Below are 70541 nucleotides of genomic sequence, written 5' to 3'. Positions count from 1 at the left end.
TTCTGGAGGTGTATGACTGGAGCTAGATCCACGGATATGGACAGGTTGTTGTACTCTCTGCCCACCCATCTCAGTTCTAGGTTGCGGACTTGTGAAGCTGGAGATACTTTTAGGGGGCCCTTGTCCCAGTAGAAGTGAAGGTCCAGCCAGGTGTCCTCTCTGCCAAGAACCCTTTGGATGAGACTGTATAGATAGCAGCCAAAGACCGAGGCCACTAACTTGTCGCCAATGAAGATATTCTGGATTTGGCCTTTGGAGAGGCCTGGCTTAGCATTCATTCTTACAAATCCTGGTATTGTATCATCGGCTTCTTTTATGTCCAACAACTCGGCCACAGAATGCATGTACAAGAGGAAATCAAACTCTTCCATTCTTCCGATTTTGGTTCCCTCGCTCATACTGCCAGAAAGCACAGGTGTGAACCCCATTCTGGCGTCTAGCTCATTCACACCTCTGGCAATTCTACTCATCAGTGTGTTGATTTCTTCCTTTATGATTTCCAACTCTTCCGTCATTTTTACAGGTCCTTCATCTGGATCAGACAAATAGTTGAGGCACAGAGAATCAATGTCGCCCAACTGGGACTTTAATTTGGCTACATGATCGTCCACATTGAGGTTTTCGTCTATTGGGATCCGCAGTGTTTCCATGGTTTTGGCCAGATGTGAATCTGGAACACCACACCATAGTGTCAATATCTTCTTTTCCAGTGGTGATTTGATATCCAGGTTTCTTCCACACCCACTAGAGTCAGAATCATCTTCGTCTTCATTAAATGCAATGTTTTCTGTATTTGCAAGCTCTTCAGGCATTCCATTTTCAAACTGCATATTATGACTTGAATCATCACTTTCATTTTGTTTATTTTCACCATTTGCAATTGATGACAGATCTAATTCATCAAAAGGCTCAGCGTGGTAGGTATCTTCCTTTACATGTTGTTTCTTGGATGAAGGCTGATGTAATGTGATGGTTTTACTCACTTCATAGCACGTCATCCAATTTACATCTCTGATATCATCGGGAACACCGGCTTTCATCAACATAGCACTCAACGATCTATCCATGTCATTCATTTCTATGAAATGAAGACAACTCCTTCCAAATCTGTCTTGCATGTCCAGTCTACTTCCATTTTGCAAGAGCACTTCAACCAAATCTTGGTCTTTCCTCTGAAGTGCTGCAAACAGAGGTGTGTGCCCATTTATGTTTCTTAAATTAACATCAGCCCCATTGGCTGCCATCATTTGAACTATGGCCTCATTGACTGTGGGAATAGCCTGGGGTTCGCCATGTCTACCTTCGGTGCCCATATCCAGATAATGAAGTGCACATTCCTGTCTGGTGTTGACTGCATTCACCATAGCACCAGCTTTGATGAATTCTTCGAGCATCTTAACTGTAAAATCAGAGGGGTTTACCAGAAGCCAATGCAGTGGGGTGTCTCCCATAAAGTTGCTAAAATTGATGTCACCATTATAGGCTTGCAGTAGCTTTAGAGTCCGTATCCTCTTCTGAATGAATCTGTTCTCATCTCCCACAACGTCAGAGAATGGAGGAGTAGTTCGCTCAGCTAAGTAAGACATCGCTGTGTCACCGTTAAGGTCGGTTGCATTGACCAGGGCACCAGACTCCAGCAAAAACCTCACAACATCATCACAGCCATCGATTGCAGCATAGTGAAGAGGGGTCCGATGTAGATCGTCTTTGCCATTGACATCTCCGCCTTTCTCGAGAATCATCTGCGTCACTCTCACACACATAGGAGTCTGATCCGCATCATGTTTCTGCTCCCACTTAGCGTAGTGGAAGATCCTCACAGCATTGTGGAGCAAATGATCATCAGTAGCCATTCTGGTGTTCACTGATGCTCCTGCCTCCATTAAGAACTGGAACTTCTCAAACTGGAACTGACACTCAGGAAAAAGCCCCGAGAACAAGAGCTGCAATGGAGTGTCGTCCATCTCATCATAGAGCTCAGTAGAGGCACCATTCTGAAGCAGTAAGTTCACAATGGCAGCATCTACACTAGTATCTATAGCCATATGCAGAGGAGCTTGCAGGTCCTCATTCTGCAGATTCACGTCACTCCCTAGATATATCAGTAACTGGCATATCTCTTGTCTGTTCTTGGTCACTGCAAAATGAAGAGGCCCCATTAAGTCCTCAGGCCCAAATGGTCTGTTTAACAGAGACAAAACGTCATCACTGTCATTAACAATCTGGGCCACCTCATCTGTATCCCCATTCTCTATTGCTTTATGTAGCTTGCGTATCTTGTCATTTTGTGACTGATCACTTACATCATCCTCTCCTGGAAAGGACTGCTCTTCCATGCTTACAATTCTTGTCGTCTTGTAAATAATATTGTTCTGCGTTGTTCCCAGAAACAGCTTTCACTGAAACATAATACAAGTAAGCAATATAACTCATTTATCTGTACACGCCAAACGCCAGATAATACAAGTTTAAACATTTTTCATGTAATCAATGTCATAGCACAGTTTGCGGAAAAAAACTTGATCGCCCCGTTCTCACCAGTTAGGTGGGAATGCTCAAACTTTCTAAAATGAAGCAAAGCATTTAAATGTTTAAATTTCAGTTTAATCAGATGAACAACAAGCTTTGGTAAAGCAATGAAGTGTAAACTAAGGACAGATACCAAAGTATGGCAAGCTAAAATGTCCGAAAGGTACACCGAACGGGCGCGTAATTAATTCTGTTTACACTATGGAGTCACAACTTAAAGGTGCAGTAAAAGAAAAAACAAGATTTGCCAATACAAAATTAATTTGGTCAGGAGCAAACTAGAAGGCGTTCGAAGGTGCACGTGCTTGAGTTCGGAGGTGTTGTGAAGCGCTCCGTAATGTAGCCGTCGTAGGCGGCCGCTGCAACCTTCAGACACTAATCACAAAATGGATGAAAAAGAAAGCGATAACAGTTCAACCACCAAGGAAGAAAAACTAAAACGATAAAGGAATGATGGATCGCAAACTGAAGGAGATCTGAATAACGCTGTTGGTGAAAATTCCCAAGAAGGCGCCCCGACTGTTTGGCAAAAGGGGGTCAACAAAAAGTAAGACTCTCTGCTAGAAAAACGTTCCTCTAGTAGAAAACCTAACGACGATTTAAAGAAGTTAAAAGAGGAGAGCAAGAACCTACAAAAAGCGCAAAAATGGATGACAGACGAGCTCAGAAAACTAAAACGGAACTACAGTGAAACCTTTATTAAGCGGACACCTTCGGGACCTTCCCAAGTGTCCGCTTAATGGAGGGTGTCACCTAATAGAGGTTTGTAAAAATTTGCGCAATATTTGTTAACGATTAACATTCAACGGCTACTCTATACTGTGATAAAGTTCCATTTTGTTAAGGAAGCTAGCCAGAGTTCAAGTTCAATACCTTTCATTATCAATGTTAATTTGTTTTTTAAATGCAAAAACATAACAGCAAAACAGCAACGATAATACGCGCGGTACATGGAGTCTTTCAGAGTTTGTGTACAAATTAGTTATTTCTTAAAGTAATTATAAATTGAAGACTGTTTCTGGTTTCGAATAACTATTTCCTGAAGCAGATCTGTTGTTTTAGACAGGACCAGCGAAAGCTTCTCATTCCCTTGAAATCTTGCATTTTCGAGAAGCTTTTCGGCCATTTGTAGCCCGTCCCAGTCGGATTTTATTTCCGGTGCCTTCTCTTCCTCATCATCCACACATAGCGAGAACGTAATCCAATACTCCTACATTGTCAGTTTAGTCCGGTGTCCGCTTAATAGAGGATTTTAACAATAGAAATTAGCCAAATACAATTTATTTTAGTGTCCGCGTCCGCTTAATAGGTATCCACTGAATAGGGGTTCGTTATAAAGAGAAATATAAGACGTTAACTTCGGGACCCGGCTTAGTGTACGCTTAATAGAGGGTGTCCGCTTAATTGGGGGTCCGCTTTAAAGAGGTTTCACTGTAGATAAAAGCCACTGGGTAATTGAATGACGCAACGGAGAAGGTCATCAAAGTGAATTAAGGTAATTCCATCAAAATAAAACTCGCAATAGATTTTCTTTCAAACTTTGCCTGCTGGCTACTTATATCAAGAGAACTTAAAATTTGAAATAAAAAAGGGGGTCCCATATTCGTTTAGGAGCAGGAGGACCATCAATAGACCCCATAATTCCTGAAATTATCCGCTTTCAGAAACGTTTGTATTTGAACCATTCACCTTACGCATTAAGAGAGCAGAAAAATAGAGAGAACGTTAAGCGAGAAATACAACAATGGATGTATTTGCATAAATGTTAAGGAGCAATTTGACGTAGGTTTCATGATAAGGGCACTCATATTTAGTTGACAGGGATACAATATGTTCCAAGCACGCAGTGCTCTAGTGCCACATATTATCTTTTAAAAGTGCTAGCTATGCTCTCATTTTCCGTGATAATGTTTTACTCTACAATAGAAATTGGTCCATATTCACTGTATAGAAAGAAGGTGATCTCTGGACTCAAACTAAACAAAAAAAAAGCAATAGGTCCCGGAACTCGTTTTCGAGAAAACAACGATGATTTGTCTCTCGCGAGCCAAGAGTCACCATTTTGTATATGTTGTGTATGTGTACACGCTCGTGAGCGCGCGCCAATGACGCGAAAATCGTGCGCAGTAGGGATGCGCGATGCAATTCTGAGGAATAACCTCAAGGAATCGACCTCCCACAACCAATCAGAGTGCGTATTTTCTTTGGGCTGTTTCTGAAACACTTAAAGGAGCTTCGCCACGGTTTGCGCACCTTGAAAAGTTTAACCTAAATTTTTCAGGATCGTCGTTTACAATCTCAACCAAAATTAAATAGCTTGAACCACTTTTTGGAGACGTAGAGTTGAAATGAAAATCTGAGCAACCGATTGGTTTTTTATTCAATGTAGAATTGAATGCCTACCTTCGTTTAGCCAAGCTAATTTCGTGTACTGTAAAGCTAAGCTGTAACATAATCTATATAAGTGTTCCTTTTCGTCAACGTCGAACGTCGCCAACGATTAAGCCCCTTCTACATTACACCAGAGACAATTGAAAACGGCGTTTTCACTCCAAAAAAACGCATCAAATGTTTTCCGTCCACACTACGCATGAGAAATTTTAAAACGCAACAGTCACTTGTGGCAGGAAAGCTTGAGTGCACCCTTGGGGGTTAACTTAATCACATGATTATCACTGGGAAGATAATGTTTTCAAAACTTCCGTTTTCAATTGACAGTTTATTTTCATCGGTGTTTTAATCAGTTTTCATAAGTTCAACAGTTTTAAGATATACGCTGTTACGACCGCAGGTTATCTCTGGCAGCTTCGCCAAATTCGCCTGATTTGCAAACTCCCTAGCTTGTTTCTGCTTGCACCTGTCCTGGCTGTACCAGGTTTTGATGGTTTGGGTGACACCAGGAGCCCAAGGCGCTATAATTGTAAATGAAATATTGACAAATTCAAGTTTTGTTTTGTTTTTTTTATTTTTTGTATGGTTTTGTTTTAGGATTGCTTTACTTAAAAGCCATTACAATTGATAAGCTCAGGAATTTTTCAGGTTTAGGGCCTATTCATATGAGCCCGCGGTTTAGCTCAGTTACCTTGACGAATTTTGCCCGGGCAGAACTCCCATATGAAAAGGTCGGGGTGCTCATCGGAAAATTTGAATTTAACCCCCAAAGGAAACCAATCTGAGCGTGGTTCAAGCCCTATTTCACCGCTGAAAAGATACCACTTAAAATGGAATAAACTCAACTACCAGCCGCTGTTCAGGAAAGGAACCTGTGCCAGTAGACCGTACTCGAGGGACCGGCGGAAATCGAGCCTAACAACGGAAATAGGGGCGTTTCTCTTGCTAATATTACAGCTAAAAAGTGGCGTTTCGTCATAAACACCCTAAGTGAGACCGGAATCCTTGATTTATACCCCTAAGCGAGACGTCGAGCATCCCCGACCTTTTCATATGGGGGTCCGACACCCCAGGGAATTTTGTCGTCGGTTCATACGGAAATTTCATATGGTGCCACATAAAGTTGCATCGTTCGCGAATGTCATAGCCTTGCTGCCTCTTGTAGCTGATTCGCATACTTCTGAAGTGGAAAAACATACAGGGCAAAAATTATGCCATTTTGGTCGCTATGTTAAGAAAGCGAAGCTATTTTGTGAAAAAAACTTTCGTCCCGGCTGGGCTTGAACGTTCATATGGGAAAATTTGCATTCCGTTGCCGAGATCTCGGTTCTGGCCGGCCTTCTCACATGAACACATCGAAATTTTTACAAAGGAGATTAGCCCGGTCAACCGAGCTCACTGAATGACAAATGCTGCGTGACGCAGTGTGACACTAGTAGGCAGGAAATGTACATAAATCACTGTAAACAGAAGAGACACAGAAGTTTGAGACTATTTCTGACATTGTAACCGCAAATGAATTACCTTTGCTGGAAAAGAGAGGTAGTTTCTGCTTTCTGATCATGTTTATTTGAGCTTCTAATGACAGTGTAAAATCGGTACAATGGTTCAGCCTGCTTCATTAATCCGCTTTTGAGCAACTGAAGTCTTGTCTGCGGCCATACAGCATTTTTTCTCTATCCCGATAATCTCAAGAAATCGTGTGATCCACTTTTATCGATCTCCGACATTTGTCAATTTATTAGTATCGAATTCAATCGACCACGATCAATCTTTATCGACTATCGAAATGACAAATTGTAACACCCTGAATAGTGAAAATAATCCCGGAAGTAACGAACGGTCCCTACTAGCCTCAAAATTCGTTACCAAATTGAAATACTAAGCAATCAGTGAGAATAAAAATTAGTGTAAGATTCAAGCAGATTCAGAGAGTATATACTAACTTATGGGCTCAGAATAAAACTACATTTATACCTCATAAGTCCTTATACACGATAAAGTAATTAGCGTGGCTTACCTCTGTCAGCCAAAATTTCAGTTTCTATTTGGAAGTGTCTGGGCTCCTTGTCCTTATTGACTGTTTTACGACCTTGCCACCTCAATCTGTATCAGAAATTTGTCAAAGATGTCTTGAAACTAAATCGGAAAATAATCAAGACGTAGAATCAACTCGCTATAACACTCCGTAGTGGAGCGAGCTTTTAGGAAGAGGAACTCCCATGGCCCACAATTCCATGCAAGATTGAAATTGACCAAATCCCAGGGCCCTACGTCTTCCCCGTCCGCTGAAGAGAGAGAACCATGGGAACGAAGTTGACTTAAAGTAAGCATGTAATACATAAACAATAGCCTCCATTTGGCGCGAAAATATGCTCGGATATTTGTCCGCGGACATTATCTGTTCCGAAAAGCGAACAGTTTTCCGAGAGCGTAATTCGAGGAAAACTGTGAGCTATGAGGTACAGATACTGTCCAAGGACAAATATCCGAGCATATTTTCGACCCAAATGGAGGCTATTGTGTTTATTATTCTTCAAATCTTTTTCGCAACGCGCGCAGTTTTGAAAATTGGGGAATACTCTCTTTGAAAACTCACAAGTGCAAATTAATTCTAAATTGAACGAGAAAAACCGTACGATTACTTAACTTTTTTCAAAGTTTCCGCGCAAAATTTTCGTCATCATTTTATGTGATATTATTGGCTTGGAAAATTTCCTATTGTCTTTCAGCCAATCATAATCCAGAATTAAGATGTGTAGTTTGTACAGGTATTATACTTCTTGCACTGGAGTTACACTTTTTGCACTGGTGTTACACTTGAACTGCACCGCTCTCAGCCAATCAGAATCAAGTGATTTTTTTCGTGAATATTGTTACACAAGTTAATTACCCAGCAAGCGAATTCTTGTTTATTACATAGTGGTCAAACTATAGTTAAATAATTGATTTAGAAAGCTACTGTAGCTTACTCTTAAACCCGAAAATTAAGAAATTTTGGATATTTTTGTTTTCTTTGTTCAAGCACTACGGTTACATGTAATAGAAATCTTCAAGGGCTTAAATATCTTGAGTAATCAGTATTTGCCTGTGCCATGCTTCTGACTCGATAATGTCCGTTTGGATCCAGATGAGCCATTTCACTTAACCAGTTAACATTAAAACAAAAGCGAGGAGTTTAAATTGCTTTTCTCTAGCAGTCATGCCCAGAGAATTCCCTTCCATGGCATGAAATTCATCTTTACCAGTTCTCAAGGCACATAAGTCCGAAATGGCACAAAACAGCATAAAATTGGCTAAGTCAAAAATTGAGACTCAATAGACCACTTTCGATATATTACAATTCAGCCTAACACAATAGACCTCAGCACGAGGCTTTGGGGAACAAACCCCACATACTCTGTAGTTACTCCCCCGAGCCTCGTGCTGAAGTCTATTGTTTTAGGCTGAATTTTAATATATCGAAATTGGTCTATTTTCAGGTTTTTGTCTAGGCCACACTTTTCGCCCCAGACCACGTGACCCGAAACGATTGACCGTGGCGAAATATAATTTGAAGCCTAGGAACCAGGCAAAGTTTTACCTACTCTTTTCTAGACCTCACCATGTGAAGTCCCTATCCTTTTATGTAGCCCCAGCTTGAAAATGATACCCCTTCCGGGCGGGGCCTGCCGCTATAGTCCATTATAGGAAGTGCCCCCTGGTAATACTTTCCTCTCCATGTTGTTTCGAACTGTATACAATTAAACCCCAAGGTATGGTTGAATGCTTTTATTTTACGAAAATGCGTGGATTTAAACTGTAGCTCGGCTGAAATGACTTGACTAAAGCAAATTTACGCCTGCAAAACACGAATAAGACTGAGACAGCATCTTCGAAAGTGTCTCCACTAGAGTTTGCCTCATAATGGAATCTAAGAGTTTTGGAGTTACTTACAAATTTTATACTGTACTACTGTAAATACTTCGGACACTTTTACGGTTTTATTTTCGGACACTTTTCGTCCGAAATTAAAATCGTCCGAAAATTTTTGCAATGTATTGTAGTCGGCAACAAGAAAACTGGATAGAGCAGGCATAATTTAGCCCTGTTAAAGGTTGTAAAAAGTGAAAAGCATAGAAAGTTCTTTATCACTTCTTGGCAGTATTGCCTATTTGGGATTCTGTTCAAGTGAGCTCTTCAAATCGTCTTTTCCGTGCATTGAAGTTTGTCGTTTCCGCGCCGGTCACTTGAACATCATGAGCTGAACTTTGATGGTTTTCCTGAGCCTGCAGACTATCTCTGCTTTCACAACGTTTGTGTACTTTGTAGTTAGTAAAACAGTCACGTACTCCATCAGCCTATAAAACACAAAAGAAGAGCATGGTATGTAAAAAAAAATAGTTACCAAGATCACAACATGGCTACAGGTGTATCTCCCTCAAAGTAAGGGGGAATTATGTATAGAGGGAGGAATATTAAGTTTTACAATCAAAATGTTCAACTCTCCACAATGCATGTTTTTTTCTTGCATAGTAAGTTAGTTGGGAAATCCAGCTGAAGAAATCTCAATATCTGTTAAAAAAAGGAGATATACTCTACCGTGATTTGAAATGCAACTGTCATTTGCAGTCGAGAAGGTGACTTATACAAGTTTGCAAATCTGTTGATGAAATAAAAATCAATACTGTTTGGACAGAAAATGATATGCCAATGCAGAAGTTAAGTTAAGAAAAGTTGAAAAGAATTATGCTTTTATTCGACTCCTAAAGGAAGTACACTGTTGACAACCTTTCTATTGGTTTCTCAGATGTGTGTTAAGTGTGTGAGCTGTGATATCCTTTGGCCCCATTTGGGCGATCTTGCACTTTTCTCAATCTTCTGAGAAAAATATGAGGAATGAGTAAAAAGAGAGCAGATTAGTTTGCGCCGGTAGTTCAAAGACACTGACAACCCTACAGGAAACTGGTATATCTTTAAAATAACTGTAAGCATTGTTGGGATCATTGAGCAAAAAATTGAAAACGCAAGAGTCACTTAAAAACGATAACGCTGTTTATGTTTCTTTGTTTCGTAGTTCACACTAGCCACCCTGCTCTAGGTGTGCGGGATAGCTGGGGAGCAGGGGATCGGAAAGCGGTGAAAGAGTTTTTGTTCCTAACCCCAAAGCCCCGTTGTCACTCTGCGGTTCTTTGCACTACCCCTCGACTGAAGCGAACGCCTGGAAACAGTGTAGATTTCAACCGACCTGTCGCTGCTAACTATCCATAAAATAACAGAGGACTGTTTCTTGTGTATACCTCTGATTGTCCTCCCAGCATGGAAAAATACCTTTCTGGTTAATTTACGCCATCAGTACATACACAGTACAGTACAGTACACGCTCCAACTCACAATTCAAATTACTTTGGAAAGGGGAGGGATAGTTGATAGACTTGTTAGAGAGGAAGACTCCATTGAAGGACGGACTTAGATAAATGTAGAAGAAATACACTAATCTACTGTCTGTACTTTGACAGAGAGATGCCAGAGAGAATGGGCTCTAGTCAAAGCAAAAAATCTGATTATACCTATGTAAATAGCCTCTCCATTAAGCCCCCCAAACTCATCAGGTATCTGAACATCTACAGCAAGCTGCATTCTAAAAGAGGTGTAAAAAAAACATCATTGATAACAGCAGTAGTTCAAGTGACTATTGCTGATCAACCTACCACAAGAAACCATGATTTGTAATAGAAGCCCTATCCTAAGATACATGGGAGAGGGCATCTGCTATGTACAGAGTACATGCTGGATTACCCTTTAAGTCAATCTTTCACTACAGTTTAATTATCTCACTTGGTCCTGAAAGTTCACATTTATAATATTATATTATTTTGACGTTTGTTACATAGTTATTTGAAAATGTTCATAAACAGGGGTTTCATTGACCAATAACCATTTCAGCAGGAGGATAACTGGTTTTCACACACGGGCAAAACTTTTTGAACTGAACAAAATCATTCTCACAGACAGTCAGTTTGCCCAGTGCCCAGCCCTTAGAGTGCCTATGAAGTAAAAAATAATTGCTGCTTATTTGAAAGGCTTTTCAAAGTAAAGAAGAATAACGTTTCCCTTTTTGGAATATCTTTTTTCGTTCTAGAGATATTTACGTTTTTGTATTATGCAAATGAGCGAAGTGGTGACGTTATAGGTGGTTCCACTTGAATAGTAAAACACCGAATCAAGAATATCTCTAGAAATATTGGAGCAGTGTTCTTCAAACTTGGCACCACAAATGTGCACCACAAAAGAAACAGAATGACACCTTCTGTGTTGTTGCCATGGCAACACTTTTGGCTCCAGTCTCTTTCTGTGAAAAACCAAATATGCCAATTTGCAACCCTTCGAAAAGGGACAGAAGGTCTTGCTCGGAACACACATGATTCCCATATTGTCTTAACTCTTCCCATTAGATTGTTGGGAGTGGATGATCCTTGTTAAAGATAAAATCTGGTAGTGTTAGTTTTAATTAAAACAGGACCAGCAGCGTAACTGTTGCCATGGCGACGGCACGACGGGTGTCATTCTGTTTCTTTTGTAATGTACATTTCTGGTGCCAAGTTCAAAGAACACTGCTCTAATATTTCCAGAGATATTCTTGATTGAGTGTTGAACTGTTTTAGTGGAATCACCTATGACGTCATCACTTTTAATACAAAAACGTGAATATCTCTAAAATGAAAACAGATATTCCAAAAAGGAAAACGGCATTCTTCTTTACTTTGAAAAGCCTTTCAAATCAGCAGCAATTATTTTTTACTTCATAGGCACTTTAATGAAACCCCAACATAAAACACATCTAACATCATATTTTTATAGTCTCTCTGTATATTTTATTAATCTTGCACTGTTTTGGGCAGCTCTACAAGCTAGGTGAATTCACAGATATATTTACAACAAGTAAAACTATAAAGAGATACTACAGTCATCATAAAGTGAATTGTCTAAATATCTCCTCTCCACCCAGGGGTATAAATGGATACTGGCAAAGTAAATGCTGGGGGGTAACTAGCATCCCATCCAGGAGGGAGAAGAAATACTCCTAGCTACCTCATACTACAGAAATTGGAGATATGTGCTGGCCTTAAATGAGCCACTTGGCTGGTATGCAGATGTTACGTTACCATTATCCAATGTTAGGGGAGCAGGGATGGTATAGTGGTAACAACGCTCACCTCCCACCAATGTCGACCGGGTTCGAAACCTGGACCCGGCATTTCAAGTGGGTTGAGGTTGTTGTTGATTCTCGCCTTGCTCCAAGGGTTTTACTACAGGTTCTCTAGTCTTCCTCCCTCCACAAACACGAACACTACTAAATTCAAATTCGATCTGGAAACAGTGGACGAAGAGCCTCTCCATGTGTTCCAGTTATTTAACCATGTTTTACATAGAATAAATAAAAGGAAAAAGAAGATATTTTACAGGAAAAAGGTGTTATCGTTATCTTTAGAGCACACACCCTATCTGAGTTTTTCCAATGCCAGGTGCACCACAGAATTCTGTAATTTTACCAACTGGTACTCCGCCACCTAACATATCATCAAACTTTTCACAGAATGTGACAATGCTTCCAGATGACTGCTCCTGTTGCAGAAGATCATACAAATTCTTACTTCTTGGGATGGAATTTGAGAAAGCATTTCCATTTGTTGCTAGCTTCTTATTTGATGTCTGCAATGAATCATTTGAGCTTCGGACAGTCTGTATTATCTTCAAAGCTTCTTCTTTCTCAACTCTAAGGTCTGACCACAAGAGAAAAAAAATAACAGTTTTCATGGACAATAAAGTCGATTAGAAAACAGCCCTAAGAAATTACGCATGCTGATTGGTCAAAAATCGTGTTTCTATAACTCGATGGAAACACAGAACAAGCATGAGCTGTTGACATAATGCTGGCGCGTGCAAAGAGAATTTACATTTTGATTACGTTTTTCTTTTTTTATCGCGGTGTTTTCCAAACGAAATAGAATAGAATTTTTCCGCGGTTTGGAAATTAGCGGAAAAATATTCTCTCGTCGGTATGAACTCTCTAGGGGTTTTGAACAGGGTATTTAGGAGTGGTTTTATGCTAATTCGTCCTCTTGGTGCTCTTTTCTGGAGGTGACTCGCTTTTATTTGTGTTGCTCTCATCCTTATGGAAGACTCAGCAGGAGCCAGCACCTCTATTTCTCCAGAACTGAGTGCTGTTTTAGATGCCCAGAAGAATGCAATTTTATCAGCCGTTAACTCCCAGATCCAAGGACTTCAGACCAGCCTGCTTCAAGCCCAGTCTGATTTAGCGGTTCAAATTGCGACGGATCTTCAGCCCGACAATTACGTCTTCAAGAAGAAAGGAAACGAGCAACAGTTTAGTTTCAACCGCAAAGTGGCCAAGACGAGTAATTTGGCCCTGAAAGCCCTGGAAGGTGGAAATATTCCTAAAGCCAAGGAAGAGCTTAACAAAGGTATTTCTTTGCTAAATAATAGGCAAAAAATTATTAAATTGGCCGACAAATCTGAATTCGGTTGGGCTACGGTGCAAGAGTATGTTTGCGACGATTTGGCCGACGACGAGGCCGACGCTTCGAAGATTAAAAAAGCCGAGAAAAGAGCCGCCGCTAGGATCAAAACACTGCAAGAGAAAAAGAGGAAAACTAGTCCTAAAGGTTCCTCTTCTGCGCTTTCATCTTCTAACGCCTCCAGAGTTGGCGGTACGTTTAGCTCTTTTCCTCCAGCTACTAGTTATTTTCGTCCCCAAGGTCGATACCCTTACAACTCATTCAGAGGCCTCGACATGTGCTTTCGATGCGGTAAACGAGGACACTGGGCCAATATGTGCCCCACCAAAGACAAACCGTTGTCTTCAGGATCAAAACCTTAATTTTTTGGATCAGTACGAATTTGAACAGGATATCGAGGCATCCAGCTTTACTCAAGGAAAACTGCATGCGAACTTCACATTTTGGCGTGATACTATCCAGGCTTCGGACTTTGTTCTAGACATTATCCAGAATGGTTACAAGATTCTTTATGGAATCGCCTTTACCGTTTTCGATTGAAAATAGATCTTCCGCCCTTCGTAGGGATAGTTTTGTTCGGGAGGCAATTTCAGAGTTGATGGCACGTGGCTGTGTAAGTGAAGTTCAGGAATACCCTCAATTTTGTAATCCGCTGCACGTCGCTGTCCAGTCTTCAGGGAAGTTAAGACTTATTTTAGATTTGTCTCATTTAAACAAATTTGTCGTCAAAAAATCTGCCAAGTATGAAGATTTAAGAACTGTTCTTCAAATGTTTTCGCCTGGGATGTTTGTCTTCTCCTTCGACCTCAAATCGGCATATCATCACATTGACATTTGTGAAGAACATATGAAGTTTCTGTCGTTCAAATGGCCTTCAGTCGATGGCGTGATGCATTTCTACGAGTTTAAAGTGCTACCTTTTGGTTTAACTTCAGCGCCGTATATTTTTACAAAAGTCATACGTCAATTAGTTAAGTTTTGGAGGGCTCACGGCCATTTAGCCTTGATGTATCTAGACGATGGCATCGGGGGAAATTTGTCTTTCGAAAGTGCCGAAAACATTAGTGTTCAAGTTCGTAAGGACCTGACTTTGGCCGGTTTTACAGCTAATGACGAAAAATCAAATTGGGAACCTGTCCAGAAGTTGGTCTTCTTGGGATCGGTTTTGGACTTCCAACACGGTTTGATTCATATTCCCGAAGAGCGTATTCTCAAGCTGAAATCCTCCATTGCTTCCTGTCTTCAAAAAAGTAGTTTTTCAGCCCGTGGTCTTGCTTCAATTACGGGGCAAATTATTTCTATGTCGTGTGCTGTCGGTAATATTACTAGATTGTTGACAAGAAATTGTTATGCGGCCCTAGAGCAAAGAACCTCCTGGGATCAGCCTTTGGACGTGTCCCTTGAGATTCGTAATGAGCTTTTATTCTGGCAGAACAACATCGACTCCATTAATGGCAAGCCTATGTCGCCCAAGTCAAGTGCTGTTGGCGTTGTTTATTCTGACGCAAGTGACACTGGTTTTGGTGGCTACTTCGTTCAATGCGGTCAGGATTTTGTGTCTGGCACTTGGTCCGAAAAGGAAATGCATACCAGTTCTACTTTGCGAGAAATTTTGGCCGTTAAATTTGTTCTTCTTTCTTTACTGGACAAGTTGTCAGGATTGACTGTGAAATGGTTTACAGATGATCAGAACGTTCCCAGGATCATTTCATCTGGCAGCAGTAAAGGTCATTTGCAGACTGAAGCTTCGTCGATTTTTAACATTTGTTGTCATCGCGGTATTTCGATCGAGATGGAATGGATCCCTAGATCTCAGAATGACCAGGCCGATTTTCTCAGCCGCATTTACGATCCCGATGACTGGGGTCTTTCGTGGGATACATTTCAAAACATCGATATTGTTTGGGGTCCGCACTCTTTCGATCGCTTTGCTAATTATTTAAATGCCAAACTTCCGAGGTTCAATTCTAGATTTTGGAATCCAGGCTCGGAAGGAATTGATTCATTCGTTATGAACTGGGCGGGGGAGAACAATTATGTATGTCCGCCTATTTGCCTTATTCCGCGAGTGTTACTTCATATGCGTAACTGAAAGGCGTCAGGGACTCTTATTGTTCCGCTGTGGCATTCCGCTCCCTTCTGGCCAATGATTAGCGCCGGCGGCGATAAATTTTCCGATTTTATTGTTGACTGGATGGATCTTCCATCTTTAAAAGAAGCTTTCATTCCCGGTAGATGTAATAGCGTCTTTGGTAATGAGAATTTAAACTTTAGGATGCTTGCTTTGAGAATCCATTTTGTCTGAAAGTTTTTCCTCTTGTATTTTATATTGTTTTGTTGTCCTTTTTTCTTTCTTTGTACTCTTGGGGCCGTGCGGCCTCCAGTGAGCACACGATAGCAAATAAAGTTGTGTTTTTATGATCTGTTTTGGCGTTATTGCTGTTGCGCACGGCTGGAATATGTGGAGAGTATTTAGACGAGAGTAGAATTTTTCCGCGGTTTGGAAATTAGCGGAAAAATATTCTCTCGTCGGTATGAACTCTCTAGGGGTTTTGAACAGGGTATTTAGGAGTGGTTTTATGCTAATTCGTCCTCTTGGTGCTCTTTTCTGGAGGTGACTCGCTTTTATTTTATTTTTATTTTTACTCTCTTTTTCTTATGATTTATTCGTTTATTTATTTATTTATCATTTATTTCTATCAGGGCCAAAAATTTAGGGTTCGTTCTTTTGAGCTCTAGATTCTAGGGCCTATTTGTGCACGAGATGTATGGGACCACATGTGCCCGGTAGGTAGGGCCTTTCTTGCTCCCTAGGAATATGGGATCACCTGTGCCTGAACTTTAGGTTTTTTACCCCCGAAAAGTATGAGACGTTCTGGGCTTATATTGTTAGGGAGATTGCTTGCCCATGAGTATGAGTGGGACCATCTGTGCCCGAAGAATGGGGCCTTTTTTGCGCCCTAAAAATTCAGGAACTTCTGTATCTAAAATGTTAGGGCCGGTGTACCTACATGAAGTATGGGACCATCTGTGCCCAAATGTTAGGGGCCTTTGTTTGCCCTTGAGAATGAATGGGACCATCTGTGCCCAAATGTTAGGGGCCTTTGTTTGCCCTTGAGAATGAATGGGACCATCTGTGCCCCCCTTTTGTTTTTTGCGCCCTGGGAATTAAGGTCTTTCTGTATCCGAATGGTTGGGCTGTGTGCCACCATGAAGTATGGGACGATCTGTGCCCGATATATAGAAGCTCTTTTGTGGCGAAAGTGGGTAGCTATTTGTGTAGCCGAGACGTATTTTTTGGGCTCTTTCTCGAGCCCGTTTATGTCTTTTTTGTATTGCTATTACCTTTTTGTTCACGTCATGTTTTTCTTTGTTATTTTGCTAATTTGCTTGTCAGTTTTATTTTGATTTTAGATGTGTTTCAATCAGAGATGTGGACCGAATTCTTTGCCGCTATCCCCGACCATCTCCAGCCCTTGGTTAGTCGAGTCCAGGAAACCGTGCTCGCTTCCAGAGCCGATGGCACTATTCGCACTTACCTGGCTGGTTTTAGACGTTGGAAGTTTCGGGCGTCGTCTAATTGTATTCGCCACATGCCCGCCAACCCCTTTCAAGTTTCAGTTTACCTGCAGTGCCTAATCCTGGAAGCTAATTCTCCTTCTCCAGTTCTTAATGCTGTTTACAGTATCGACTGGGCCCAACAGCTGGCCGGTTTGCCCAAGGTCTCGGTGCATCCTATGGTTTCTGCCATGGTTAGCGCGTCTCAAAGGATTCTGGGGAAGGCTAAATCGAAGAAAGAACCCATCACTCCCGAGATGCTGAGGGCGCTTGCATCCTCCAAGATTTCAGATAAGTCTCCTTCCTTATCGGATTTGAGAACAGTAGCTTTATGTCTCATAGGATATGCTGGGGTTTTTTCGTTTCAGTGAGCTATGCTCTATTCGAGCTTGTGACATAAAGTTTTTTCCTACTTATGTGTCCATATTTTTAGAGTCGTCCAAGACAGACCAATACCGTGATGGGGCGTGGACAACAATAGCGCGATCAGACCTGGAAACCTGTCCCGTAAAGGCTTTAGAGCAATACATTACTGCCGCTGAAATTGATCTTAGTGAGGATTTACCGTTATTCAGAGCCCTCTTGTCTCCTCGATGTACATCTAAAGTTCGACGTCAAGGCTTAAGCTACCGCAGAGCCAGGGAGATCGTTAAGGACGCTTTCAAAGACATTACTGACGTTTCCTGCATAAGTCTTCACAGTCTCAGGGTCGGAGGAGCCACAGCTGCCGCCAATGCAGGCATCGCTGATAGACTTTTTAAGAGACACGGTCGTTGGCAGAGTGAATATGCCAAAGATGGTTATGTTAAAGACAATGTTCAGTCCCTACTTTCAGTCTCGAAATCATTAGGAATCTAATTTAATAAGACCGAGCCCAGCAGGTCGGAGGGTTTCTATCCATAGGGCTGGGGTTTTTCCTCTGCATTACCGCAGCGAACGCGGCGAGGTTTTTTCATCCTATGGATGCTCATTGGTACCCTCTTAGTTTTTCGCCTAGATTTTTCTCGTGACCATATTTTACTTTCCCTTTGTAGATATTTGAGTCCTTGTCCGTGCGGCCTCCAGTGAGCACACGATAGCAAATAAAGTTGTGTTTTTATGATCTGTTTTGGCGTTATTGCTGTTGCGCACGGCTGGAATATGTGGAGAGTATTTAGACGAGAGAACATGTTCTCCATGTTTCTATTGAGATATAGAAACACTCGTGAAAGTTTGGGATAACTCGAAAAAGGCTGTGGAAACACTCGCCTGTGGCTCATGTTCCCACAGCATTTCTCGCTCTCCCAAACTTCCACTCCTGTTTCTATTTACAATTAGACTAGGGTATCTAAAAGATAGTAATGCTGCGGCACATTCTGTTGATAGTGACATATTTAACGCCGTGATTCATTTATCTGCGCGTTCCAAGACTTACATTAACTGTTATTTCTCAAAGTAGTGTCAAATCGTGGTGTCACTTAAAATCTGTCGTTGTATGCATCAACTTCATGCATGATGACGCATCGATGGCGAGGTGTGACAAAGGATCGAGGCAAAAACGCACATTGTGATCTGAAGTATGTTTGGGGATAAAACGATACACATCAGCCTCCCCTTTACCAGATCGCGAAAATTGAAAGATGTGGAAATTGTAGGGGCAGAAATCTAACTTATAAATTCTGTACTGACACGCATTAAATGTCTCTAGAACTCGACAGAAGAACACAGACTGTGTCGAGAACGTGTCCACCGCGATGTGTGAAAATGCTCTAGCTTTAGCTTAAAGTCATGTTTCGATGAAAAGGAATAGATTGCAGCAATTATGAAATCAGCGTGTTCCACGGTTTTCGTTTGTTTTAATTATTCTACAGGTTTTAGTAACGACGATTTCTCTACACTTAAGAATTCGGCGAAGGAGGCGAGACTGGTAAGAAATGACATACTAAGATTAAGATGTCACAATTAATCGTCCAGATTTACAAACTTTCACATACTGCATAGCAAGAGTTGTGAAAGTCAAGCACGATCTCCTTCACATCGCTTTACAGGTAAATCAGAGCAAACTTTCTCAGTGGAATCCACGCGAAAAAGGACGACGGCTCGACGAGTATGACATCCTCGTGTTGTTCGTGGCGTAATGCACTCCAGTAAAAGTGGCGCAGTGCAGTCTGGTTAACTGCAATGCATTCTGGTAAAAAGTGATGAATTCGAGAATTCGTACCCCCTTCTATATATTCTTCTTAAATCCTGATTACGTTGCTGCTCGCTCGCTACGCTCGCTCCGCAGCAATTATGAGCTCGAGATTTCTATGAGGTGATAGTTGATGAGGCCGAAGGCTGAATCAACTGAAGGCCGAGTCAACTGAAGGTCGAATCAACTATCACCTCATAGAAATCGAGAGCAAGTAATCTAATTGTTTTTGTAGAATTCTAACTGAAATTTACTTCAAATAATGGTTTCCAATTATTTTCTTGACGTATTATTAAACTATGCACCTGAAAAAGATCGCTCGCATTGACTTGTCATATAAAATTGAAGTTGTGTGCTCACGCGCATCAGTTTTTCAATAATTTCAACTTTTTTAAAAGTCAAGAAACCGTAAATGTCCTCCTGTAGACTTCTCGGGAATTTAATTAGCCATTTGCATCGAAATTTTCCTCCAAAACTTTGGAAGAACGAAAAAACGTCGTCATTTCCTAGACGACCTCCAGCCACTGCACACTAATCGCTAATAGTGTTCAATGGCTCAGCCAATCAGATTACAGCATTTGCATTAGTATACTAGTAGAATTCTACTAAAACTTGATAGAAACACGGTACGTTTTCTTTTTCTTAATTAATTTACTCCAGGTAAAGAAGTATTTACACTAGGTTCATAATCTTAAGGCCACACACCCCCAATTATATTTAGACCAAATTTGCTTCAGGGTATAGGTTTTTGCTAAGTTTATATTCTATGTTGTGAAACATGTTTTCCAGGATTAGCTGAGTCGCTCACTGCTATGTTACCAACATAGCGTTCATACTGTAAATCCTTGAATTAGCACCCAGGCGCTCCTTTCACATTTAGGAGAAGATGAGGGGTGCTTATTCAAGGGAGGCACTTAATTTAGGTGGGTGCTTATTTAATTTTCCCCAAATCATGGTCAGATATGATCATTTGTTGTAATATTTGTATGTGCAGGGTCATGGACTCTTGGTATGTGTCAGTCCCTCAGAAGTCTCAGAAGGATCCTCTCTCTTGACCAACTTCGTAATGCAACCCCTTTAGCCGGTCTAGGCCTGCTGCACAAAGGGCTGGTCGGGCTTTATTAGGCGATGAATCAAAATATCTTCACTACAATCCGTTGCGATGGTCAATGCACAGTGCTTGAATGAATCGATAATCGCTTGTGATTAACAAACCCCTTCCCTAGAAGTAATTTGAAACGTCAAACAAATTAAAAGTGCTCCAATCTTTTTATTCCCTTTTACAGCTAACGTTTTTTGACGAAACATGGCTGTATACGCGAGGTAAAAGCGAAAAAAAATCAATCAAGTGTAAGCTTACTTGCCTTCACTCAATTCAGTGGGACTCACATCTCTCAGGTCATCAACAGTGATGTAGCCTGCGCTGGACAACTTATGTAAGTAATTAGGAGCCAAAGGGAACGTGGATAACTCTCGTTGCATTAAAATAGTGCTATCCAACACGTTTGTCCATAAAATGTGGTAATTTTCAGCAAAATGGTAACGAGATGATTTCTGCCGCCTACTCAAAACTTGGCGCGTAAGTGACCGATAAAATAAAGAAAAGACTGGGACAGAGTTGAGTTTCCACTGACCAGTACGTTCCACAAAACATTTTTTTTTTATGATAACTGCAGATCTCGCGCGCTCATTGGCTAATTTTCATCGTCAATATGCGGACAGACACATGAATTTATAATTTGTGCGATGCGTCAACGAGCGAGAGCGGACAATTTGACAATTTGTTATCATAAAAACCAAATTGACGTCAGTTTTTCATGCGTTTGTTCTATTATTGATCATGAAATTTGTCAAAACGTTGTCAAAGTAGTTGTGGATCCACGGACATGAAGAAATAAGTTGGAATACAGCAAAGGAAGTTGGTAATTTAAATAAATTCGTCCCGTGAATCGACATAAACATTTAGTAAGCCATTTTCTGTAAGTTTTCTTTACTATTCATTTATTTATTTATTTTATTTTCTTATCATTATTATTTAAGTGTCCACAATTAGTTATTTAAAGCTAAATACTACGGTGGCCCACAGGGGCAGCACAAAAATATTTCTCCCAGTGCAAAAATATTTATCCCAATACAAAAATATTTATCCCAGTACAAGAATATTTGTCAGTACTGGAAAAAATATTTTTGTATTTGAATAAATATTTTTGTACTGAGATAAATATTTTTGAAAAGAAATTGTAACATTTTTATACTATTCCGTCCTCTCACAATGTACACAAATACCGCAAATATTCAACCTATACACATTGTCTTCAGTTCATTTCAATTCATTAACGTGCAAGCATGACTAAACCAAACAGCTCAGAAATTTTAAACTTTGAAACTCTTTTCAAATCATCTGCGCGCGCGAGGATGTAAAGACATTGCGCGCGCGTAATATGACGTAATAATAGAAAGATTACGAAAAAATGCTTTAATGTTTTAAAGTTGCGGAGTCTATATATCATGTGTGGATCACCAAAGAAGAAGTTTATAGGTTGCCAAGTGTATATATCATGAGTGGATAAGCAAAGAAAAAGTTTTAAGGTTGCTGATTCTATATATCAAGTGTGGATCACCAAAGAAGAAGTTTTAAGGTTGCGGAGTTTATATATCATGGGTGGATTACCAAAGAAGTTTTAAAGTTGTAGAATCTATATATCATGTGGGGATGGCCAGAGAAGAAGTTTAAAAGTTGGGGAGTCTATATATCATGAGTGGATCACTAAAAGAGAAGTTATAGAGTGTCCGAGTCTATATATCATATGTGGATCACCAGAAAAACGTTTCAAACTTGCGGAGTTTATATATCATGAGTGGATCTCTAAAAGAGAAGTATTAAAGTTGCAGAATCTATATATCATCATGATGCGTGGATCACCAAAGAACAAGTTTTAAAGTTGCGGAGTCTATATATCGTATGTGGATCACCAAAGAAGTAGTTCTAAAATGGCGGAGTTTTTTTATCATGTGTGGATCGCTAAAGAACAATGTATGCGCCAATATGGCTGCCTGCTTCGATTTATTACTCCGCGTATTTTATTGATTTTTGCTTCTATTATTTCATCTCTACGTCCCTAGTCGTCATGAAATTGTTCCTAATGACCTCAACCATGGTTTACAAGTAAGTTCTGGGCGATTGGACCACTCAAGGAGCAACGATTTTAAATTTCTACTTCTGGACGTTCGCTATCGTTTCAAGCGTGAATTGGCCGAACGTAACTTTAAACTTTCGCTTCCAATTTCCAAAGCAACAAAACATGGACAGACCACCTTGGCTCTACCTCATTCCATGTTTTTCATGGATCTTACTACGTGCATGGATATTCACTGCAATCCTGGTCCTGATTTCGAAAATCCTTGCCTCAACTGGCCAGCACTTCGTTGAGAAGAATTGAATGTTCCCGCCAACAGACCTAATTATTCAAGGATGCAACTCCTTGGATTAAGATCTAAATCTACGCTTCAACCGGACCTCTATCAGTTTCTGCAAACTCTTGGAATTCTGAAAACACGTCGTATTCGATCTGGCAAATCTACAAAGCAATCGTCTGGATTTTACAGAATTAAACCGCTTATTACTGAACGTAAACATTCAACATGGAAACCAATTGCTTCGAGACCTAATTTGAATAATCTTGTTCAGATCAAAAAACAACAACCACCTCAACTTCCATCTACAAAGTTACTCAACTTTTGTCTTTTGAATGCTAGATCTATTGTCAATAAAACTCTTCGAATCAAGGACTACGTGGTAGATAAGAATATTGACATTTTGGCTCTAACAGAAACTTGGCTTAAATCTAATGAATGTCCTGACTTTATTACTCGCGATATTTGCCCCTTTGGATATGCCTTCGTTCGCATACCAAGGCCTAATGGAACTGGTGGTGGCATCGGCCTGCTTTACGGAAAGGATCTCAAAATTCAACAAGTGAAAACTGATACTCGTAATTCATTTGAATTTATGGAACTATTATTTCACTCTAGCTCATCTGTTACTCGTATTGTTATTGTTTATCGACCACCATTATCATCTAAGAATGGCCTTACACATGCTCAATTCTTCGATGAATTCTCCTATCTACTGGAACTCTTGGTATCTTCTTCTGGTAAACTTCTCCTGGCTGGTGACTTTAATTTTCATGTCAACGATCGATCGAATGGCCCAGCTTGTCAATTTTTGGATCTGTTAAACTGCTTCAATCTGAATACCATGAATGTCAATATTCCAACCCATAAAAGTGATAATGTCTTGGATCTTATTATTACCAGGTTAGATGAAACAACGACATCAAATTTCTCAATCGATGACCCTGCTATCTCCGATCACTTTGCTGTCCATTGTAACTTGGCTGTTTCAAGGCCACCTAACCCGAAACAAGTCCTAAAGTCACGAAAGCTGTGCAATGTCAATTTACATAAGCTACGACAAGATATAAACTCATCTACTTTAGTCAAATCACCTTCGTCAGATATTACGGAGCTTTGCGATCAGTATGATGCTGTTTTATCCTCTATTTTGGATGAACATGCACCTCTGCGCACAAGGATTATCACCCTAAGACCTCATGCTCCTTGGTATAATAATGAGATTAGGAAGCAGAAAACCATTTGTCGTAAACGTGAACGGTGCTGATGTCGTTCCGGTCTTGCGTCTGATTACCAATCTTACGTCGACCAGTGCCTTGTTGTGAAAAACACTATTTTTAAATCAAAAATGGATTATTACTCCAATCTTATCGACGAGGCTGGAAGCGATAACAAGTCTCTTTTTCGCACCATCGACCGTCTTCTCCATAGGAAGCCCGAGAAGTGTCTTCCGTCTTGTTCCTCGGCTACGGAACTTGCCAATAATTTTATCACTTTCTTCGAAAATAAAATTATCAATATAAGATGTAAACTCGAAGCTGCCGAAATGCCTGATCTCTTCTGTACTTTGGACAAATTAACGCTCGACTGTCAGTTAAATGCCTTCTCACCTACTTCAATCGTTGAACTTTCGGAAGTTGCACGCACTGTTGTGTCTAAGTCTTGTAGCCTGGACCCTCTGCCTGCCGTCTTGTTAAAAGAAAATTTTGACATGCTTCTACCCACGCTTTGCAGGATTGTAAACTTGTCCCTGGAATCTGGATATGTGCCTCCTTCACTAAAAACCGCCATCTTACTGCCACTACTCAAGAAACCATCCTTGGACCACGAAATCCTTAGTAATTATAGGCCTATCTCAAATCTCAAGGTCATTTCAAAAATCATCGAAAAAGTTGTTGTAGTACGTCTTCAGGACTACTTGGAATCCAACCAACTTAGTGAACCGCTACAATCAGCCTACAAGCGATTTCATAGCTGTGAAACCGCTCTTGTACGTGTACACAATGATATTTTGCGTGCCATTGACGATCGTCACTGTGTTATACTCCTGCTGCTTGATCTATCTGCTGCTTTTGACACTGTTGATCACGACATTCTTCTAACAAGACTGAAATCCAAGTTTTCAATCTGTGGCACTGGCTGACATTCTACGGTACCACGAAATGCAATTTCACTTCTACGCTGACGATACTCAGTTATATATCTCTTTTTCAACAAACAACGACGTCGAATTAACTAATGCAGTTGGAAAAATTGAGGAATGTTTGTCTGATCTTGACAAGTGGATGTCTCTTAACAAGCTAAAACTGAATAAGGACAAGACGGAACTTCTTTATCTATACTCGAAACACAACCCGCAGCAGTCTCTACCACCAATCCGTTTTGGTCAAGACATAATTCAGCCATCTCAATTTGCTAGAAACATCGGTGTGATATTTGACAGTACCATGACTATGCTTCCGCATATCAGTTCTATTTGTAAATCAGCCTCTTATCATCTGCGCAACATCTCCCGGATAAGGAAATTCTTATCTACGAAAACCACCGAGATCCTGGTCCATGCTTTTGTGTCTTCCAAACTCGACCACTGCAACTCTCTTTTGTACAATGTACCGAAGTGTGCTTTAAAAAAGCTCCAGTCTGTTCAGAACGCCGCTGCCCGACTTATCACCTGTTCCCGAAAGTACGACCACATCACTCCAATACTGAAAGAATTACACTGGCTTCCTATTTCTGAACGCATTAAATTCAAGATTATGTTACTTACCTTTAAGGCTCTTCATCAACAATCTCCTGTCTACATTCAAGATCTAGTAGCGTACTACCAACCTTCCAGAATCCTCCGATCATCACACTTATTACTTCTTAACCCCACGAATTTTCACCTGAAGACATATGGTTCTCGAGCTTTTGCTGTTTCCGCTCCTGAACTCTGGAACAGTCTACCTGTTTCTATCCGCTCATGTGACAATCTAAGTTCTTTTAAATCTAAACTCAAAACTCATCTTTTTAAGAAAAACTTATTATTCTTAGCGATTTTTACTTTCTATTACTTTCTTAAATGCACATTTTTAATTATTAAGATTAGTACAGATCATTTTGCCGAATTGTACAGCGCCTAGAGCAGGCATGGATAGGCGCTATATAAATATTTATTTATTATTATTATTATTTTAGAGTTGCGGAGTCTATATATCATGTGTGGATCATCAAATAAGATGTTTTAAAGTTGGAGAGTCTCTATATCATGAGCGGAATATCAAAGAAAAAGTTTTAAATTAAAGTTACGGAGGCTTTATATCATGAGTGGATCAACAAAGAAGAAGTTTTAAAGTTGCGGAGTCTTTATATCATGAGTGGATCAACAAAGAAGAAGTTTTAAAGTTTTTGAGTCTATATATCATGAGTGGATCACCAAAGAAGAAGTTTTAAAGTTTTTGAGTCTATATCATGAGTGGATCACCAAAGAAAAAGGTTTAAAGTTACGGAGTCTATATATATCATGTGTGAATCAGCAAAGAAGAAGTTTTAAAGTTACGGAGTCTATATGTCATGAGTGGATCACCGAAAAAAAAGGTTTAAAGTTACGGAGTCTATATATCATATGTGGATCACGAGAGAAAAAGTTTTAAAGTTGCGGAGTCTATAGGTCATGATTGCATCACTAAAAGAGAAGTTTTAAATTTGCAGAATCTATATGTCATGTGTGGATCACTAAAGGAGAAGTTTAAAAGGTGCAGAGTCTCTATATTTTATGTGTGGATCACCAAAGAAGAAGTTTTAAAGTTGCGGAGTCTATATATCGTGTGTGGATCACCAAAGAAGAAGTTTTAAAGTTACAGAGTCTATATATCATGTGTGGATCACCAAAAAAAAGTTTTAAATTTGCGGAGTCTATATTTCATGTGTGGATCACGAAGGAAGAAGTTTTAAAGGTGCAGAGTCTATTTATCATGTGTGGATCACCAAAGAAGAAGTTTTAAAGGTTGGAGTCCATATATCATGTGTGGATCACCAAAGAAGAACTTTTAAAGTTGGTGAGTCTATATATCATGTGTGGTTCACGAAGGAAGAAGTTTTAAAGTTGCGGAGTCTATAAATCATGTGTAGATCACCAAGGAAGTAGTTTTAAAATTGTGTTGTCTAAGTATTATTTGTTTATCACCAGAGAAGAGGTTTTGAAGTTGCCAAGTTTATATGTCATGAGTTGATAGCCAAAGAAGATCTTTTAAAGTTGCGGAGTCTATATATCATTTGTGGATCATGAAAGAAGAAGTTTTGAATTTGCGTTGTGTATATATCATGTGTGGATCACCAAAGAAGAAGTTTAAAAGTTGGGTTGTCTATATATCATGTGCGGATCACTAAAGAAGAAGAAGTTTTAAAGTTAAAGTTGCGGAGACTAGATATCAAGTGCTTTAAAGTTGCGGAGTTTTTATATCAAGTGTTGTAAAGATGGGGTGTGTTTATATCAAGTATTTGAAAGTTGTGGAGTCTGTATGTGATATGCGGGTTACGGGAGAAGAAAGTTCAAAGGTGCGGAATCTATATACCAAGTGTTTTAAAGTTTTGGTGTCTATTTGTTAAGTGTTTTAAATTTGTGGAGTCTACATAGTAGGCGTTTTTGAAAGTTGTGGAGTCTATATATCAAGTGTTTTAAAGTTGCATAGTCTATATATCATGCCATGTATGGATCACCAAAAATGAAGTTTTAAAATTGCGGAGTCTATATATCATGTGTGGATCAGAAAAGAAGAAGTTTTAAAGTTGCGGAGTCTATATATCATGTGTGGATCAGAAAAGAAGAAGTTTTAAAGTTGCGGAGTCTATATATCATGTGTGGATCACGAAAGAAGAAAGTTTAAAGTTGCGTTGTCTATATATGAAGTGTTTTGAAGTTGGGGAGGCTTTATATCAAGTGTTTTATAGCTGCACAGTCCATATATCATATGCGGATTACCAAAGAAGAAGGTTTCAAGTTGCGGAGTCTATATCTCAAGTGTTTTAAAGCTACGGAGTTTATATATATCAGGTGTTTTTATGTTGGAGTCTATACATCAAAGGTTTTAAAGTGGCAGTGTCTATTCATCATGTGCGGATCATGAAAGAAGAAATTTTAAAGTTGACGAGTCGATAAAAGTTTCAGATGCGGATCATCAAAGAAAAAGTGGTAATGTTGCGGCGTCTATTTATCCTGTATCTTAAATTTGCATAGTCTGTATAGCATCTGTTGTAAAGCTGTTGTGTTAATATATATTGAGTGGTTTAAGTAAGAATGCTTTCCTTACTTTTTATGAGTGGAGTGATCTGAGATTTTTGTGGAACGATCTGAGGTTACTTTGGAATGATTTCACTATGAAAGATGTGACTCTGGAATGGTCTCATCACAGGACGTTTTAGATATTTAAGATACATCGTAAGCTTTTATTTTTTTGGTTTGAGGACGCTCCTCAAAACCACGTTTAGGTGATTGGAGGCCTCCTCTTAAATATTTTACAAATATTTATTTATAGGTCTTGTCGCGGGCTTAATGGCAAAAGAGACAGTTCGGACCTCTTCTGACAGGTGAACGCTTTTAGGGTAAAACTCAGAATGAGGACTGCAGGGTGCAGATTATAAACAATTATTGGATGAGGTTTTTGTAATATCCAGAGTAACCAAGATCGAGGTAGGGGTTATCAGCCGAAGGCTGAGGCTGATAACCCTTACCGAGACCTTGATTATTCTGGATATCACTAAAACCAAATCTAATAATTGTTTTATTACACATTCAACGAAAAAAAATGGAAGGAATGTTTTTGCTTCTTCACTGACGGCAAGCAACACAAAGCACGCGAACTTGACATGATTACCCTTAGAAATCATGTACCGCGGTCATAAATGAGATGATTACCCGTGACCTTGAATGTCCTTGACATGATTATTGTATAATCTGCAGCTAGATGACATCACAGGCGCTGATTTCGAAAATTCACTGTACGCTTTCGGCTAATCGGAAAAGAGATAGTGACTTCAATGGATGATAATGACCGAAAACTGGAGGTTACATGCAGACTGTGCGTGAAATTCAGACCAGGGGTAAAATGCTGACTGCAGACTACAGAGTTTTAAGGTATATATAGTGTTATTTCCATTATTAAAATGGACCTTTTCGGAAATACGTCGGCCATTTTGTTATAGGATACCCAGGTGTCAAATACGTATTAATGTTCACCCTGAGCATATCATAATAGCTATTTGAAACAATAGAATTCAAAATGGCCGAAAAGGTTCATCGCATCAGGCTAATCGCAGTCTGCTATCCGGTTAATGTAAATATTCGGGCCTGAGTAGTGCTCTGGTTAACCTGAACATCACTCAGGTTAACCTAAATAATGCTTCGGTTATCCTTGGTGAGTGGGAGGCGCGGTGGCCTCATGGTTAGTGCGCTCGTCTCCGGATCGAGCGGTCCGGGTTCGAGCCCTGGCCGGGGACATTGTGTTGTGTTCTTGGGCAAGACACTTTACTCTCACAGTGCCTCTCGCCACCCAGGTGTCCAAATGGGTACCGGCTGGGGGTAACCCTGCGATGGACTAGCATCCCATCCAGGGGGGAGTAGAAATACTCCTAGTCCTTTCATGCTACAGAAACCGGGATAAGCTCCGGCCTGATGGGCCACTTGGTTCGCATGCAGACTTTACCTTTTATCCTTTGTGAGGTAAGTTCTGAATGACGGGAATGCTAAAATGATTCGTTTTGTACCTGGTCTGCAGTCTACATTTTACCATTAGTCTGCATTATTTCATGTCCGGTCCGCAGTCTGCGTTTTACACTGACCGTCGTTGAACGCCCGAGAACGTGGCGCAAGAACAAGGCAAAAAGAAGACGTCTTCAACAGTCATGAAACGTAAGAAGAAGGCTCATGGATCCAAAGATGGTGAAAGATGGAGGTGAGTATCATAAGACTTTATGCACGACAGAGGTGATGGTTTTTATGATGAACTGAAGAAGCAAACCATTCTCCCAGAAGGCTATGTAGTGTCGCGCTCTCTTTGCGTTCTTCCACGCGGATTTTCGAGCTAAAGAGAAACTGTTTACAGAACTACCTGTACACAAAATATGAGAAATACTTTGGGCCTACCAACACAATATAATTAACAGGAGATTTCTTAGATTTATATATATTGTCAAAGTCCTGCCCTAAACAATTAGAAGTTTGTTTTATCAATAGAAGTGAGCTCCACGGACACATAGATCGTACCCAAAGCAAAGACGTTATCTCTACGCATACCGGAGCAAGTTACTGGAACTCACTCCCCATAGAACTAAGGAGGTGAAAAACTAGGTTCGGACATCAAGAACTATAAATTCTCGGCCTATATGTAACTTTCACCTGTATATTTGAATATTTTTCAAGTCAATTTTCGTGCCGGTTTAATTTACACGTAGGTTTCTTCTGTTTAGTTACATGATGCACCTGTAAACCTAGACATGTGCGCTGCATCAGCACAATCATACGCATGAGGAACGTATATGTAGCAATGCTTGCGTCGCATTTGTAATCCAGGCCGTCTGTACAGGGCAAACGTTGCTATGACAACGTTTTGACATCTTTCTATTAGTTTAGTCTCAGCGAAAGAAACAGCGCACAGCCGCGTGTGCATTTTGAATTCTCCTACGCCTACAGTAACATAAATTCGGATTGAGCAAGAATGGGGAAAACCAGCAAACACCGAGATGTCAACTGAGAGCCAATCAAAACTTTGAGTGGCTTCCATAGTGTTCATTATGCTATAGCTTTCTTTGTACTGTAGTGGAGAGACTGTGGGTTCTCGCAGATTGGCCATTTTCTTAAGGGCACATCTGTTAGCAACAAATATTTGTCATTAGCTGTTGTTGCAGTTATCAGCGGCTTGACACACAAACGAGGCGAAAGGGTCAATTCTGCATTGTGTTGACCCTTTCGCCTCATTTGCATGCCTTTTAAAACAAAAGAATATTTGACCGCAGACTCAACTGCTATAACAGCTATTGCAATTGGTTCGTTTTTCTTCCACCTGCGATGCACTTTTTGCCTCCTTTCACATTAAGAGGTGCCTGCTCCTTAAAACTAAAATGAACTGTTTTTTATGTGGTGCATAATTAGCCGTGATGAACCGAAGATGTACATGACAATGCTTGAACAGTCCAATCTGATTTAATTCTCTAAGTAAGACATTTTTCAATTTGCAAATTCTTATAACGTGTGATATATAATAGCATACTGATATGTGTGAAATTATTGTGCAACAAAATTCATTGCGTGGATGAATATTAATTTATTCTGGCGAAATGTATTAATTAAAATTGTATCCAAGATGAGAATTTATCGAAATTTAAAGTTTTAAATCTGTTATCTTAATTTAGAGTAGCAGTTGAAATTAATGTGTAGTTCTTGCTGTAAGAGTTATAAATTAAGGAAGTCAATAAACGGGAGTAAAATGGACTGTTCCCACTCGTGTTTGAGGGTGTCACCTTAGAAAATTCTTACTGTTCACCAGCAGGAATTCCCAGAATATGTATATAGTCGGCACTCCTAAAAAAATGGCAGAGCTAAATTTAAGTACTACTCAATAGCGTCTATTTATTACGACACACTCTAGGGTTTTCAACAGGCAAATAGACGTTATAATAACATTCTTGCTTAGTAGCCAAGTTTCATGTAAAACCGAAGCACAATGATTGTACAGCATAATAGACAGTAGAACATGAAAGCACTGCTCAGTAGCTCTCATTTGAATGGTCACACACTAGGGTTTCATCCACAGACTTCAAAGGTAGAATCACCTAGAACAGCATAATGAACAGTACCGCATGAAAGTACAGCTCAATAGCTAGGTCACTCACTAGAGTTTTATCCAAAGATGTAAATGTTCAGCTCCGAGTACAGCGCAACAAACTACCACAATTGTACTCAGTTTTCGTGAGCTGCAGTTGTACTGAATTCCAGTTAAAAGTTCAAAGCATTTTCTCAGTACCGCTTGCATGGGCTGCTCAGGTTTCATTCGAATCCTAAGAAACTTCATCTGGTGTTTACTAGGAGGAATACATGCGGATGAGTTTGGGTTATTTTCGGAGTAAACTCATCAAGACACCGCTGCTAGTCCTCCAATCAAAGAATGGCCCCAGTATCGAGAGTTGCTTAGCCTCTTCATAACAAAGACAGCAAGTCAGTTCAGTCCGTTCACGGAGATTAACTGGTACTTCGTCCCCGACTGTTCCGGCAATATTGTTATACTAGTTTGGTGCATAATACCTTTGTAAAGCGGTGCCACCTTCTACAACATTAGGTTGTCACCTTCAAAAGTTGATGAAGGATCATACATATCTCTCTGTCAGCAATGGATATCCGAGAATGGTATCGTATGATATTCTGTGGCGGGAGGAAGAATGATGGCAAATTTCTGCTCTTAATGCAATTCTCAAGTTGGGCAAACATTGAGGATGTCAGGCACCTTACATTTTCGACTGGAATTTCTTCAGAAAATGACTGAATCTGTCTGTTCTTTTGATTTCCAGACTTAAGAAAATGTTCATACTGAGTGAAGAATGCCATTTTCAACATGTAGCTGGAAATGTTTGTCCTTCCACTGTGGTGATTTGGTACCAGCTTTGATATATTTTCCATCAGAATCTTAGCAAGAACGTAGCTGTACTTGATGTCAAGTGGCAGAGAATTGAAAATCCTGGTTTCCATATGAGAATAGGACAATCTGAAGTAAGATTCATGGCCTCCCTCAAATGGCTCCTCAGGTGCTGCTTTACAGACCACAATCAATGTGCCATAATTCTTCACAGCTTTTGGTAGCAGTAGGGTCTGTTCTACCACAGCTTTTGGCCACCAGTTCTGGAGGTGTATGACTGGAGCTAGATCCACGGATATGGACAGGTTGTTGTACTCTCTGCCCACCCATCTCAATTCTAGGTTGCAGACTTGTGAAGTTGCTGCAGATACTTTTAGGGGGCCCTTGTCCCAGTAGAAGTGAAGATCCAGCCAGGTGTCCTCTCTGCCAAGAACCCTTTGGATGAGACTGTATAGATAGCGGCCAAAGACCGAGGCCACTAACTTGTCGCCAATGAAGATATCCTGGCTTTGGCCTTTGGAGAGGTCTGGCTTAGCATTCATTTTTACAAATCCTGGTATTGTATCATCAGCTTCTCTTATGTCCAACAACTCGGCCACAGAATGCATGTACAAGAGGAAATCAAACTCGTCCATTCTCCCGATTTTGGTTCCCTCACTCATACTGCCTGAAAGAACAGGTGTGAATCCCATTCTGGTGTCTAGCTCCTTCACACCTCTGGCAATTCTACTCATCAGTGTGTTGATTTCTTCCTTTATGATTTCCAACTCTTCTGTCATTTTCACAGGTCCTTCATTTGGATCAGACAAATAGCTAAGGTACAGAGAGTCAATGTCACCCAACTGTGACTTTAATTTGGCTACATGATTGTCCACATTGAGGTTTTTGTCTATTGGGGTCAGCAGTGCTCCCAAGACATTGGCCAGATGTGAATCTGGATCATCATCGTCGTTACCCACTCCAGCACCAAATCGTAGGGCCAATACTTCCATTTCCAGAGGTGATAACACATCCAGGTTTATGTCACACTCACTATCATCTGAATCATCTTCGTCTTCATTAAATGCAATGTTCTCTGTATTAGTAAGCTCTTTTTGAATTTCACTTCCAAGCTGGAGATTATGACTTGAATCATCACCTTGATTTTGTTTCTTTTCATCATTTGATAACCGATCAAATTCATCAAAAGGCTCAGCGTGGCATGTATCGTCCTTTACATGCTGTTTCTTAGATAAAGGCTGATGGAATGTAATGGTTTTACTGACTTCATAGCACGTCATCCCATTTACATCTCTGATATCATCGGGAACACCGGCTTTCATCAACATAGCACTCAACGATCTATCCATGTCATTCATTTCTATGAAGTGAAGACAAGTCCTTCCAAATCTGTCCTGCATGTCCAGTCTACTTCCATTTTGCAAGAGTACTTCAACCAAATCTTGCTCTTTCCTCTGAAGTGCTGCAAACAGGGGTGTGTGCCCATTTATGTTTCTTAAATTTACATCAGCCCCATTGGCTGCCATCATTTGAACTATGGCTTCTTTGACTGTGGGAGTAGCCTGGCGGTTGCCATAGCCAGTTGCAGTGTACATATCCAGATAATGAAGTGCACACTCATGCCTAGTGTTGACGGCATTCACCATAGCACCAGCTTTGATGAGCTCTTCCAGCATCCTCGGTGTAAAATCAGAGGGGTTTGCCAGAAGCCAATGCAGTGGGGTGTCTCCCATAGAGTTGCTGAAATTGATGTCACCATTATAGGCTTGCAGCAGCTGCAGAGTCTTTATCCTCTTCTGAATAAACCTGTTGTGATCTTCCACAACGTCAGAGAATGGAGGAGTACTGTGGCGAGCTAAGTGAGATATCGCTGACTCCCCGCTGAGATTTGTTGCATTGACTAGGGCACCAGACTCCAGCAAAAACTTCACGATATCATCACAGCCATCTCCTGCAGCAAAGTGAAGAGGGGTCTCATGCGAACTGGTTTGGCAGTTAACATCTCCACCTTTCTCGAGAATCATCTGCGTCACTCTCACACACATAGGAGTCTGATCCGCATCATGTTTCCGCTCACACTTGGCGGAGTGGAAGGCCTTCACAGAATTATGGAGCGGCTGAGCACCAAAAGCCGCTCTAGTGTTCACTGATGCTCCTGCCTCCAGTAAGAACTGGAACTTCTCAAACTGGAACTGATTCTCAGGACCAGGCTCCAAGAACAAGAGCTGGAATGGAGTGCAGTCCATCTCATCATAGAGCTCAGTAGAGGCACCATTCTGAAGCAGTAAGTTCACAATGGCAGCATCTACAGTAGTATCTATAGCCATATGCAGGGGAGCTTGCAGGTTCTCCTCATTCTGCCGATTCACGTCACTCCCTAGATATATCAGTAACTGGCATATCTCTTGTCTATTCTTGGTCACTGCAAAATGAAGAGGCCCCATTACGTCCTCAGGCCCAAATGGTCTGTTTAACAGAGACAAAACGTCATCACTGTCATTAACAATCTGGACCACCTCGTCTGTATCCCCGTTCTCTATTGCTTTATGTAACTTACGTATCTTCTCATCTTGTGACTGATCACTTACATCATCCTCTCCTGGAAAGGACTGCTCTGCCATGCTTACAATTCTTCTATTCTTGTAAATAATAGTGTTTTGTGTTTGTCCCAGAAACAGCTTTCACTGAAACAAAATACAAGAAAGCAATATGACTCATTTACCTGTACACGCCAAACACCAGATAATACAAGTTTAAACATTTTTCATGTAATCAGTGTCATAGCACAGTTTGAAACAAACTTGATCTCCCTGTTCTCACCAGTTGGGTGCGAATGCTCAAACCGGCTTTCTAAAATATAGCAAGGCATCCAAATTTTTAAATTTCAGTTTATTCACATGAACAAAAGGAATTGGTAAAGCATTGAAGTGCAAACTAAGGACAGATATCAATGAATGGCAAGCTGAAAGGTCTGAAAGGTACACCAAACGGGTGCGGTATTAGTTCTGTTTACACTATGGAGTCACAACGTAAGTGCGATAAAAGAAAAAACAAGATTTGCCAATGCAAAATTAATTTGGTCAGGAGCAAAACTAGAAGGGATCAGAAAGTGTATCGTGCTTCAGTTCGGAGGTGTTCTGAAGCGCTCCGTAATGTCGCCCTCGTAGGCGACAGCTCCAACCTTCAGGTACTAATTACAAAATGGATAAAGAGGAGAGCGTTAATAGTTCAACTTAAAGAGATAATGGATCGCAAACTGACGAAGATCTGAATGACGCTGTCGGATCTGGCGGTGAAAATTCCCAAGATGGTGTCGCGCGACTGAGGTCAACAAAAAGTTAGACTCTCTCCTAAAAATTGTCCCTTTAGCAGACGAACGGAGCTTTTCGAAAACACTCTTCAAACCGAAGGAATTTGAAAACGCCGGCTTTGCGTTTTAGTGTGGACGGAAACAATTTGAAAACAGAACTTTTCGAAAACGATGCTTTCCGTCCATATGCCACACTACGCTTGAGAAATTTGAAAACGCAGCAATCAACAGCGGCAGGAAAGCTTGAGTGCGCCATAAAAGGGAGGGGGGCGGGGCTGGGGGTTAGCTTAATCATATGATTATTGTTTTCAAAACTTCCGTTTTCAAATTGATTTCCGTCCACACTAAAACGCAAAGCCGGCGTTCTCAAATTTCTCCAGTTTGAAGAGCGTTTTCCAAAAGCTCCGTTTTCGTGACCGATTAGTGTTGAAGGCAGGCCTAACCGGAGAAATGAAGCTGCGTTTCCAAATTTCTTCGGCGTAGTGTGAACGCTGCCTTAGACCATCAGGAGCGGAACTGAAAAACCGTGGACATATAAAAAACGTGGCCAGACAAAGTGATTGGCACTTCATTTTCATCGATGTTTTCACGAGTTTTCATAAGTTCAACAGTTTTAAGATATACACTGTTACGACTGCAAGTTGTGTCTGGCAGCTTCGCTAAATTCGCCCGATTTGCAAACTTCTGCTTGCGCCTGTCCTTGCTGTACCAGGTTTTGATCGTTTGGATGGCAACAGGAGGCGAAGAGCGCTATAATTGTAAATGAAATATTGACAAATTCAAGTTTTACTTTTTTTTTTAAGGTTGCGTTCTTTAAAAGTGGAATTTTATCAGGTTTAGGGCCTCTTCATGTGAGCGCGGTAACCGGTAACCCCCCCGGGGGGGGGAAACTCCCATATGCAAAGGTCGGGGGTGTTCGTCGGAAAAATTTAATTAAGCCCCTAAAGGAGACCAATCTGGGTCTGGTTCAAGCTCTATTTCACCGCTGAGAAGATATCACTTAAAATGGGATAAACTCGACTACCAGCCGCTGTTCAGGAAAGGAGCCCTCGCTAGTAGACCGTACTCGAGGGACCGGCGGAAATCGAGCCTAAAAACAGAAATAAGAGCGTTTCTGTTATTAATAATATAGCTTAAAAAGAAGCGTTTCGTCAACAGTACCCTAAGTGAGATCGGAATTCTTAATTTATACCCCTAATTATAAGCGAGACGACAAGCATACCCGACCTTTCCATATGGGAGTACCCCCCAGGGTGAATTTTGTTGTCTGTTCATATGGGAAATTTCAGCTCGGTCAAATGGCGCCATATTAAGTTGCATCGTGCGCGACTAGCGTAGCCTTGTTGCCCCTTGTGACTTTACTAGTAAAGCTAATTCGCAAACTTCTGAAGTGGAAATACATAGAAGGCAAAAATTATTCCATTTTGGTTGCTATGTTGCGAAAGCGAAGTTATTTTGTCAAAAAACTACCTGGGCTTGAGTGTTCATAAGGGAAAATTTTCATTCCGGTTAGCGAGATCTCGGTGATCTCGCCGGGTAACCGAGCTGGCCGCTGGCTCACCTCACATGAACACGGGGTGAGATCTTGGTAACCGGGCCAGCCAAGTAAACCGGGCTCACAGCACAGAATGACAAAGGCTGCGTGACGCAGCGTGACAAGGCGGCAAGAAATGTGGATATTAATCAATGTAAACAAACGAGACACATAAGTCATGTTATGACTGAAAATGAATTACCTTCGCTGGAAAAAAGAGGTAGTTCAGTTTCTGCTTTCTGGCAATGTTTATTTGAGCTTGTAATAACAGTGTAAAATCGGTACAATAGTCCAGCCTGCTCTATTTATCCACTTTTGAAAAACTAAAGTCTTGTCTGTGGCCATACAGCATCTATTTTATTTTAATATCCCGATAATCGCAAGAAATCGTGTGATCGACTTTTATCGATCTCCGACATTTTCCAATTTATTAGTATCGAATTCAACCGACCACAATCGATCTTTATCGACGATCGAAATGATAAATATTTACGCCTTGAAAATAATCCCGAAGTTATGAACGGTCCCAGTTAGCCTTAAAATTCGTTACCAAATTGAAATACTAAGCAATCAGTGACGTGAGAATAAAAATTAGTGTAAGATTCAAACAGATTCAGAGAATATACTTACTGATGGGGTCAGAATAAAACTACATTTATACCTCATAAGTCCTTATATACGATAAAGTAACGTAGCTTACCTGTGTCGGCCAAAATTTCAGTTTCTATTTGGAAGCGTCCGGGACACCTTGTCCTTGATGGCTGTTTTACGTCCTGGCCACCTCAATCTGTATCACAAATTTGTCAAACATGTCTCGAAGTTGGACAGGAAAAGAATCACCCTAAAACGTAGAATCAACTTGCTGTAGCACTCCGTAGTGTAGCGAGCTCTCACCTTTTGAGGAAGAGAATAGTTATAAAAAGAACACCCATGGCCCATGATTCCATGCAAGATTGAAATCTACCAAAATCCCAGGGCCCTACGTCCTCCCCGTCCGCGGAATGGAAAGAACCATGGGAACGAAGTTGACCGAAAGAAATCAATTCCTGCTGATATTATACAATGTAGTAAATCGTATTTGGAAAAGTGCTTATTTAAATGTTTATTTGTTCAGTGCAGATAATCATTGTCCCAGATAACCAAAGTAAGTTCCAGATGTTAACACTATTTTCCGGCCGTCATATTGGTGTACCACAGGGGAACACCAACATGGCGGCTCCACACTAGGTTCTGTAAATTTGCACGGAAGATTTCGACGAATATCGCAACGCACACACCTTAAACTTGGAGAACTGTCTTCTTTATTTATCTTCTGTAAGATCACAATTTCTTGACCTTATCCACTGAATGGTTTTTGATTTTTTTTTTTTGCGTGACAATGAAAACGATCTATAACATGCAACGCAGACAGTTTACCAAGCATTTTGTGACACGTCCAGCTGCAACGCAGGCTGTCTACTAGCGCGGGCTCCTTTCCTGGACAGCGGCTGGTAATCAAGCCTATTCTGTTTTTAAGTGGTATCTTTTTGGGATCAAATAAAGCTCAAATCACACCCATGTTGCATGGTATCCTTTAAGGGTTCAATTCAAATTTTCTGACGAGCATCCCCGACCTTTTCAAATGGGATTTCCCTCCCCCCGGGAGCGGTGCTAACATCTTCCGGGCATCTTTCAGGTCACCGACACTCAACAGTAATCAGTAACCTGCGCTGGACAACTTATGCAGGTAATTAGGAGCTAAAGGGAAAGCAGATAGCTCTCGCTACATTAAAATACTATTATTCAACACCTTTCTCCGTAAAATGTGTTAATTTTCAAAATACAGTCGAACCTTCGGTTGCGACCACCTCTCCTCAGCGACCAGCTTTCCAAATTACCAAACGTTTCCAAGTCAAATCGCTATCTTTGGAACCTCTTGTAAGCGACCACCTCTCATAAGCGACCGCGACTACTTTTAGAGCTAAAAGTTTGAAATTTTCTTTTGTTTTTAACCTCCCGTAAGCGACCACTTGACAGATAATCGAGCGGCAATTGGACAATAAGGCCTTGTAGTTTATCAGAGGTGAACCATGATACTCTGAATAAATACTTTTGGAAAGCGTAAATATTTTTGTGGCTACTGGAAGTTATTATATGGGTTTAGATTGGCCCTGACGCATGGGGTAAGTCTCTTCAGTTACCATATTAAGGTGATTCCTCACATTTGCATTGCACATCCCTACTGCGCATAATTTATGGGGTCATTAGCGCGCGTTCGTGCACGCGCACATTGAAAACATGGCGGATTTGCCTTGATATTGAGTTCTGTCAGTTGAAAAATTGGCTATAGCTCACTAACGAGCTCAGGCACCCCAAATTTTTTTCCAGTCATTTTAATCAACTAATCATTAGCTTTGCGTGAGAAAAGATTGATCTGATTTCTATTGTTGAAAATTGAATAAATAAGGAAAATAGCAGCTGCACTGTAGTCTTCTCTATCTTGCAGTTTGATAGCCGTGGCAAGCAATTTGGTTCCAATATCTCAACAAGGATTCAGCTGTCTGTCAAAATCAAACTTAAAAAGTTTATTTGTGTCCGACACAAGTACTGACTGTAGTTTGAGGCGTGTTTTCATGAGTCTGGGATCACAAAGAGTTTACAATAACTTGGAATGCGTTCTTGCAATAAGCATTAAATAATGCTAAAATGGGACATTTTTAATGCCTCACTGCTCCTTAACGAGCATGGGCACCCCCCTTTTTTATTTTATAATTGAAGTTCTCATATGATAAATATTCAGATGACAAAGTTTGAACAAAAATCTATTGGCAGTTTTATTTCAGGGGAATTACCTTAATAAGACAAAATTTTGACTCAATATGGTCTAAGCTCTCGTAAGCGACCAACCCCCGTAAGCGCTTATGGGAGGTTCGACTATAGTAAAGAGGTAATGTGTTAGTTTCTCAATCTCAAAACTTGACGCGAAAATGACCGATGAAATAAAGAAAACACTGGGACAGAGTAGAGTTTCCACTGACCAGGTACGCGCATAGACCGCCGTCGCAGGCTACATGGTAAACAAAGAATCAAACCGTTGATCGTTCGAGAACATGGCGCAAGGACAGGGCAAAAAGAAGAAGTCTTCAGCGGCTAAGAAGCCTCAGAAAAAGGCTCTTGGGCCGAAAAAGGGAGGCGAGTATATCAATATTTGTTGCACGACAAAGATTAACGTTTTTATGACGAACTGAATTTGTTGTGACGGAAGTAACGCACGTTCCCGCCTTTGCGATCGAGTTATGTCAGTTCGTTGTAGCTACATTCCGCGCTTTTTAGTTGAATATTTGGCAGCTGAACACCTTCGTAAGTATAGCTTAGTCGAAAGAAACTTTTTTATTGAGATAAGCTTAAAATAATGCGATCTACATTAGCTAAATCAAGAGCTTACACATGTACTTGCGTTGAAGTTTCGGCCGGTTTGTTTACGCTTCAGCTGTTTTTGCAAAAATTGGGAAAACTAAAATCAAGAAAGCTTTTATCATTCTGATATAGGGTATTTAACTTTGATACTTTAGCACGAGCCATTGCTCCGAAGAAAACGAAGAGTGTCAAGGCAGCAAAAGTGAAGAAGGTAATGTAGATAAAACCTGAATAAGTTTTCATCTGAGCTCGCGACAATCAGTTCTTTAAAAAAAAAAAAAATTAGGTTATACCCGCTTCAATGTTTCCCCGCAGGGTAAATACTTATGATTCAAACACAGGCGTCTATTAAGCCATATATCAAGCAAAATTTCACCGTTTTATGTGTTAGAAAACATATTAATGGACATACTTATGCGTTAATAAGTTCTTTACAATGGTTTGTAAAGCCAAGCTCAAAATTCACTGATCTTCTTGAGATTCATTTTAAACGAAATATCAAACAGTGTATTTAACGTACTTGTTAAAATATTAATTACAACCTGAACAAAAGCAAAACTATTAAAATTTGGGCAAGCCACAGAATAAGATTAGCTTTCAATAAGCATGTGATTGGTAGTAGTATTTATAATCTGTGCTGTCATTGGCTAGAACCCTTTATATGTTTAGCTAAAGAAAAGCCCAAAGATTCAATTTCAAGAGGCTTTAGAAAACCTCTTGAGTTCATGTAACATTGTGTTGGATTGCATTACAACTACAATGCAGGCTGGAAGTGTTGGGCAGTGAACGTGATACAGGCAAAATTCACTCCAATTCTCCCCTTCCCTAAAATAATGTTGAACTGGGAGTGTTGAACAGACATTTACCAAGAAAAAACAAGTGTCAATGTTTGCTAAGAGCTTTCCAACACTGCCTGGGGTCAGGAGGGGGTGGGGGGGGGGGGGGTGGGGAGTTAAGGTGGATCCAGGATAATAATAATGATGGCAAGAGTAAAATGCACCAATTAGAAAGGATTCCTGGAATTGTCCCAATGACATCTGTCCTCTACTGTAGCTCCTGTTTAAAGTAGTCAAGGATTTATGCTGCTTTCATAGAACTTGAACAATGGAACCCAAGTTGCTTAGCCTCTTTTGCAGACATTTGTTGGGCTTGTGATGCAAGCTAGATAGCCTGTATACAGCTGCAGTCACTCTCCTTAAGAAAATTCAGAGAAGGCTACTTGTTTGTTACTGTTAATAATCATATTCCTGCCTAAATTATCTGTGCACACAGTCATCAACAAAGCAAATGCTGTGTACTCATTAATGACTGTTAATCACCTTTGCTATGTTCACAGAATCAAAACACAGACCACTGGTGGAATAATTTTGTCGTCATTAAATGTTGTTTACCTTCACTGCTTCAATATTTTAAGTGTAGAGCTCCCTCTCAAAATATATTTCAGTAAGAAATTTTCATTATAGTTTCTGCAGCCAACTCTTGCAATATTGGTCTGCACTGAGCCAATACAGTGCAAGGCACTTAGTCCAACAATTTGCAAATGTTATACTTTATCAAACTGCTACCAATGGTCAACCAATGAGGACATTTTCCACACATTCAGGAAAAAAAAGCATGTGGCACTGAACAGGATTATCATAGGGTAAAACACAGATGACCTTCCTCCACCCCCTCTCTCTTGCCCTATGATGGTTAGGGGGCAAATAGGTACATGTTAATTTTCCCCCTGAGCATCCCATAATAGCTATTTGAAACAATTGGAATTCAAAATGGCCACTGTATCACCGAAAAGGTCCATTGTAATTATGCCAAGTATTATGAAACATTTGAGGTCACATGTAAAAGTTAAGATATCATTCAATTGTTTCTGCACAGGCTCTACTATGCTACAAATTGATTTGTTGTATTCTGTTAAAATAAAGAAATAAAGAAATAAGAGTTTGAATTGCATGTAGAGCTCCTCTTGAACTGAATTCTTGATTTTATTTTAGATAAATATTTATTTATTGTTTACTTTGAGATCTCCCATCCTTGTGCTTTTAGGTAATGGAAATAGCCATTAAGACAAAGATAGAACAGGAGCTCACTCAAGCAGCAACCAGCAAACAGTCGCTGCCATTCAAAATGGTGAAACCTGCTGTGTCGGGCAAGAAGCCAGGCAAAAAGCCAGCTAAGAAAGGGGCAGGAAAAAAGAAGAAATAACTCCATTAACAATAGCGTTGCAAGAAATTTTACTCAGATGTATATTATCATCCATACTTCTAGAATACCATCAAGTTCCGAAAGAACAACTCTAAGGCTATTTGGAGTTCATTAGTAGTTCCTTTTTTTTTAACATTTCTTTAGTATTGATATTTTGTTATGTAAAATGTGAAACAGAACCCTACATGGGCTAACCCAACAAAACAAAATCTGACAAATAGATCTGACAAGAATTTCCTTTCGTCCTAAAAAAGTAAAATTAGATGTGCAGACACTTTTGTGGCAGGTTCTTCATTTAAGAGATTGCTATTTACAAGCAACCATTACTTTCACGTGTTCAATATTTTTGGATCTTAATGGTATTTCATAGATTATGAAATTGTTATACCCTGCTGTTGTTTTCTTTGTGTTAAAGTTGTTAACATCCAATCAAAATGCAACGATATTGCAGTCATATAAATATAGTACTGAATATACTATGATGATTGAATTAATATATATACTATTAATAGCTGTTTTAGCAAGCCAGAAGTGATGTAACAGGGTTGCCATGGTCAGGGAAAAGTCAGGGAAAATTAGATTTTATTCAAGGTCAGGGAAATGTCAGGGAGTTTTTGTATCAGGTCAGGGAGTTTCTAAATCCCTGTTCAAAGTCAGTGAAAAGTCAGGGAATTTTATCTCAACGTTGCCGCAAATTATTTTATTAGATGTTTTTGCATAGACAAGGCAATTTTGTGTTAAAGATTATCTGAGCCATCCTTGTTTTTGTTGATTCATGGCCAGAATAGCCATCCTGCAGGGTCAGTGAAAATTGCTTCATAGTCAGTGAAAAGTCTGGGAAAAGTCAGAGATTTTTTTTGTTCCGGTGGGTGGCAAACCTGTGTAACCCAACTCACTGAGAGTAATGGGCGACCGATTTCCGAAACGACGATCGCCGAAGGAGCAAACTTCTACATGGGTCCGGGGTCAAGCTCCCCCAGGAAATGTTTTGGATTTTTGAAAACCTGTGGGAGTTAAAACTCCCTCGAATTCCCCAGCTGAACTTCTGAGTCATTCTGAAAAATCTGACCAATTTTCGTAAAACACTGGAAACTGGTATGGCCTAGGGGCTGGGCCTATCTATTTTTCGGATGCCAAGTTCAAGCCAGAATAATTTAAAAAAAAAAATCAGCAGAAAGTCCGTATGGTCACAAATTCTTAAGGGGCGGTGTTGAAAGTTTATTCCGCGATAAGGGAGTTATTGGTGGGATTGCAAATCTGCTGGAATCTTCAATCTCGCCTTGTCCGTCTTGCTTCATAGCCCTGTAGGAGACTCAAAGCACATCCTAGTCATTTAGCTGTGCAATCCTTAGACGTTTCTTTTCCTTTTCCTTTGTTTTCAACCTTGCTCTTCTTAAACGCGTCTTTTGACAGCTTAAGCAACAATATTTCATGACCTGTGACGTAATCACCGTACAGGGGTTTCCCATTTTACCGGAGGTAAGCTTCAATTTTTTAGCCCGAGGGCAAAACGTGTTTTCCGTCGGCCCAGAAGTCTCAAAATAAGCTAAATGTAAATCAAAAGACATTTTAGGCTCTTGTTTTTTAAAGTATTTTAACGCTCAAGCCATTCTCCCGGGATCCCGCCCTCTGGCGCCCTCCCGCCCCGCATGATTTAATAGTGAAATTATGTTTCCTTTGAATGACGGGAGAGGAAAAGTTAATTGAGGACGAAGTTAACATTTTTTTCAAATTTACCAGTATAATATAACGAATCTCCAATTTAATGAGCTCCCTTTTTTAACTCAGATCAGACCAGTACAAACTTCTTTACAACCGAGTTCAAAATTAAAAATGCTGGGCACTGGGGGCTCTGGGATCTAGTAAAAGAACGCAATTTGAAACCTGGCCGCGATCAACGACGGGCGAGTTAAATTTAATACCAAGGGCAACCTCATTACGTCCTTTCTTGATAACAAGCCAAGATAACAAGAAGGAGAGTTCAAACAGCTCAGACGCTTAAACTATTTAATGCACCGAAGAATGTAAGGCGTTTAGCCGAGGCTTTTTCTGTAGCCAGCCAGGAGTCACATCCATAAAATGATAAATGAAATCTTCAAACCTTCTGTGACAATTTGGCAATTAATGAGCGTATGTGGGGGCGTATGTTCACTCGTCTTATTGGTCCTGTTCGCCTCTCAATCTTCACGAAAATTTCAGCCTGTTTTTAGCAGCAGCTGGTCGTGTTGTTCTCCTTTTATAGAAGTGGCCGCGATTTAATTGGTCTGGACCGTTATGGGTTAGATTTTTCAGATTTCTCTATCGTGAAATCAATCTTAATTAAGAAATTTGTTCGAATATGTCAACAATTTTCCTCAGTTATATTTGGCGACAATATTTTTAAAGCCAAAGCCGGTTTAATTACTCTTCATTCGTGAAATTTCATAGCCATATTTCACCACGATCACAAACTAAAGCAAAATTAAAGAAAGCAAGTTCTCTCATCCTCGTTACCTCTGCAGACTCTGCACCTTGAACTGAACTGTAAACTGTTTTTTTTTCTTCAAAGAAATATTTCGAGATTCCGACATGTCCTGTTGTTTATGAATTATCGCCGACCGGAAGTGAGCGATTCCCGCGCCCCTTTGTGATTGGTGCGTTATGATTGGTTGAGCGGGAAAGTGCGAAATTCTAAATATTTTAGTCACGTGAACTGCCTGGGAAAGAGACGTGCAAACTCAACAGAAGGCTTGAATTTGGATACGGATTTGTAGATTTTGTCGCGCAACGAAAAACCCTTGTTTTTATCCTAAATAGGATGGCAGATGAAGAAGCTTTGCTCAAGAAAAAGGTAGGGATGAGTCCTTGAAGGCAAATTCAAGCTATATCTAGTGTAAACAAAACAGCCAGCCGTTCTCCTTCGTGAGATATGCAGGCACGACCTGTGGTAAACAGCTTGCTGCGAAGAGGTCGAACTGTGTTAGCCTTGTTTGTCGTTTAGCATGAGGCAATGTCTTTACACAGTACTTGTTTACTTATTGTTGAACTAAGGGCATCTCACGTTATACGTTGTTCTGTAGCAGCATCTCCACGCCTCAGCGATTGTCAAAGACGTTTATTTCACTTCCTACTGAGAGCACTCCACAGGAAAATATGTTTTTTTGAATGAACTCCCTGTTGAAATACGAAAGATCACTGGCTATTTGATCGAGAAGCACATACCCGCTTGAAGAAGTAAAAATTTCAGTACCAGCTTAGCTAGGTAGCTCTCCACTGTGCGGTGCAAAATTGGTGGTAAATTGTAGAACGGAAGCTTTAATTGACTTGGTTTCGCAGTTTGTTAGCTTAATTTGTGCCATCGATAAAAAGATGGGTGTTTTAATGTATTTTCGAGTTGGTTTAACTGTCAATTTTGAACTGGATGTGTATATTGTTTTAATCTTGTCTGATCTGGGTTTAGCAAAAATTCTGCTACAGTAACGTCTATTGTAAGCTTGCATTTGGAAATTGGATTTGTCTTCCTGAAACTTTTTAGTGGCGTCTTAATTTTGTTCGCGTTTCCCTATTATTTATAAAAATCTAGCTTAACTTAAGACTTCTTTTAGTAATCAAATAACTGAACCGAGTCATCACCCATTATTTTCCTGTATTAGGCTAATTGCGAATCATAACAAAGCGTCAAGAACGTTGTATTGAAATAATGGTTGAAGTGTCGTTCACTAGCAGCGATCTGGTGTATAAGCAGGCAGCTATGTAACAGTAGTACTCTTGGACAATGGTTAAATAATTAAGCCCTTAGTTATTGTCATTTTCTCTGACATAAGTAAACATTTCCTGTTAAAAGGATCGGTTTGTAAATATTTTCATGGAGTGTTTAGCTGCAAAGTGATATAGTCTTTTTATGTTGTCAAGAAGACGTCCAGTTCTCTTCATTTCAAGATGATTTTTTGTTCCATCCATGTGATCTTGATTGCTTTTGATTATCTAACTTTGTTTCTTGCCTCTCTTGGCTGACAAAGTTGTTTTGTCACCAACAGATATTTTGCAATTCCATGCCCAGAAACAGTAAATCGCGACACTGGTTAATTTGCTTAATTGAGATAGTTGTTATGCTTCATTTAGCTTCAAATTAATTATTAACACCTTGGGATGTATTAGCTGAAACTGTTGTACCATGTATGCAAACTTGATCTCCTTTTGTACTCAGCTGGTAATGAAATTGTTCAGCTGTTTATGGGAGATTCCCTGAATAATTTCTTTGTTGCAGAGTAAGTGTAAACAAAAGAGCGGATATCATAAACTGGATAACTACATGTAAATGAAGACAAGGTTGCAACTCAATAAATTAGTAACCCAAGTTAGTCCGGTCTGTTCCTTCTCCTTTGGTGATTACGTTACCATAAATGCCGAAAGCATACAGCTAACTGAGCAAGGAAGGAGGGTGAATTCATTCTCACTGGTCAGAATGATAAATGTTTTGCTATAAAAAACATTTGGAGATCCCTTGGTATCTTAACCCTTAATTGCTTTTAGCTCTATTTATTGTTTGCTAAGCAAATGAGGACATCGCATGTCTGCTGCTTCATAACAATAGTTGAAGTAACAATAGTTGATCAAGTACCTTTTGGCTCTTTCAGTGAACTTGTTGCTTCCAGTAGTGTGCATAATTAGGGGTATGAAGTCTAAAACATGCTCACAAAAATTATTGATTCATATGTAATTATTAAAATTATATATTAACTTACAATTTTTAACTTTCCTTGCTTAAAGTAACTTACATGTAGGAATAGGTGTCCACCACTGTCAGATACATGGACAGGGCTGTGCCCTAGAAGTGCCCAGGTGCCAATTTAAAAAGTTACTTTTTTAATATAAGACCAAGACTTGATCTATCAATTGCTGGGCACCCAGGATTTCATGGTTGGGAACCCTTGGGCTCCTCGTAAATTTTCTTAGACCACAGCCATGAAAGGTCCAATAATATGCCTTGCTAGATCTGTTAAGTTAACATGAATGGCCGTAGCTTTGTTTTTACAAAGTGTGGTAGTTCTATTAAGTATCCATAACATTGCTTAGATAGTTACTTTCATTTCAAAAATATAAGCTTGCTAATGTAGATTTACATACATATACATAGATTTACATTCTTTTGTAGGACTCTTTTTGCAAAATCTCTATACCTAAGCTACGTTTCAAGTTCATCTAGAATTTTATATAGTGCATGCTTAGTAAGTGGGCTGGCTATACTCTACAATGCTGTGCTAATGAATACTGCTCTAAGCATCAGGGTGATTACATGTGAAATGTTTGGTGCAATTTAAAATTTATGAAAATAAAGCCCCGGCCAATTGATTGCAACATTTCAGTGCAACATATTGTAACATTGTTTGGCACAACATGTTGCGCATGTTTGGCTACCCTGTTGCGAAGTGTTGTGATGTGTTGCATGTTGGGTGTTGTTGGCTCAAGGTTGAAAATGGTCAAATTTTCATGCACTATTTGTGGATGTTGCATGATGTTGTCAGTGTTTCAGCCGGACAATTTTACTTGAGGGCCAAAGTGGCCCATAAAGACCTTTTTTAGGGGCCCATTTTTTTAGGAAAGGGGCCAATAAATTGAAAGCTACAGAAGGAAAAAAATGCATCAGGGTGCCAAGGAAAATAAAGCAGTTTATTAGGATCTATGATAAAATTTAATAAGTGCTTTTTGAAGTGTTTCTACTCAAGAAAGTTTCTTTTGAATCAGATACTACTATGAAGGATCCGTGCATTACAAGAAAACAAGCCTTAGGCATACATGACTTAGTTAGTGATCAAGAGTTTGCAATGCATTGTAGGGCAATTTCATACACAACTCAATACTGCAGCAAAGCAGAAGGACGGGTTGACTTCTTTTCTTATGTTGAATGTTTTAGAAGCAAAGATTGTTCAATATGTTTTTCTAGAAGGAGATGATGTGTGACAAAATAGCCGTTATTGATCGTCAACACAGAGAAATGTATGTGTAGTCGCCATAATGTATCTAAACCAGAATTTTTGGTTGCCAAGGATGAAATGTTAGTTGCACTGGCAACTGTATCTGTCACAATTTCGAGCCCTGGGATGGCTTTTAAAATATTAAGACTGTGTTAAGCCTGACGTCTTGTCAAACAAAAGGGCCAAATTTGCCCTTTTCTCATTTTTCTGGGGGCTATCTCTGATTGCAGCGTGGGATTCCCGCAATGGCGCACTCTGGCGGAAACACTGGTCGTGCTCGTTTGGCCAGGCTCATGCAATGATTTGCAACACCCAAGATGTTGCAACAAGTCGTAACAGGGTGGCGAAACACACGCAACATGTTGCGGTTAACAATGTTACGATATGTTGCGTACTAATACTAAGCCAACAATGTTGCTTTACATGTATGTTGCATTGAAATGTTGTGATAGTTTGGTCGAGGCCTAACACTGAATTTCTACCATGACTGTAGAAAGCACCAATACCTTTAAAAATGACAATCTTTATTTTGTAATTCTAGTTGGAGAATACCACTGTTTTTGAAGAAAGACGGGAAATCAGACAACAACTGAGGGAAGTGCGAAAGAAGAAACTTGATGCTTTACAATCTGATACAACAGCAAATGAAAGACCAAGGAGAAGGGAAAGAGTGAAAAGAGAAGAACAGTCAACGGTCATTACAGAGATGAAAACTACAGGTGTAAGCGACAGTGACACCTCACAGCCAACACAGACTACTATCGAGGTTAATTATAGTCGCACTGTTGTTACTGAAGGACCTTCTGAAAATGGTATTGAGAATGGACATGTTGAAAGCGAAAAATTTGTTGAGGAAGAAACAGTTTGTGTTGAAGATGAAACTCCAGTAGAGAGGCAACCAGTTGAAGCAGAGAGTGGAACTCAATTTACTGTACAAATCAATGGAGAGAAAAGTCTGCAGGATAGCGAGGAGGAGCAAGGGATATCAGCACCTCAAGAAATCTCTACAGAAACTGAAATTGTGGTTGAAACTTCAGAAACAGCTACTGATAGTAAAGAAGAAGAAACAGAGAACAAGGAAGACGAAGAAGTGGAAGAAGAAGTGGAATTGACACCAGAAGTGATTGAGAAAATGGAAGATGTAGATCAACTTGAAAAGCTGGTAAGATAGTACATTGTTTTATCATAAAATATAATTTAAGTCATTATGTTATTTTTTGACTCTGCTGCCTTCCTTCTTGTGTTTTGTCATATGACACATATTTAACAAATTGACATCAATTTGTTTTTTACCAGTGTTTCAGCCAGAAAATTTTACTTGAGGGGCCAAAGTGGCCCCTGAAGATCTTTTTTAGGGGCCAGTTTTTTAGGAAAGGGGCCAATAAACTGAAAGCTACAGAAGGAAAAAAATGCATCAGGGTACCAAGGAAAATATAACAGTTTATTAGGATCTATGAAAAAATTTAATAGTAAGTGCTTTTTGAAGGGTTTCTAATCTATAAAGTTTCTTTTGAATCAGATACTAGTATGAAGGATCCGTGCATTACAAGAGAACAATCCTTAGGCCTACATGACGTAGTCAATGATCAAGGGTTTGCAATGCATTTTAGGGTGATTTCAAACTTGGTCAGCCATTTGGAAGTTTTCCGATATGAGAGAATTAATACAGCAAAGCAAAAGGATGGATTGGCTTCTTTTCTTATGTTGAATGTTTTAGAAACAAAGATCTTTCAATATGACTTTCTAGAAGGACATAATGTCTGACAAAATAACTGTTATTGATCATCAACACAGAGAAATGTAGTCGCCCTTATGCCGTACTATGACGACTAAACCAGAATTTTTGGTTGCTAAGGATGAAATGCTTGTTGCTTTGGCAACCGTATTGATCACAATTTCCAGCCCTGGGATGGCTTTTAAAATATTATGCCTGTGTTAAGCCTGCAGTCTTGTAAAAGGAAAGGGCCAAATTGGCCCTTTTTTCGTTTTTCTGGGGGCCATCTCTGATTGTAATGCGGGATTCCTGCAATGGCGTGCTCTGGTGGAAACACTGTTTACGATAAATTGTCAAATTTTCTGCCCTTGCTTGTTGATGCATCGCATAAATGATAAATTCATGTGTCTGTCCGCTTATTGAGAATAAAAATTAAACAATGAGTGTGCGAGAATTTCTGCAGTTATCGTAAAAATGAGAATTTCCTCTCCTCCTTCATCATTCATGCAAGCATTAATCAGCAGGCCATATGGGAGAAGGTTGTTAAAACCAGATTGACGTGAAAGGAGGATGTCAAGTATTTAGTTTTTAGCTAATACTACTCATTCATCCATACAGTGTAGCTGTTATTTAAAGCAGAAGTGTTTAATTTTATTCAAATTGACATTATTCAAAATCACTGAAAAACCACAACAACCATAAGGTAGATTCGGCTGAAGAAGGTTACCTAAAGGAATCCCAAGCAACATTTTGTTTGTACATGTAAAGGAGGGTGTTTCCTGGAAAACTGTTTTATCTTGCTACCTCTCTCCATTTGTTTACATATGTAAATACATCAAGTATTCGTATTTTTCAAGATTTTTTTCAAGTCTCCAAAATTTGATTTCAGGAAAAAGATAGTGGCTTATTAACTAAGCAGTGTGAAATGTGACCCTCTCAAAAGTTATCTTAACTTGTCATGACAATTTTGTGTAATAAGGGCCACTGTCTCTCGTTTTGCTTCTGTTTGCTAAGTGTTATGTCTTTCACTTTATAACTGGGAAACAGGACAGAGAAATTCCCAGTTAATACACTGTACATACACATACTTGGTGTTGCTTTCATTTTGCACTGGAAAGGAAAAAAAATTCAGAAAAATTATGTAAATCCAAATATATACTAATGAGTGAAAGTTATACTTATATGCACTAAATACAATTTTTTTTTCTAAGTCAGAGTGCTGGCGTGTTTTATTGGAAGACATACAGTACATGTGTAGTAGTAATGGTTATAGACTGTGATATCCATAGTCATTCTAAAACGATTAAGACAGGGTAAATCCAGTTTTAACGCCAGGGGAAGGGTACTCCCTTATATGGGCCATATAGGTATGTGCAGTCCCAAATGGTAGGCTTTTCCAGCCGTTTTGGTCATAAATAGAGTATCGATTTTGTCCATTTTGGTCTTCAGTAGGGTATGGCTTTAGTACTCTAGTCTTGAATTGGGTATGTTTCTTGGAAGAAGCTACTTTTTCATCTTTATCAATAGGACAGTCAACAAAAGCCCATCATAACTTATGTTTAAAGCAACTGTGCCAGCTGCAACGGTCATAAATAGAGTATTGAATTTTTGGCCAGGTCATGAATAGGGTAGCAAAAACCGCAGTTTTTGGTCATTAAAAGGGTAAGGGTTTTGGGAAGTGGGCCGCACACTCCCTCCCAACTTTTCTGGGAGTCCCCCCCCCCCCCCCTCCTGGGGTTTTAACCCTTCATTGCGATCTTTTGGGTATCTATCCATGGCTTTCTGTGACAGTGTGAGAGGATCATTTTTCACCTATTCAACTTTATTTTTGTTACTGAACATTTAGCTCAAAGATGTTCCTCTAAATGAATATGCACTTAGAAAGGCAATAAGACTGCAGATAAGACAGCTCAAAGTCAAGCAAGGTAAGTCACTTGTACCAATCACATTTCTAAAGAAAAGCTGGTATGGGTAAGACTAGATTTGGCTTTTTTTAGTGCCATTTCCCTTCACAAGGAACATACTATAAACACCAGTTGGTAAGCCGCACTCACAGATAAGCCGCTCCCCGAGTTTGGCAACTCAAATTTCGGAAAAGGATTTTTGGAAAGAAGTCACACAAATTCTCAAGTGGAGTCTTTTGAAAGATTCTTTACATGTACATTTCTTGATTACAGTGTGACAATTTCAACATGGTCCACCTAGTACTTTTCTGATAATGACTGAAGAATCTAAATTTGTTTATTCTTCAGTCAGTAATTTGTTTTGTGTACAAATTGTAGTATATTGCCATAAACTGGAACAAAGAAAAATACCAAAAACTGAAAACTGAACCACAATATCTGCTCACACTCTTTTGTTTTAACATGTACTCTGCTAAGTAACTGCAGGGCCTTCATTGAGACTGTTTCAAAACGCAATCAAGAAAAAAGTTATTTGTACTTCAGTTCTTTCTTACTGAAAGCACTGTGACTATACAACTATTGCGTAGTCCAAGCTGAAGTTGTCACACTCTATTGGTTTTGAGAGGATACTCGGCTGTAACTTTCGTAGCTATCGTAGTGCGTACGTGCATCTTTAGTAGTGACTTGTGATGTATTTAAACTACAGCAATTCAAAAAACTGCTCGACCAGCACCCAAATTCAAGTCAGAGGCTCCTGCGCCTAAGGGAATGAGGTTAGTATCGACTCGTGCATGAGAGTACTAAGTAATTTGTTATCTGTTTACGCACTTTTACATTACAGAGGCAAGCAAAGAAACTGAAAATGCGTCAAGGTTAAAAAAGGAAAAACGGGTTAGTGAACAGGATAATTTACCAGGAAATGATATACCCTCAAAATGTGCACCATCTCAGTTGTATGGAACTGGCGAATCAAATGAAACTAAAACTGCAGCAGATTCGACATTGGACAAGCTTGAAACCGAGAATGAGATTAAAACAAACGTTGGTGGTAAAAAGCGGCAATCATTGGCAAGTGACTCTGAAGCAGATGATGCTTCATCCTCCATTTCCAGCTCAACATCCGAGGGTACATGTACTTCAGAATCCAATCCCAAAACTCCACCTCCACGACCTCCAAAACCTTCAAGACTCCCAGCGAGCTCAGTCACAACTGATTCGGAACTCAAGGGAGATTTCAAAACAAAAATCCTTGGAGCCTCTGCAAGTCCTTTGAGAGATCTGACAAAAAAACCAAAACCGCCAGGTCCTGAACAATTGGACTTCCGAGGACAACTGAAGAAGACTGGTTTGAGAGCTGATAAAGATCTGACAGCACAGGGGAGAAAGCAGCAACAAGAGGGAGACTTCCGTAGACAGCTTAAGACAACAGGTGTAGATACATCAAGAAATCTGTCAGCAGTGAGAAATGTGGGTAAGAAAAAGGGGGGAGTTGAACAGATTGATTTCAGAGGACATCTAAATAAAACAAAGGGTTCAGAAAGTGCTGTTGATAAAAAAGGGCCACCACGACCTCCTCCAACATATTTATCAAAGAAAGCCGAACCTGGAGCTTCATCCTATCAATCCCCTGCAAGAACCCAAACAAGAGAAGCCAGTGAAGATGTTAAGACAGCTGACGCAAAAGAGAGTCGAAAGATTTCTAGTGCAGACTTGTTGAACCTGTTGCATAAACCTGTTGAGACATCTAAAGAAAGTTTTCTTGTGCAGCGTGGTATCAAAAAGGCTGAGACGCCAAAATCTGCAGCCCAGAAATTCATTGTACCAGCAACTGATGAGAACTTTCAGGCTCGAATGGCACAGAGAAAGGAGAGATCAGATAAACTTATCCTATCTGTCAGAGATTCTCAAGCACAAAGGAGGACTTCTAGTGGCGACGAAACGAAAGATTTTCGAGCTGTTCTGAAAAAAGCTGCTATCCAAAAATCAAGAGCAATGCCGAAAGAAGCTGATCTGGAAACAGGGGAAGGACCTTCAACTGGCAGAGTCAAACAGTAAGTTTATTACAATATTTAAATTACATTTTTGTGTATATGTGACTTGTATATTTATGTATTGTTGAGTTTGTGTAGTTGCTTCAGTTGTGCTCTGTTATTTCTGCTTGCTTCAATCGACTAATCTTCACTGTAAAGTTCTCTCCTATTGATGTCTTTTTTCTCTCTTTTGCCTAACGTCTACAGAACCTGTCTTCAAGTGTGTCTGGCATCAAGAACTTTCTTTGCTCACTCTGTATCTGATGAAGTCTGATTTCAATCGTTTTTGCTAAGAAAATATTACCAGAATGTACAAACTGTATTCTACGGAAGAAACAAGGACATGGAATCGCAGAACTGTAATCAGATTTGTAATAATTGACTGTGGTCAGAAACTTTTGCTACATAAGATCATCAGATTGTGCGTCAGTTTCATTTTATGTAAAAATTTTTTGATTTTACAATTTGTATTTTACTCAACCACATGAAGTATTAAATAAGGAGATCTCAGAACATTGTAACTCCCAGTGAGAGACTTTAGAACCCTTTCATTTCCAATCATCAACTAATAGTTCTTCCTTACTGTTTGGTAGAGTTAGTTCCTTTTATGTGTGGAGAATTTGTTTTAAATCAAGCCTCTGTCAAATATGTGATGAGTTTCTTTATTTCTTCTGGTGCTTTTTGTTTAAATTTCTTGTTGATGTATTGATCACTGTAATGAAAAATTGGATGTTGAGTACTTTTGAGATTGAAAGGGTTATAAATTCACATGAATTAAAATGTCAGATTTACCTTTTCAAATTGACAAAATTATATTGCAATTTCCAAGCAAGAGCCTTCCTTATCTCAATATTAAATTGTACTACTCTGTCCCAAGTGAACTATTATGTCTGGCAGATGATTTGGAGAATGTGTGTAACCATGTCATTTAAAACTGTTCATTTAAGAAGATTAAGTACTTTTGTAATTAAAACCCTTTTCAAAGCCATTTGCCAATATGTGATCTGGTTAGGACTGAAATAAACACTGGGATTATTGTGATGAACAATTAAAGAAATGATTTCTGGTCAGTTGTTACCTGCAGATAAGCATTAATAAACAAACAAAACACAAAACAGATGTGTTGTCTAGTTGCTTATAATTAAATAATTTAAGATAGTGGAAAGTGATACCAAAAACAAAGAAAACTATTCCGAAAATGTCTTGTTTCTAACCAATCGCTCCTGATGTTCTCTTGGACAAAGTGACCTAAACTATTCCAAAAATTCTCATTACAAGCCAATCAGGGTAAAATAATTGTTTTGTAGGCTGACAACATATTACTAGTTCAAAACATCTGTGATAATGCAGAACACCTCCTGGCTTCCAAATTTCAGGATTAACTTCATCAAATTACTCACCACACTGCTTCATTGCAAAAAGTGTATCAAAAAAGTACTCCTTGATGCAAAATTTAAGAAAATCATCTGACAGAATTAGATACATGTAACTTTAATTATTTGTGATCAGTGGTAATGACCCTTAAAGATGACCTTTAATTCAAGCCAGATTAAGATGTTTTGTGGAGCTGTTTTAAGTTTTCAGTTATTTTGATGATAACCAGATTATAGCAGGTTGTCTGTTCTTCCACCTGTAATCTTATATTCTTTTCTCCAAGCTGTTAACTAACATGCTTTACTGACAGCCTTAACCCACTAACTCTTTGCATTGTATTGTTGGCAGTGTAATTTGAAGTCAAAGTGTGTCCAGCAGCAGTTGTAGATGCTATCAAGTTAATGAAAAGAATGTGATAATACGGTGTTTATTGTATGTAGTATTTGTGGTATTTTTTTAACACAATTATTGTCAGAGTTGTTTTTATTGAAAGTACATTTTATGATAATATCAGGACATAACTTCAACATGTGTGGTCCTTGTGACAATGGCCACGTGTTCCTCTACAGATACAGATATTTCACTCACAAGTGTTATCTATTTCTTGAGTGTACAGCTGTACATGTGAAACCAAAACTGAGACCATTCAAAGGAATAACCTTGCCAAGATGATAATAAAGACAGTTAAACATTCAAATAAACATTGAACATTGCCCTCTCCATTTTTATGTAGAATTACACAATACTATAAATATTAAGGCACCCTCTGTATTAAGGCCTTCTCTGTATTACTCTCCCCTCTTTAAATAGGCTTTAAAAATAAGCCCTTCCCCCCCCCCTCCCTCCCAACTGAATAAATGAATGTACTCAAATGGTTCTCTTGACCAAAGTTTTCACTTGGAAAATGCTCAAAAATGAATGACAAACAGAGAAAAGCAATTTGTACCTTTGATCAGATTCTTATTTCTCCAAACAATATTCTTGTGAAGTCAGTTATGCAGGTTATGGGAATACAGTAACTGATCAACGGCAAAAATTTTTATGTCACAGATAATGAGACTCTCTAGTAGTACGTGTAGTATGTTTTATTTTAGAATTAGCCAGTGACAAGGAATTTGTATTTAACTGCCAGAGTAATATTAACATTGGTTTGGAACGTTTCAATCAGCATGCATAATTTGCTTGCTTCTTGTCTGAATGATGCAGTAATTGCTAATAATTTTTAACCAGAGACGGTGTAATGAGCATGTTTTTGCTCTCTTTCTGAATTACATGTAGTTCAGAAATCACAGACTGACCATAATTTGGGGAAGGAGAATGAGATGCTATTGATCAATGGATTTACAAAATTGTTAGAAAATCTCACATTTATCATTGAACACGGACTACATCATTCAGTATGAAGGATTTATGTTGCACACAAGCATGAGCTATCAACTTGCGTCTCATTGGATTGTATTGCAGTGTGGGATAGTCAGAGCAGAAAAATATTCTAATGAGAAATTATATTACTTTCGACACATTTTTGTGACAGACCATGAGATTTTCAAATGAAAGTTTCCTGCGAAAGGAATAAGCTTGTTTTCAATTGTACCATTAATTCAGTACAATTAATTGTTAGTAAAATTACTTACTTGTATGCCAAGCAGTAAAACCATCCCTTTAAATTCTTTGCATGGTTAAGTTTTGTGCAACAGATGGGAATATAGCATGATCGTGAAAGATAATTTAATTTTAAAGGTTACAAGAGGGTTATGTTTTTGGTCTGATTTGCTTTCACTTAAAAAAATTCCCAACTTTTCTGGTAGGGTCAAAAGGTCTGAGATTGTTAATGAGTATTGTTTTCTTAGGCAGTCCCATAGCAAAAAAAATCTGGGTATGTTGCCCAAATTCTATGATTTCATGGGATTATCAAATAAACAGTATTTTTTTTTTATTATTTTATAGTAAGTAGGAGAAAAACATTTTACAAATTCCTTGTAAAATAGCTTTCGCTTTTTTTCAGCTAAAAATGTGAGGTCAACCTTCTTAAACCCCGCCCTGTCTCATTAATAAAATTATTGTATTAGATATAGGGCTTCGTTACTTAATCATTTTACTTTTATATTTTTCTAGCATTCTTTTTAAGAATCATGGACTTAGTTATATTGTTCCACCTCTGTGTTGTTTAGGAATGAAAGATTTTCCGTAGACATCCAGGACAAGAATGAACTTCAAAAGTTGAGAGCTCAGCTAATACAAGAAAAAGAAACAAAGGACAAGGCTGTTCCAGGAGGTAAAAGTGTGACAAAAACTGTCAAGTCAGAAGGAGATGGTACTAAAGAAGTCACGACCACAACAGAGAAGACTACCGAAGTTGAAGAGACAGATGCAGGTCCAACTGAGATTACCAGAGAAGTTAAAAAGACAACTGAGGTTCACAAGGCTGGTGGAGCAACCATGACAGTGACTAGAACATCTCGGACTACGGAGATGCGACAAACAGGAGGAAGTAAAGGTTGGTCATGGTAGATAAATGAGGTTTTTTTCATTTGCTGATTAAAAGCATAGTAAACAGCTAATGGTAGTCAGGTTAAAATTCTATACTGTGGCCTAAGCAAGACTAAAGCTGCCATCAACTCTAGGTGATTGTGTTTAAAAGGAAATTAAAAATTATGAATATTGTTATATTTTCATCGCATTTTAGCCATCGGGAAATGCAAAATTTCACTTTTGGTTGGGTCAGAAACTGTGTGAGGTGGAGACCTGGGACTAGTCAGTAGGTGATGTCAAAACAAGAATATAGATCAACATCATCTTTCAAACAAAACAAATACACTGCAGAAATGTTCTTGTTTTATATAACAACATCTTCTGTACTAGATAAGTGTGAAAGGCTTTATATAGAGATTTCCTTTCAGGGGGAAGTTGTCATTTAAGTACTTGCACTGTAAATTAAAAGCTGCTTTTAGAGTGGTAATGTCTCGTCTTATCTTGACCCATCACTAATTGTTTTGGGTTCTTTCAATGCTACCTGGTGATTGTGTTACAGCCTGATAGCGGTCAGGACAAAATTTATCATAACTATGTTTAATATTTAATATGGAGTCTGTACAGTGGTAAGTTTATTAATTTGGAGCCACAAACAAATTCATTACTGTCGAGGTGTGAACTGCACCATTCGTTTTTAAGAATTTTACAATAACTTATTTTTTCACTTGCATGTTATACAATGCACTACGGTTTGTGATTTATTAGAAATCAGCTTTCCACTTTAAGAGAGAATGCTATATTTCATGCATGCACTCAAAGAGCAGGTGATAATATAACTGTTTGGTTATTATCAGTTCCTTTTCACCTTATGTTAGTGACATTTTTTAATAATTAATGGCTGTTTTTGTTCAGAGCTCTCCCACAAGCTTACATAATTGCAATAAGCTTTTAGCATCCTTTGTCAATATTGCACTGTGTACCACTAAACTAAATTTCTTATGCATCTTAAATATATTCACTTTCCACAATAACAGGTGCAGGTTCTATATTCTGTTCAGTCGAAAGGGTTATTGTGTTTTTGTAAAGATCTAGAATAGTGTGGCAAGTTTTCTGTCACTTGTTCTGGCACTCAGACAAACTTCAAGCAGAATTTTTGAACAGTTCTGCTGCTCCTGGTAAGAAAATGGAAATCTTTATGATAATTCTGTCTTAGGACATCCTTGCTGGTGATTTGGTCTTGCTATAAGACTTCATTTGAAATATCACCTTATATTATTAATTGGACGGTAGAAACTTTTCAAATATTGACAGAAAAAAGTAAGTCAAAATTAGAAAAAAATACCAAATACTGAAAAGTGGAAACAAAAAAAATTCTTAGCAAAATGACATGAGTGGCATGGATAGTGCTCAAACCACTTAATACATTATGTTCTACTATCTAAGTTTGCCAAAACTTTGATACTACATTAATTCCGACCTGCTTTTCTCAAAGATTTCTCTTATAAAACTCAAAATCATACTGAAAACCCTGTACTACATGTAAGTTAACAACAGAAATAGGTTATCATACTCTTGCTGTAACTCTTCAGCTCAGTGATATCATAATATGATTGTATACATCCAGCATCTTCCTGTTATTATGTAAGTATTAGATCTGTGAAATATTGCACATTGAATTTTGAGAATTTAGATAGAGGTGAAGTCTTTTCCAATCTTAAGGGTCAGAGGAGCCCTCATAGGGTTCCCAGTCAGGTGTACCTCGTATGTACATTGTACATGTATAGTGTGTAACTCAACTTTCATTAGTATAAACCAAAGAGTAGTGTTGCTACTACATGTACTTCTGCGTGGACTAGGACAGGTTTAGTTTAAAATTTGTTACTGTGAGGAGACTTGAACTGTGAACACTTGATATTTCTTGGTTCATTTTTAAAGTGACCATAAAATGTAGGCTCTTCATTTACACAAGAATATTATTTTGTGTTTTTACAGTGTGAAAATGCTAATATTATTCATTATATGAAGAGCCTTTATTCTATAGTAAAAAATAATGTATACGTAAAGTAAACATGTGAACGCACTGCTCTAATCCTTTGATTACTACTAGTTCTATTGGAAAAAAAAATGTACTAAAAAATGGCAAGTGTTCATGGCAAGTATTCACTTTATAGATTCTGGTAAAAATTCAGCTCTAAATATTATGAAACTTTTTCATAAAGTAATTAATATCTTTAGATCTCCTCAATGACTCAAATTGACCTATTCCAGGATAATTTTACAAGATGCAAGATCAACCATTAGTTTAAAGTGGCATAATGGTTTTTCTGGCTCCTTTTCTTTGAATCAAGTTCTGTCATGCACATAGTCATTGTGTTTCAGTGACAAAATGTTATGGAAATGCAAAACTTTTAAACATTCCCAATTCATCAATAAGTGTTTATTTATTTTCAAGAGTATGCAGCTGCTCACACCAAAACATTCGCTATTAACAGATCCATGTAACTTTTCATATTTTTTTGTGCTGCTGGTTTAGCGTGCAGGTTTTATTTTTGTTGCAATTTCTTAGGAATGTCAATTGATGCTCTGTTTGCCCAGAAGAAGAAAGAGAAAATGATGGCCAAGAAACAGCTACAGGCAGACACAAAAAACAAGAGAATGGCTTTCAAACAGCAGCTGGAGGCTCAATCCCCAAAAGTGTATGTTCAAGAAATTATTGTTTTCTGAAACAAATTGGTTCAGTTGTTCTCACTGGGAACCTTGTGTACAATTCCCCTTGTTCCTGCATGTAATAACATACTGTACATTCAGCTAGCCTGCGAGCCGACTTCAACTCCTCCTACGTTAAATCAGCAGTTGATGCAGCTGAAAGACCCATGTTTCTGACCTCTGAAATCTGGTCATGGATAATGCTCTGTAAAGGTCAGACAACTAATGCGGCTTTTTATTTCAGCTGCAATATCAAAGAATTGGAAAATTAAATTTTTCCCAAGCCCTGTGGGTAAGGCAGCAACAACTTTGTTTCTTTCAATGTCACCGCATTGCATTTCTTGAGCTTCAAATTCAAAGGGAATTAAAACATTCTGAAATTTTGGCACAAGTGGGTCTGGACACTTCATCTCTGTGGGCCGTCATGTTGTTTTTCTAAAGAGAACTCAATCACAGTCGGATAACATCACCATGCCAATGTATTAATCTCAGCCAATCAGCTGTAACGGGTGGTTGTGGGGTAGGGTTCTGTCATGTTATGTGCATGTAATGACAGCATAGAAGATGACCAGTTCAGTGAGGGCTAAATTATCTTGTCTTTGATTTAATGATTATGTCTGACATCACTAAACAAGTGCATAGCAGAAGATTGTCCTTTATGGGATGTAAGTAGATTTGTATTTAAGAAGTCAGTCACTGCTTTCTTTTGGAATTAAACCAAAGAGATTATTAGCACAGGGCTCTAAAAAACTTGAATTTCAGCTTGCTCTTGGGACAAGTAGCTCTTAAATTTTGCTCACCTGGGCAAGCCTATTTTGCTCTTTTAATGATTTAGTTGCTGGATGACTTGCCTGATCCCTTGCCCACTGGGCTAGTGATAATGAATTGGTACTTGCTGAGAAGGAGAATCTACTTGTCTCGGACGACCAGACAGCACTTTTTTTGAGCCCTGCATCAATTTTTTAAGGCAACATTTTTTGAGTGCTTTTCATTAGGAGTACTACTGCAAACAATGGTACTCATCCCTAGAACTTTCTTTAGTGAAGGAGGAGGGAGAAATTTCACAAGTGGAAACACCGCTGTGAACCAGCTGCAGGAATGGTGTCGTCGAAGGACCAAATATCACGAGGTTTGTTTTAGCTCCTACTAATAGGAATACTAAAAGAACTGTCTGGTTGCCAAAGCTACTGTCAGTCATTCAAACAATGGCTGAATTCTGCTTTTACTCTTTTTTTCTGTTGTAAACTCTGGGCAAAGAGTCCAGCTTTGTTTTTCTTGTGAACATTATACAATGAGGTAAATGTGGTTTCAAAGGTCGCATTACTACTCTCTCTCTGTGACGTGGTCACCATGTGAATTTTGAAGCAGCTTATGGAAAGCAAAATTGCAATAAAGTTTCATTTGTGTTTACATTTATTTCTTTGAAAACAACATGGGGAATTTACCAAGTCATTAATACCAAACCTGTAAGGTCTAACGTATGTTGTTGCACTAATCTCCTGCTATATTCCTATTTTTGTAACCTAGCCCTTATCTACTTTAACAGGGAGTAGACATTCAAAACTTTACAACCAGCTGGGCCAATGGTCTTGCTATGTGTGCTTTGCTGAATTACTTCCTGCCTGAGAAGATTCCATATGACACTCTAGATCCTAGTGACAAGAGGGGAAACTGGGGACTTGCTTTTAAAGTTGCAGGGTGAGTCCGTCTAGTCCTGAACAGCTAGAGAGAGAGCTTATGTACATTAAACAATTAGATTATGAGCTCAAGATTTCTTTCACATGATATTCGACAAGGGTGCAGTCAAGTTAATCAAAGTGAAAAATGCAAAGAAGCAGCTGCCAGCTTGTTAACAAGCCCATGCTGCTAGGCTACACACTGTCTACAGTGGAATAGATAGTGAGTAGTGTAGCCAGTCAGGCAATGACATTTATGATAGAATGCTAGCAGATTTATACTAAAAATTGATACATACAGGTATATTTAGTGTGACTATTGTCAAGCAATCAGTGTCGCCAAATTATTAATGCATTGGACTCCCAAGTGGAGCAGAAACTAGGTTTGTGCAGTGGTGAAGCAAAATAAATTTCTACCCCGAGTGTTGACCACCAGCATTTGTTACATTCTTTGTCATTGTGTAGCATTCCCAAATTAAGTTGGAGTTGACCTGCCATTTTATGCCATCATATATATTATGGTATATTTTGTTGTTGCTTCAAGCCTTGTTCTGAGGGTTTTTCCTTGGTTACTCCAGTTTTCCTCATAAAAGAAAAAAACTACAGTAAAAACTGGAAAGAAGACCTGCATGAAAACCATGATGTGGCCTCCTTGTTAACTGTTGTTGATGGGCCATTTTACAGCTGTGTGCTTAGTTACCTGGCCTATGAATGCAAGCGAGGCTGGAGGTGACTTTGCTTTGATACAGACCACTCTGCTTTTCTCATTTGAATGCAAACTAGTTAGCATAGCAGCAACTTGATTTACACAACAAAAGCAGTGAGGTCTGTATCAAAACAAGGCCTGGTCACTGAACAGACAACTGTAAAATGGTGTATTTTTTATATTGTATGTGATAGACAGCTGAGCAACATCTTCCTCATGTTGAGGAATTTTATTCAATGCAGGACAAATCTGCCAATATTTTGTCATTTGATACTTACAAAGTACAAACATTTCCCACTGGTGTTGCAAAGCATGTCAGAATATTGATGTGAGAATATCTTTTCAGGTTCTTGTTCAAAATTTGCCAATAAAATTTCAGTTTCAAACAGCACACCACAACCAGATTGAAAGCTTACAGCAACTGTATGTCCTTACACAGTGGGATTGCAAAGCACATAACACTTGCAAAGCACTGTATGTGACCCCACAATGCATGACCTCACTGAAAAGCCACTGACTGCCATTATTTTTGCTTGAGCCCAACTTCAAGTAATTTACATTTAATCATATTATTATCAATGTGTTTTTCCTTACTTGTACTTCATGTTTTCTTTTTAGGGAAGAGGGCATTGAACCACTGTTGGAGTTGGAGGATGTCATGTCAGTTGAGGTACCAGAACCTAAAAGTCTGATCACGTACGTCCATTTTATCTACCAACACTTTGCTGAGAAACAACAGCAGCAGAAGAAGGCATAGATACTCCTCTGTTGACCAGGTCCTGTGTAATGTAATCCTCCACAGAACAAGTCAATAATAATGTCATTTTATAACAATTATTAAGGGTTTATTCGCCATTAAGTATAGTCCTAGGAGGATTGGGAACAAATCTTTTTGATATCTGTTCAAATATCTCGGCCAGCCTTTTCAAAGATTCTTATTTGGCCGCCTTTTCAGCCTTGTTATAATAATAATCCCAATCGGTTTACAAAGTTTATTTCATAGAACATCCAGTAATAGTATTGTCCAGTATATAGAAATCCACTTGTAAGTTATTTTATATTAATTTCAGAAGAAGTAAAGATAGGGCCGATCATATATGGCCTAAATAATGTTCAGAATATTAAGCATTTTTTCAAAAATTGAATCTAATTGTTTTCTGATGGAATCAATTATGCTATTAACCATCAGAGTTCAGTTTAGTAGCGATTTTTTTTTATGTAGATTAGTTGTGTAACATGTAAATCAAATGAATTATTCGAATGGGTTTTCCAAAAGTGCTGCTGGAATTAGTCTTTGATAATGTTGAAACAAAAATATTATAGTTTTGAATTAATACAGTTTAAGATATTAAAATTTTGATTTTGAAATTTTCAATATAATGCCTTACCAAAGAATCTTTTGGGGCAAGTACCAGTTTTACAGTCAGTTCTGAGGCATAAATTAAGTTTTTGTAGGGTTTTAGTAGATTTTGCCACATTGAATTTTCATGGTACAAGAAAAGTGTACTTTGGAAGGGATATAGGAAGAGGATTAGACTACAAGACATTACAATGAGTTTTGTACCGACAAAAAGTCGGCTTCAATCGTTAGTTAAGTCTATTTTTGTTGCGTTTAGGGACTACTTTATGTTGCTTTGTGTTGGGTAATAATGGTTTAAGTTTAACAATTTGTTCAGAATTCTATTGGTGGAGAATCACAACTTTGAACAATTTTGAAGTAACTTTCAATTGTCAATATGTTAGTGTCGAGTTAAGCCCACAGTGAATATTTCCCAGCAAAAATGCTCTTATATATTTTCTGTAGGTAGAGCTCAAGGAGTGAGTATTTAAACCAAGCCGGTTTATGTGAAGTAGAGGTTGTCACGGGGCGCGGACTAAATTGAATTACTACAACTTGGAAGAGGCAGTTCGTAACAAAATGTTGTTCGTAGATGTAGTAAACTTTGGCTCAGACTTTCAAGTTTTCAGAAATTCACCTATTGCGTTAGCCTAGCTCGTAAATTCACTTGCTTTCTCCGTTATCACGTGACTACGTGACTTTTACTTGTGAAACAAATATGACAAGTTTGGAATTTTGAACTTGTTGCGTATGTCAGTGAACGAACTGAGAGCCTTCTTTATACAGAAATCTCTGTCAGTTGGTTAAAAGAAACAACAACAACAACAACAACAACAACAACAAAAAAACAAAGGAAAAAGAACTGGGTTAGTAATATATTTGTAGACCAGGGGCCAGATGTTCGAAGGGTTATAACGCTCAGTTGATAAGTATTGGTGAAACAATCTACACTTATCCACTGAATACTGATTTATCCGGTGGATAGCGTCATACACCCTTTAAACAACTGGGGCCAGTACTGTAGCAAAATTTGTGCACAATGTTTACTTCAGAGAAGAGTGAATTTGATAATTAAACAATTTTTATTGTAGATAATTTAAAGTAAGTTTTACATTATACAATACTATCATATAGACGAGTATTAAAATGTTTGAAATATATGGCATATGATGTCGAAGTCTGCAGTAAATGTGTAAACTACAAGGTTTCTGCTATTGTTCCATTTCATGTTATCACTGAGTGAATTCTCAGTAGTTTAGTTAATTTCGATCTTTTGTCTTTGTGGATGCGTTAATATTGCGGTGAAAAACTCAATTTTTGTCTTGATGAATTAAGGTAATCCAGTTCATTAAAATTCAGACATTCTCCCTTGACTCAAAGAGAATAGACTGCGAGATTTCGCGCGGCCATTTTTTTTCTCGTGCTTTCTTTCGCGTCACGCACGACGGACAGCTAAAGAGGGACGACTCGTAGTCTACAAAGAGAGGTGATGAAGATGATTTGATCGAAAAAAACTTGTTTGTTAAAGAGCCCGGTTAATGATTCAGTTAATGGCTTGGGCGAAGCCAGTTCTTCGTGTAACGTAACCCGCCGTTTGCAAAACCTGTGCGGACACCAGAGGAGTAAAACGTCTTTGTGGCTAGTCATGAGTCGCTGGTCCTTGAAACTGATTGGTCAGCGTTGGTGTTATTGGTTGCAAGACTCTTGTGTACAGTTCGTAAACACTGATTGATCATTTCTCAAAGCCTTCCTGGGATTTCCGAAACCGGGAGTGATCTAGTGATTGCGTTGGGAATAAGACCTATATGGGGGACCCTTCATGCTCTCTTGCAGTCTCACATAACAAAATTTTGTGTACGGGAGATGTGTATTATACACGTAATAAATTTGAGGTGTTAATTTCGTCCGGTTTTCTTTCCTTTTACAGTTAAAACCTTACTTTAAACGCTAAAACCACTACCTATAAATATCATTTCTATCCGATTTTCATTTTAGTGGAGCTAATGACTGTTTTAGCCGCCTCAAAAGTTATACACTAAAAATAAAAAAAATAAACACTACTGTGCTCTTGCTCTTCAGAGTGGAAAAACGTTCTGCACCACTTTCTGTACATCCCTAACCCTACTCGCGGGCTCAGGTAATCGGCGCAGGTAATAATGCCAGTTGTAATGGTGGAATGAACGGTGGACTGCAATAAGGTCCTCGAGAATGTCGCTCGGGCGAGAATGTCGCTTGGGCAAGCATGAATTTTTTTCCGCCGGCAGCATTTCACTGTTAAGAAAGCAAGGCTCCCCGCCATTTTCCCGCCATTTTTTTTTTTGCAAAGTTGGAGCCTGGCGCGCGGCCAAAACTTGCGCATGCTTATTAAGTTTTTCCGCTCTGAAACTCTTACTCTACAATCGACGAGGAAAAGCAGGATAGAGGCAATGGCCTCGTGGAAACTGGAGATAAGTGTTCGTGTAGACGTACAAAGAATTATCCTTCTTAACGTCCACGTGCTGAGCATTTTAATACTTCCATTCCATTCTCAAGTCTCTGTATCCATAACGTTACAAATGCGTTTTTGATGAGTTGTCATGGTTTTCATCTCAGACTGTGAGAAAACGCAGGAAAACTACGCAATGCAGGGAGGGGACTCACAATGGGGGAGGATGGGTCGGGTATGCGGCACTGAAAAGTTACGAAAATAAAACATAGGGAGCTCTTGGAGAATGTAAAAGGTAGCGCAGTTTGAATTAAAGGGAAAACGCGAACGGAAACGCACGCGGGAGAGAAAAAGAAGATAATTTGCGGTCCATGACAAAACACAGTACCTGCATGGTACAGGAACAAATGTACAGACTTACGTATGTAGTTTCAAAGACGGGTCCATAATTTCGAAAATGAGGAGGCATCATTTGAAACACCATCATTAAATTGACCCTCTGTTATCTTCATTTCGGACGTCGCCCTTCTTTGAACAAAAGAGAAAAACTCAGGTCAAGAGATTATCAAGGTACTTACCCTGATAATCTCTTGCTTAGGTCTTACGCGACAAAATTCTCTGTAAGTTGTCTCGGAGCGCCATTTTGTTGCAGATTTTCAAGAAATGTTAAGCCATGATTAAAGTTTAAAAAAAAAGAAGAAAACGCGTTCACTGCGGTTTTCCGATCTGAATTGCAAATATTTCACCTCATTATTCATGTTTTTCCATCACCTGCGTGTGCTAAAAGATGACTGTGCAGGCGAGTTCAACGTATTCTATATCTGTATTGTTGTTTCTTCTTCCCTTCCAAGTTCGAGAACCAAAATTAGTTTGTTTAGAGCACCTCATTTCCGTGACGTTTACAGCGAAACTCGGCAGCGTGGGAACTCGACCAAAAGCTTTGTTCGGTTCACAACCATATGTTCACTCGGTCCACAACCATCATGGTTGATGTGTGAATTCTCTTCTGCTTACAAAGGTAATTATTAAAGTTATTGTTGTTATGAGGGGTAGTTTGTCCTTAAAAAACACCATCTCGCATTTCATAAGATCTTCTGACACTTTCCGCTAAATTTCAAGACAGTATGGAGTAGAAATATTGAGTAGCAATGTTTGCTAAACTAACGTTCTTAATTAAGCTCAAGGATGTTGTCATGTTGTGTATAGTTCTCACTATATAAATCGTTTTCTCGAGCTTAATCCTGTTGTATAAACATGCTGACTTACATCCTGATGCAGCACAAGATAAAAAAGTGTTCTTGAAATAATTTTGAACGCTGCCGCCAAAATATCATTGCGTGTTTGGAATCATTCACACGGGGAAAGGGACTGTGGAAATAAGTTCTTGACATCACAAGCAATATTATATACTCCGGCAATATTCACACACATAATTAGCAGATTTGGTTGTCACATTAACGTCCTATGAACTTAAATATTTGTCTAATCGTCAATGTTGTAAATTTTGTCATGTTTACTGGATAAACAGTGAAACTATGGCTAGCTAAACAGCGAACTAATCCGGTCGTTTTTTTAATTGATTTCTTCATTAGAATTATTGCTGAAGGAGAAACGAAACAAGGAATATAATCTTAGGAAGGCTTCAGTAAAAGGTGAGTGAGAATCAGTTCTCTTTATTCCTGCGTTTATCGTAAACGCAACTTTCGTTTAGCTCTAGATTTTGGATACAGATAGGGCGTTATAAGGACACTGAAAAAAATTGGTGTATTTTCTATTACATGTTCCGGGTCATATGAAATATTGCCTTTCTTCAACTGCGAAACGAAAATTTCTTTGGAATTTTAGGAAGTCTCGGTCTGTACGGAAGTATTGTTCGACGGGCTCTATCTGCAATATCATGAATCAAAAGCTGCATCCACACCTTCTTTTTCAAAGGGAGTCATCTACACATCCCAGTATAAAAAAACTTAAACGCCGAGTTTTTAGAAGAATAACTATAACTCAAGCCTTTACAGAATGAAATGATCTCTGTAGGATTTATCTAACAGTTCCACTGCGATTATTTGAGATACTTGTCTGAATTTCTACTCAAACTGACGCAAAACAATTAACCATCACCAGCGTGAACTCGGGCTCAAAGGAGGGTGTTTACGTTCTGTTTATTTGTCACGATGCCGTTATCTAATCAGGTAGTGGTTTTTCTTTCTCAGGACTGATGCCTTGGTCAACAGTCAACTCATCATCCACCTGGCAAGCCAAGAAGACAAGCAAAAGGATCGAAAGCAAACTTACTCGCTGTAAAGGTAGAATAAATAGCTTTATAAGACGAATTTGGAATTTTCCAAGGTGCACTATAAACATAGGAATTACACTCGGAGAAAACATTCAGTTTTGACTTTGTAGGGCGCAGAATGAGAGAAGAGCAAGCAAAGATTAATTTCAATTTTATTTCTGCATTTTCAAATTAAAATGGTTGAGCGGACAGGCCTTGCAAGCCAACAAAACAATTTTTTTTTCCTTGAATGATTGCAAAATAGGTGGAAGTTTCAACATGCATCTGCAAATCTATAATTTCATTTCATTCATTCATTTAAGAGTGTCGTGTTTTTTCTTTAAATTAACATTATCACTGCTATTATCCAGACCACTTTCATTTCGGTTTCAATTTGTTTCCAGTTTTGAAATCATGCATAATCGATTTTTTGCATAGTTCTTATTCGGACAAGGAGATTTTTCTTTTCAGGAAAATAGTAATATTACCAAAATTCCGTTTCAAAGGCTGGAATTATGACGCAAAAATCAGAACAGTTTTGTATGTCAAATTATTTTCGCAGTATAAAGATACAAGGTGTGAGATAATTCAAGGCATACACGTTTCGTAGATGTACTGCATACTCTGGAAACGCACACTTTTCCGTCGAATTTGGATTCGAGCATTATTAATCACAAACAACATCATAAGAAACTAAAATGCGACAGCTCACTTTGGATCAAAACTTATACAGCTGATCAGGGGATCTTTTTGTTGTGTCTGATCTTGACTGTTACCAGGCTGTAAATATCTTTTTAATGGAGTTTTACGAAATTCTTTGGACATCATATTCTAATCCAAACACTGTATTTTGGCGCTCTATTTGTACTGTTTTCCAATCAAAGTCTAATTTCTTTCTTAGCAATCATAAAATAATCAACTAAGATCTATGGACATTGTCTTGATCTACCCGCAAATTTTCAGAACTAAGAACAAAATTCACAATTGTCAATCAGAAATGAGAATTAATATTTCAAGTTTGTAAGGGTTAGTTCTTTATACTGTGTCACGTAAACAAAATTTGAATTATTCAATACGTATTTATATTCTGAGGAGATTATTCACGCGTTTATCTTGTATCATAAGAGAATTTGTCCTGCGCGAAATATAAATATTGTTAATGTTGCAGTTCCTAGGGAGTAATGCTTTAATTATCCCGACAAACACAAGCAATAAACACGCGTTCTATGGCGTAAAGGGGGGAACACCGCTCCGCAATCGGCGTGACAGACGAACTTCCATTGCGTGACCAAATGCCAAACTTATCTCCCCAGCGGTTAATTCTGCACTGGATCGGACAAGTCG

General features: G+C 39.0%; 7 protein-coding genes across 11 annotated transcripts in view; 4 read left to right on the top strand and 3 right to left on the bottom strand.

Annotated features, from left to right (window-relative positions):
• LOC145464003 (uncharacterized) overlaps nt 1-7339 on the bottom strand; it is a 9413-nt gene extending 2074 nt beyond the window's left edge. The window contains exons 1-2 of one of the 2 annotated variants that reach the window (XM_081447803.1): nt 6941-7339; nt 1-2399 (exon numbers count right to left, since the gene is read on the bottom strand). The exon at nt 1-2399 is cut by the window's left edge and continues 2074 nt beyond it. In XM_081447803.1, coding sequence (XP_081303929.1) covers nt 1-2336 — 2336 coding nt within the window. In that variant the 5' untranslated portion in view covers nt 2337-2399; nt 6941-7339. Of the gene's footprint in view, nt 2630-6940 lie in introns of those variants that run through there. The other variant, XM_081447804.1, reaches the window with a different exon arrangement.
• Nucleotides 7340-10324: 2985 nt separating this feature from the next.
• LOC145462268 (DNA repair protein RAD51 homolog 3-like) lies at nt 10325-20649 on the bottom strand. The gene is made up of 3 exons (XM_081445769.1): nt 20532-20649; nt 12401-12683; nt 10325-10540 (listed from the first exon to the last, which is right to left on the bottom strand). The coding sequence occupies exons 1-3, from the start codon at nt 20647-20649 to the stop codon at nt 10393-10395; spliced, it is 549 nt and encodes a 182-aa protein (XP_081301895.1). The 3' UTR covers nt 10325-10392.
• Nucleotides 20650-22125: 1476 nt separating this feature from the next.
• Nucleotides 22126-24726, top strand: LOC145464025 (uncharacterized). Its single transcript, XM_081447838.1, has one exon. It carries the CDS (start codon nt 22640-22642, stop codon nt 23846-23848), a length of 1209 nt encoding a protein of 402 aa, XP_081303964.1. The 5' UTR covers nt 22126-22639; the 3' UTR covers nt 23849-24726.
• On the top strand, nt 24721-26848 carry LOC145462267 (uncharacterized). The gene is made up of 2 exons (XM_081445768.1): nt 24721-25613; nt 26750-26848. Exons 1-2 carry the CDS (start codon nt 24744-24746, stop codon nt 26846-26848), a joined length of 969 nt encoding a protein of 322 aa, XP_081301894.1. The 5' UTR covers nt 24721-24743.
• A 2483-nt stretch (nt 26849-29331) lies between these two features.
• LOC145464000 (uncharacterized) lies at nt 29332-38015 on the bottom strand. Of its 3 annotated transcripts, none has more exons than XM_081447799.1 (2): nt 37728-38015; nt 29332-34867 (listed from the first exon to the last, which is right to left on the bottom strand). In XM_081447799.1, the coding sequence occupies exon 2, from the start codon at nt 34802-34804 to the stop codon at nt 31886-31888; it is 2919 nt and encodes a 972-aa protein (XP_081303925.1). In that variant the 5' UTR covers nt 34805-34867; nt 37728-38015; the 3' UTR covers nt 29332-31885. The 3 variants fall into 3 exon arrangements, with proteins under 3 accessions (XP_081303925.1, XP_081303926.1, XP_081303927.1); XM_081447800.1 differs by lacking the exon at nt 37728-38015 and having other exon boundaries at nt 29332-34649; nt 34772-34861; XM_081447801.1 differs by lacking the exon at nt 37728-38015 and having other exon boundaries at nt 29332-34605; nt 34772-34856.
• Nucleotides 38016-40061: 2046 nt separating this feature from the next.
• LOC145464044 (UPF0390 protein zgc136864-like) lies at nt 40062-44169 on the top strand. Of its 2 annotated transcripts, none has more exons than XM_081447862.1 (3): nt 40062-40198; nt 40579-40634; nt 42467-44169. In XM_081447862.1, the coding sequence occupies exons 1-3, from the start codon at nt 40117-40119 to the stop codon at nt 42623-42625; spliced, it is 297 nt and encodes a 98-aa protein (XP_081303988.1). In that variant the 5' UTR covers nt 40062-40116; the 3' UTR covers nt 42626-44169. The 2 variants fall into 2 exon arrangements, with proteins under 2 accessions (XP_081303988.1, XP_081303989.1); XM_081447863.1 differs by lacking the exon at nt 40062-40198 and adding an exon at nt 40206-40366.
• A 1145-nt stretch (nt 44170-45314) lies between these two features.
• LOC145464005 (uncharacterized) lies at nt 45315-64557 on the top strand. Its single transcript, XM_081447808.1, has 9 exons — nt 45315-45455; nt 49121-49741; nt 52140-52218; nt 53039-54248; nt 57773-58098; nt 60640-60769; nt 61821-61908; nt 62326-62477; nt 63780-64557. The coding sequence occupies exons 1-9, from the start codon at nt 45423-45425 to the stop codon at nt 63916-63918; spliced, it is 2778 nt and encodes a 925-aa protein (XP_081303934.1). The 5' UTR covers nt 45315-45422; the 3' UTR covers nt 63919-64557.
• The last annotated feature ends 5984 nt before the right edge of the window (nt 64558-70541 follow it).

This window comes from Orbicella franksi, chromosome 12 (assembly GCF_964199315.1).
Source record: "Orbicella franksi chromosome 12, jaOrbFran1.1, whole genome shotgun sequence".
Lineage (NCBI taxonomy): Eukaryota > Metazoa > Cnidaria > Anthozoa > Scleractinia > Merulinidae > Orbicella > Orbicella franksi.
This window is presented reverse-complemented; position numbering and strand designations above follow the sequence as displayed.

Bases quoted from the DNA above. Each gene is read 5' to 3' on its own strand.
- LOC145462267 (XM_081445768.1), top strand. From the start codon at position 24,744: ATGCAATTTCACTTCTACGCTGACGATACTCAGTTATATATCTCTTTT. The intron at 25,614-26,749 runs GCGATTTTTACT...GTTTATCACCAG, and splicing joins AGAAAAACTTATTATTCTTA to AGAAGAGGTTTTGAAGTTGC.
- LOC145464000 (XM_081447799.1), bottom strand. From the start codon at position 34,804: ATGGCAGAGCAGTCCTTTCCAGGAGAGGATGATGTAAGTGATCAGTCA.
- LOC145464005 (XM_081447808.1), top strand. From the start codon at position 45,423: ATGGCAGATGAAGAAGCTTTGCTCAAGAAAAAG. The intron at 58,099-60,639 runs GTTGGTCATGGT...GCAATTTCTTAG, and splicing joins ACAAACAGGAGGAAGTAAAG to GAATGTCAATTGATGCTCTG. The intron at 61,909-62,325 runs GTTTGTTTTAGC...CTACTTTAACAG, and splicing joins GAAGGACCAAATATCACGAG to GGAGTAGACATTCAAAACTT.
- LOC145464025 (XM_081447838.1), top strand. From the start codon at position 22,640: ATGCAACTCCTTGGATTAAGATCTAAATCTACGCTTCAACCGGACCTC.
- LOC145462268 (XM_081445769.1), bottom strand. From the start codon at position 20,649: ATGCAACGAGAGTTATCCACGTTCCCTTTGGCTCCTAATTACTTACAT. The intron at 12,684-20,531 runs GCAAGTAAGCTT...TCTTGTGGTCAG, and splicing joins TCCCACTGAATTGAGTGAAG to ACCTTAGAGTTGAGAAAGAA. The intron at 10,541-12,400 runs GTGTGTGCTCTA...CACCTCTTTTAG, and splicing joins ATTGGAAAAACTCAGATAGG to AATGCAGCTTGCTGTAGATG.
- LOC145464044 (XM_081447862.1), top strand. From the start codon at position 40,117: ATGGCGCAAGGACAGGGCAAAAAGAAGAAGTCTTCAGCGGCTAAGAAG. The intron at 40,199-40,578 runs GCGAGTATATCA...TTGATACTTTAG, and splicing joins TCTTGGGCCGAAAAAGGGAG to CACGAGCCATTGCTCCGAAG. The intron at 40,635-42,466 runs GTAATGTAGATA...TTGTGCTTTTAG, and splicing joins AGGCAGCAAAAGTGAAGAAG to GTAATGGAAATAGCCATTAA.